Genomic DNA, 72,089 nt, shown 5'->3' with positions numbered 1-72,089 from the left:
GATGTAACTCTTAAGTTTCCTCTTCCTTCTGATCGGCCTTTATGTAGGCTTAAGCTATCTCCCGATCTGCAGCTTATGGCATTACTATTACTTTTTCCCTTCATGAACGCTATGGAATATCTATGATACAATTTTTTAACAATTCAATCCTTCGTCTATGACCTGGACTCAATTCTTTCTTTTAACTTATACCGGAGTCTTCTACGGCTGTATAATTGTTAACATATATGCTGCTCCAAAATCTTAGGTGCATTCATAATGTAATTATCTCTGGATCATTGATCGAATAATTCCTTTCATTCCTTCTCAACTTTCTTTAATTGCAAGCAATTGCTTTTCCTGGTCGTTCTGCCACTTGATGCATGAATACTTGGCTTATCTTAGTTCCCACGTACACTGGAAGTTTCGTGCAACTCATATGATCTCGAATATTACTTTTGATTTTACTTCCCGTTCATTAGCCACGGTAGGTGCCACTTTCTTTTGGAGTGCATACAATTTGTAGTGAGACTGTTTTTACAAGACTATTTCCTCTTTAGGTCAATGTGCTTAGGTTGTAGCCTTTTTCCTTATTTCCTCAGCTAGTCATTCGTTGTAGTACTTAGGGAGAACCCTTTGACGCTTGTAAAATTGCGAGCTTATTACATCGTATACTCGACAGAATTTTTGATGTTCTTCCTCGCCTATAATTATTCGTAGTTACTTACCTCCACGCCATTGTGCTTGTAGGGTTGCTTCTAAAATGATATTTTGACTGTCTTCCCAGTGGCACTCTCTTTTATTTCCGTAACACTCATACGATACCTTTAACTACTCCAACTCCTATCTGAATATTTCTCAAGGATCACAATGTCGTAACTGCGAGGCTGAATTCACTATATTAGGTTTTACTATGTTTATCTTGCATGATCTGTTGAGTTGTCTGTATCCTCTTGTCTAGCCATAAATAGGCCCTTCCTGAATCAACTACTAACTACTTGTTGGCCCATTCTTATATCAAAATTCCACGTAATCTTTCTTGGTTCATTTCCTTTGTCTTAACTTACGTCTCGCACTGGCTCCTTATCTATCAATAATCCCGGGCATGAACCCTTACTTCCTTTCCTTGACGTCGTGCTTGCATAATGTTCTGGAATCGTAGCATATCTGTAGGATTTGAATAAGTGAAATTCCATCCCTTTCTCATTTTTATCGCATTCTTCCTTTACCATTCCATAGTTACTAGAACCACTTAATTCTAACTTAATGTCACATTACTCCATATTCCCCCCTTTAGGGGAGTACTAAGATTTAGTGCTACAACAATCTACCTATAGATGTTTTACCTCTTCATCTTTGGCGTCTTTTAACATCATTGATGATCTTTACTCGCCTTGCGATAATCCTTCTGTACCAAGGATAACAAAATTCCTTACTCACAAGGGTGACACTTAGTGTAACTGGCATACATAGTCCCTTAAGCTTAACTTTGCTCACATTGCTTACTTTACGGAAGTGTCTTCCTGAATGACCTTTAAAGGTTATTCTTCTGTCGTCCATTCTATTATCGCTAGAATGCAATCTGAAATTTTCATGATACCTTATTCATGTTTAGTTTACCTTGTTCACCAGCCCATACTGATTTTGTATTACTCCGGGGTCTAACTTTTCCTTCAGGTAATCACGTTAGAGTCACGAACTTATTTCTCGAAATGAGGATATGACTTTATGGCCTATACTCTTTTGTTGTCTCAAAGCCTATCACTTCTCGTCTTTTCCTTCACTTGACTATAGACCCTGTAATACTGCCATTTTTTTTATCTACCGTTGTCATCCATGTATCACATCTTACTCATAATTCTTCATTATCTCTCTTCTTAACTCCCTGCTAATATTTCTGTTTATCACCTTATTCTGAAAACTTCAACTAGACATTCTTTTGCTTTTAGCTCCCCTTTGCTCCATCCACTGGCTCTTCGGGTTGCCTAAATTCTCTCCCTACTAGGGACGGGAGCCACACTAAGGTAATATTTATTCCTTCCAGGCTTCCCGTGCCTATCTTTCTAGTACTCATATCTAGCTGTACTATTTTAGAGTGCACCATCTAGGTGTCTCGCAAGGAGATCTATTAGCACATTTGCAATATCCTTCGGAAATATCAACTAACACAAACAATCCATCCACCAATTTGGGTTACTCTAACCCTATCCGGATCCTGATATCCCGTCCTTCTCTTAAACCATATATGTTAGCTCCCATAGGGCATAAATGAGATGGATGTGGCCAAATGTACATACCTCTGTTACTGTTGAAGATAACTCAAAGGCTTATACTTCTCTGCCTGAATTGTAAATACTGATAATCTTCATTAATTAGGCATCCCATACCCTTCTTCATCTTGCTTCTTTTACTTGTTCAAACTTGTATCTATCTTCTGAATCTCTCATTGCCTTTCACCATAGGGGTGGATAGATATTCATGCCTTAGGGCTCCTTAACAAGAAGATTACACGTCTTAGTACATACATGTTTTGATAAATACCTCACATTTATCCATCATAAACATGATGCAAAAATTGAGTTCCTCTGACTCAACTCTTCCACAGTTATATCTCTTACCAACCGTCTTTCTGTATTATGAATAAGTAAGAGTTTAGGAATTTGAGTTCTTACAACTGAGCTCTACTACACGATCTAGAGTAAGAAGAAAGAGTGACAGTCCTAAATGCCCTATAGCCTCCTACTTATAAATATGGTGCACAACACACCCATAAACAAGACTCTACTAGACACGGCTTGTAGACTCCCTAGGACAGAACTGCTCTCATACCACTTTTGTCACGACCCAAATCGATGGGCCGCAACGGGCACCCGATACCTTACTCAACCGACTACCAACATAATGTATCTTTTCGTATCATGCTATCATAGGTAAATAAGACGGAAAGGTTGCCGTAGGGTAACTAGAATAAACATGTAATACCAACTTGTACATAAGACATACGAGCCTATAAGACCAAAATGATCGCTCGTACACTGAACATAGGCCGACAAGGCCTTATAATCTTTTACATACATGATATGTGTCTACAAGCCTCTAAGAGTAGATAAATAAAGGTCGGGACAGAGCCCCGCCATACTAAACAATACACCTAAATCATTCAGACCAAATAAGCAACTCCGGAGCAATGGAGCGCACCAACACCTTCCGCTGAGTTGATAGCCTACTTGGAGGACTCTCAACCTGTCTATCGGGACCTGCGGGCATAAAACGCAGCGTCCCCAGGCAAAAGGGACGTCAATACAAATAATGTACCGAGTATGTAAGTAATAAAAATCAATAAATAATAGACATGATAGAAACATGGAGTAGAAGACTCAACATGTAAATCTGAATAACTCTGTGAATCATTAATATTGATAATGTCATGCATATGCATATAAATGTCATAGCATGCAAAGGTGTATGCGTTTATAATATCATCAAGCCTCTGAGGGCATCCCATCATATCATCTCGGCCACTGTGGGCAAATCATCAACGTATATCAGCTGATCAGGTGGTGGTGCGTATATAACGCCGTAACCTTTCCCTATATCCCATATACATATAATATACATATATACGCGCATATAACGTCATCTGGTCATAGATCAATGTACATGTATAAATGAATGCAATGCATGAGAAATACGTCAAAAAATCTATCGGCATGTCATAAGACTATTATGCCTTTGATTAATATTATGAAATAAACTTTATCAACTTACATATTTTCGGAGACTCGTGAACAGACGATAGAATAGTAAGACATATGGGGAATCAAGAACATAGGAACCTCTAGTATTTCTATGAATAGAGTCATTTATAAAAGTTGTGCATTTGCTCGTTTCGTTTGTATCGTATGGATTATGCCAAAAAGGAAAGAAGGGATTGCCTTAACATACCTGAGCCACTTCTCTTGACAATCCCTCTAATTCACCTCCTGAATCAAAAGTTTGTATGCTTCGCCATGCAATGCGAAGCTGCAGCACTTTCGCAACTAACTTATTTGAAGTCAAAGCTGGTTTAATGGTTGTTGCATCTTCACTTGCATTCTTGGACATTGGTGGATCTGGTTTTGATTGCAAGATTCCTTCTAGATTTGACTTGGAAGAATCATTAACATTGCTGGAGTCTTTTTGATGCATAAATTCACGCATCCAACTTCCATCTTTGGAAAAATGTATTTATTCACCATAGTTGGTCCAGCAAAGAGGATCCCAATATCCATGTTTGATTTATTTTGTGCCACCACCTCCTTAGGCTTGATTAGTTGGTAATTTGCTGCCACACTCTCATACCCCCACGTCGATAGTTGCCCCCCATAATAATTATCCAATCTCACTTAAATAATTATTCACAACTTTTTAATTAATTTGTTAACTTCCCACTCAAATCAATAATTAATCAATTATCCACATAAATTAAGAGTTATCTTAAATTACTTAAAATACTACTCACTTTTAACATACTTTGTACACCTTACTATCACGGTCATGTGGTACCTTGTATGGAACTAGTCCATAAATACCGGGTATTAGGACCGTATTTTATCCCAAAATGTCAAACTTCGACGAAACTCATTTTCTTCGATTCGTTTACCCTCTCACCTTCACGAATTTACTTATCACTTGTTTTGAAATAGCATAAATGGTTATAACCTCCAAATACTCTCATTTCCGAGCTTACGTCAATTAACTTACAACAAAACTTCAACGTACGAAAATACGGGATGTAACATCTCATTTCCGAGCTTATATCAATTTACTTATGGCTATGGGTGGCATGTGGGCCGGTCCCGGGCCTAAGTGGAATAAGTGGGCCGGTCCCGGTCCCGGTCCCGGGCCAGTCCCAATTTAGATGGGCTTCGCGGTCCCGGTCTTGGTGGTCCTTTTCTAGGAACCGACCCGGGACCGGGCCCACGAACTAATAGTCCTGGGCTAAGTGGGCCCAACAATTTTTTTTAAAATTTTATAAAAGTTAGAGAAAAAAAGATGGTAATAAAAATATCTAAGGCAATTCCTTGTAAATTATATTATAGAATTGTGACCTAAATTTTTTAATTCAAATTTAAAGACAAAAATATTATAAAGAGATATTCAAAGCAATGCGTTATAATTTTATTATAGCATTAAAAAAATATAGCAATATCTTTCTTAGTCTTCCTCCCCCCTATGGAATGAGCACAACAAGGTGCTAATACCACCATTGAGAAGAAAAAGAAACTAATCAAGATGTGTCAAAATACAAGTTACATAATACATGCTAATTTTTGTTCATACAAGTTACACGGTATCTCTTACAAACTTCATAAATCCATTAAGGTCCGGAGAAATTTCCGTTGGTGGTGGTGGAAAAGAAGTTTGGTCATCACTGCTTCCGGGCGAAGCAGAATCCTCCGCAAGTTCATCTAGAATTTCTTCGTAAGCTTCGTCTACATCTGGTTGTGATTCAGCAAGTCCAAAATTTCTTCTTTCAATGGATCCAATCTCTAAAAAGTACTGATTTTTCCAAGCTCTCCCTCATAGACGCTTTATAATCACCGAGTTGAAGTCTTGCTTGACTGAAAGCGCTCTCCGATGCAACTGTTGAAGCTTGAATAGCTAAAATGTCTCGGGCCATCCTTGAAAGAATCAGAAAGTGTTTATCCTTGTCCTTCCACCATTCCAAAATATTAAAGGAGCCATCGGGATTCACTTCCTCAATTCCCTGTGACAAATAAACTTCAAGCTCATTTAGTTATGAAATCACTGTAGTAGAACCTTGAGAATCCATGAACCCCGCCTAAGCACTAAGTGCTCTTACTCCCGCAGTTCTTTTAGATGATTGAGAATCAAAAGAAGAAGGAGTTGGAACATTTGGTCTAGCCTGATCTAATGCAACTTGATAAGCATTATAAATAGTTTGAGTATTTATTTTAATTGAGGCTATCGCTTCCGGAAGTTTAGACAACTCCTCTTCTTCAAGTGCTAAACCATTATAAATAGTTTCATACCAAAATTGAGGACCTCCTAATTTCATAGTAGGATTTAACAAGGCAGCTACACCATAAATAGGGGGAATAGGAAAAAAATATTTTTTAAACTTTTTTCTCATAGAATCAATAGCACGTTGATAAATTTCCCCACCCTCAGAAAAATGAGCAAACAAATCTGCAAGTTTTGCAATATAAACTAAACAGTTAGAAATAGTAGGATAATATTGCCCAGAAAATTCATTTGTAGCAATATAAATTTTTTCTAAAAACTCTACAAGCATTTTAACATTAGCCCAATCCGCATTTGTAGGGTGCTCATCATCATCACTTACATGAGCACTAAACGTTGAGTTTATGGGGTTTCTATATTCATATGCAACAACTAAGCTTTCATACATGTAATTCCATCTAGTTGGACAAGGTTTAGGAACCTTTCTTTCTCTTAAGCCAAATTCATCGCATCTTTTAAAATATTTTCTAAGTCTACTTCTACGGTTTGAATAAAAACGCCAGTTAAGAGCCATTTTAACCTTTTCAATTCCAATATTTAAAATTCTCATACCATCACCCACAATTAAATGGTAAATATGACAAATACATCTAACATGAAAAATGTTACTGAATGCGGGACTTAGTGTAGTGGTAAGCAAAGCTACAACATTTGTGTTACTAGTAGCATTATCCATTGAAACTGACATGATTTTACGAGTAATACAAAAAAATCTACAAATATCCGTAAATGTGCTAGCAATAAATTGCCCTATGTGACGTGAATTAATTATTCTATAAGAAATAATGTGCTTTTGCATTATCCAATCCTCATCAATCCAATGACTGGTAACAGTAAGGTAATCACAGTCATTACCACTTCTACCAATATCAGTTGTACTAGCAACACGATAATTTATATGAGTAAATAAATAGCGCAAATATTGTTCATTTTCATATTTATATTTATAAATATCGCTCTTTACGATTGTGCGAGGAAAACCTTTATAAGTAGGATTTAAAAAAATTCTAATATAATGTACAAAGTGAGGGTTAGCAGGAAAATTATAGGGTAAGCACTAACAGTAACCACTTTTTTCAAGTCTTCCCGATCTTTTTTTGGATCATAATATAAAATACCACCGGTAACAGTGTTAATTCCCGATTGAAATTGATTTTACCCAGTACTAGGGTCAGTGACTAGGAGTAGGTACACTTGTCCCCTCGGCCAAGGCTTTCATACGAAGATATTTGGCTTTATCTTGAGGGTGTATCAATATGTGTCTAGTCAAAGTTCCCGTCTCCCCCCCCCCCCCTCCCGACCTCCAAAATATTTAAAAGCTCACTCTTTGCCACAAGTTTTACACTTAGCCTTATCTTGTTTTAATTAGTTGAGTAAAAAATGGCCAAACAATAGATGTTTCTGCCCGTTTGGTACGTTGTCTAGAAAAAGTAGGGGTAGTAACAGGAGGGTCAGACGGGGCATCATTCCGATTATCATTAGTTGGGTTAACTTTAGGAGCAGGACTAGTGGGTGTATCGTCATCCGGTTGCGTTTCATCAAAATCTATTTCATCCTCATCATTTTCATGAATAGTTGGATTAGAATAAAGAGCATTCATTAATTCATGGTTTAATTGTTCGCCAGCTCCAACATTATGGAAAAATTGACTCTCAGTAAATTGCAATAAACTATTATCACTATCAAGAATAGCAGGTGTAGGACGGGTATAGGATTTGGGTCGGGGAGCCGGGGGAAGTGGAGGAGGAACAGATTGGCTACTAGATTCGCCACTCTTGAATTTTCCCTTATTTTTACCAAAAAGTTTTTTTAAGGAAGTCATCTTAATTAATCAAATAATAGAAAATAAATAAAACAAATAAAACTGTAATATTAAAAATTAAGAGTTGGAACGAGTTTACGGAATTGACGAACAACTTGTTGAAAATTGATTATCGTTGAAGACTTGAAGACTTCAATTCACCAACTTCACAATTTTTTCACAAATTGTAACAACAAAGTAAGCAATAGTAGCAATTATAGAAGCAAATGAGAGAGAGATTCAGAGAGATTCAGAGATTGATGATTTTGTGAGAAAAATGAAAGAATGAGGGGGTTATAGTTGAAAATAGGGAAAAAGTATAATTATAAAAAGTTTTGGGTTAAAACAAAGGTTGGGGGGGGGGGGGGGAAGGGGGGTTAAATGGCTATTTTACAAATAGCCAACGGCTATTTTGGCATACCAAACAGCTACTTTTTAAATGCCCAAACGGGCAAATATTTCTTTTTAAAAATCTGACCGTTGGGACCGTTTAAGCCCTCCAAGGACCGGTCCGGTCCCGGTCTGGTCCCGGTATCAAACAGTCCCGGTCTTGCAGTCTCTTTGTGAAGGATCGGCCCACCTCCACGGTCCCGGGCTTATCCAGTTAAGGACCGCTTAGGCCAAGAAGCCCACATGGTCCACGGTCTCGGGCCTGAACTGGCCCACACGCCAACCTTACTTATGGCGTACTTCCACGTACGAAAAAATAGAGTGTAACACATAATTATAATCTACATAATCAACTCAATCCCAAAATGTGTAACATTTATACGTTCTACAGATCATATATGCATTTCTCAAGTCGAGGGTCTATCGGAAATAGACTCTCTATCTCCACAAGGTAGGGATAAGGTCTGCGTACACACTATCTTCCTCAGACCCCACATGTAAGAATACAATTGTACTAATCATATATTGTCACGACCCAAACTGCCATGTCGTGATGGCACCTATCATGGTACTAGGCAAGCCGACTCTTTACCAAAAACAACGCGATATTTTATTTTCAAAGATAAATTCACGCTATGTAATAATAAAACTTCATAAAGAAAATCTGAATAACGAAAGTGCGGAAAGAAAAACCCGACATCAGGGTATTACTAGTCATGAGAATCTACTAAAAAAGTCCGATAATACTGAGACTAACACAGTCTGGCAATGTAACTACAAAATATCTATAGGAAGATAAGAGGGAGAAGAGCAGGGCTGCGATCGCCAGCAGCTACCTTGCCAACTCCGAGAAGACCTACAGCTGGAATAGTCAACAGCCGCTACCGGGTCCTGATGCGCCTGGATCTGCACACAAGGTGTAGGGAGTAATGTGAGTACGCCAACTCAGTAAGTAACCAAAGTAAATAAAGGCTGAGAAGTAGTGACGAGCAATAAAGCATATAAAGTTCATATCATGAAATCTCAGTAAACAAAATACAACAGGCTTTTAAAAGCAAAGTTTGAATCAAATCATTTCGATTAAACTCAGTTCTAGTAAAAATCATTTGAAGATATTTTTCAACAGTTTTCAAAGAAGTCTCAATGCATAGGAGAGCAAAAATGATGAAATCATAAACCGCCCCTCAGGCAAACATCACTCATAAACAGCCCCTCGGGCAAACCTCAGAGTCACTCGTATATAGCCCCTCGGGCATACATCACTCACACTCAATGGGTACCCGCGCTCACTGGGGGTGTGCAGACTCCGGACGGGCTCCTTCAGCCCAAGCACTATAACAAGCCACCTCGTGGCATAAATCAATCAGGCCCTCGGCCTCACTCAATCATGAATCAGTAACAACATGTTGCGGCGTGCAGCCCGATCCCATAAATATCCTCACAAATCAGGCATCGGCCTCACTCGGTCATAAACCTCTCAAGCCAAAACAACATTTTATATGCATCAAAACGGAGTAATAAAGACTGAGTTATGAAATCAATAAGTATAACATGACTGAGTATAGATTTTCAACAAAAAACAGTGAGAGGATAGTAAGTAAAAGGCCCCTAAAGGTCCAAACAGCTCTTGCACAAGGCCCAAATATGGCACTCAACCCAATTTACAGAAACTCTTTCTAAAACACATAAGTATCATATAGTTTCAACCAAATACGCAACTTTATAGTTGCTATGGGACGGACCAAGTGCACGCCCACACGCCCGTCACCTAGTATGTGCGTCACCTCAAAATAGTAAAACGATACGAAATCCGGGGTTTCATACCCTCAGGACTAGATTTACAATTGTTACTTACCTCGAACCGGTCAAATCCCTACTCCGCGATGCTCTTGCCCCTTGACTCGACCTCCAATCGTTCCGAATCTATTCACAACCATAATAATACCATCAATATTCGTTAATGGAATGAATTCCACAAAAAAACTATCAAATTAGGCACAAATCCTGAAATCCACTCAAACCCGGCCCCAGGCCCGCGTCTCGAAATCCGACAAAAGTCACAAAACTAGAAAGCCCTTTCACTCACGAGCCCATACATACAAGATTTATCAAAATCCGACTCCATTTGACCCATCAAAACTTCAATCAAACTCTCCAAAAATCCCAAGCCCTAACCCCTCATTTTCACCCCTAATCTTCACTAATTACATGATTAAACAACGGGAATTTACCATAAACACGAGTATTAGGGCTCAAGTATCTTACCTCAATGAAAACCCTCTTGAATCCCTCTTCAAATTACTCTCAAAAGCTCCAAAACCGGATAAAAATGGTGAAGAATGACCCAAAATTCGCGAAGTGTGCAATATATACCTTCTGCCCAGGCTTTCCGCACCTGCGGTGCCACTTCTGCGCCAAAAAGTCTGCATCTGCGGAAGTCACTTAAATCTCCAAGACCGCACCTGCGCCCCAGGTCTCGCAGATGCGACAAAATATCTGCATGTGCGACTCCTCTCCTGGCCCTCCATTTCCGCATCTGCGGCTTCCCCACCCACATGTGACCTCGCACCTGCAATCCCCACTCCGCAGGTGCGGTTATCACAGAACACAGCAGCTTCAGCTGCATTTTCCAAGTTTCAAATCTCCGTTAACCATCCGAAATCATCCCGAGGCCCTCGGGACCTCAACCAATAATACCAATAAGTCACATATCAACATACGAACTTAGTCGAACCTTCGGAACGCTCAAAACACCAAATTACCCTCGGATTCAAGCCTAAGAACTTCTAAACTTCCGAATTCCGCAAACGATGCCGAAACCTACCAAACCTCGTCCGGATGACCTGAAATTTTGCACACACGTCACAAATGATACTACAAACCTACTCCAACTTCAGAAATTCCATTCCGACCCCGATATCAAAATTTCCACTGCTAACTGAAAATCGTCAAATTTTTAATTTCGCCAATTCAAGCCTAATTCTACCACGGACCTCCAATCACATTCCGGACATGCTTCCAAGTCCGAAATCACCTAACGGAGCTAACCGAACCATCAGAAATCACATCCGAGATCGTTTACACATAAGTCAACATCCGGTTGACTTTTCCAATTTAAGCTACTAAATAGGAGACTAAGTGTCTCATTCCACACTGAAACCACTCCGGACCCGAACCAACCAACACGATACGATAAAATACAGCTAAGGAACGCCTAAGGGAGCAAAAATTGGGAAAACGGGGCTACAACTCATGAAACAACCGGCATGGTTGTTACATATATGCAGTCCAACAATATAATCCTCGTCACATTGCTTCAAAAAGCATGTTTAAAATGCCTTTTCCTCCTCTCTATTTTTTCCTTTTTATCTTTTTGGGTGCCGAAGTCAATGGATTCACTGCATTCATTCTAGTAATATTTTTGAGTAGTCAAATATATATCTCCTAATTCTTTTCTGCTTTGTATGGAGTCACAGTTATCTGAATTTATTTACTCATGCATGTGTGGTGTCAGATTCGGTCTTTTAGAAGTAAATAGCAAGTCAGGCCTTCCCCATATCAATTTATCATCATTTGTAGCTAGAGGAAGTAAGAAAAGAGAAAGCATTTATACATCCTTTCTAAATTCAACAGCACGTGGACTTGAATAATGAATTTGCCTCCCCTATGAGCTCGTCCATTTGTTGGGTGATCCATATATTGCTCGTTGAATAATGAATTTATCAGCGTTCTAATGTTTGCTCGTTGTAATTTAGGTTTAGGACTGATATTTCTGCTAAAATATACATTACTTTAGATTACGGTTGAAATTTCGTGATGAGTCTTCTCTTTTTCTACTATCATCTACTCCAATATTCATGAGGTCACTCTCTAGCAAAAAATACTAAAGAAAAAAAAGAAAGAGAAAAGAAAATTTTCCCAAGATTTAATGACCTAACTTTAGATCAAACTAAATGGTTGTATTACATGTATTAGTAAATTAAAGTTAAAACATGAGATTGAAATCCAATTGTTCCAAAGAAAAGATCATCTCCGAAAGCTCAAATTATGGGGATCTAATTAAGTTGCCTATCTATATGGGGCATTCACCTGGAATTCAGGTAATTTGCTTCTAAATGAGACTAGAGATTTCGTGGAAGTATTGATTAAAACTTAATTAGGTTTATAGACAATAATGGAACTAAGATTTTTACTTAACCAGCTTGTATTAAGTAAAAGTTGTTGCTCAAGTGATGTTACTCTTCTTGGTCCCCCCCCCCCCCGCCCCCACCCCCACCCCCACCCCCACCCCACCCCTATCATAGAGAGAGAGGGGGGAGGGGGTGCAATCACTATTTTGTCATGAAATATTTCAGAATAAAGGTTGATAATCAATTTAGTGTGACGTGAGTAATTAGGTTAAAACTTTAATGCAAAGGGTGCAATAACACAAAACCATTACACAAGTTCTGTAGCTAGTTCCATTTTCTTTTCTTATTGCTAGTGCGAAAATTGCAATAAAAGGGACGAAAGAGCAAAACAATACTCCAGAATTTTCTGACAAAAGATGCCCTAATCATTGCTAGAAGGATTTTGAATTACAATTGTTTTTGTACGAAAGTAGTATCTCAGAATGATTAAAATCATTAAATTTGGTGGGCTATATCTTTCAAACCACTGTTAAATATGTATAATTTTTCAAGAGCATACACAGCGACAGAGGGTAGTGTAAGGATTTAGACAAAAGGGTTTGTTCTAGCAATGGCCTACTTCACTGATTTTCTACGAATTTGGTCCTCCTTTGCCGACAGTTTTAGAGGCCTTATTGGCCAAAAATTAATAATAATGGCGGTCAGGTCAGCTTACGCGCATCTCGACTATTTATCGAATGCGCTTGTAATTTTCTACCAGCACAAATACTAAATAATTCTAACCGCCTAGACTTTGATAGAAGGAATATAATCACTTTAACATTTTCTGTCTACGATGAGATTTGACTTTTGGCCATGTTTACTTGCTCAATTTTTATCAACCATATTATCAAACTTGGAATGTCAACTGAATTGGAACCCCCATTATCGTTTCTTATATTCCTTTACTTTCACATTATTCAACCCCACATTGCGTCATTTTCACCCTATTTGGAACTTGTCATTTAAAAATAAAAAATTAATTGAATTATTTATGATAAATAGTTAAATTCATTTCTCTCTTTTACATAATACTAATTGTTAGCGGCACATTTACTGTCGTTTTCCGTAATTTGACACTCAAAAATACTTTTTTAAAAGATTGTCAAACACAATTTGCTTATAAAATATTACAAAAAATATTTTTCAAATGAATTAGCCAAACACAAACTGCTATTCTTCAAAAGTATTTTTCAAAAAGCACTTATGAACAAAAATACTCTTCAAAATATAAGCAATTGTTGACAATTTGGCCAAATTGACTCTTTGGAATGGAGAAACTTCTAGCAATAATTATTAATTATAACAAAGTAAACTCAGAAGTTAAACAATAAACAGCTCTAAAGGGTGAAATGGCAAGTTTTCCTCCTATTTCCACTTACCTTAATGGATCTCTACATTGATGACTCGAAAGTATGCGACATCATTCCTTTTCCTTTTTTTTTTTTCTTTCTTTTTCTGTTTGACATTTTGTGAATTTATATTGCGGAGTACGTCCATGAAATTTCCATAAAAGGATTTTAATAAAAATATAGGTTTTAAGGTTATATATTAGTCGTGATTTTAGTAGTACAAATTTGCTGCATGGAATGTATAAGCGCATCTAGAAAAGGTGAAGGTTTAATAGGAACAACTATGATATGATCACACATAACATAGTAGTGGCGGATCTACGATGTTAGTCATAGGTTCACGTGAATTTAATAGCTGTTACCTATATATATAGAGAGGAGAGCAATCCATTATTAATATTTAATTGTAAACTCAATTATTATTTTTTAGTATTAACTTGAAATTGTTATAGGAACTCATATAGAATGTTTCTGGCGCACACAATTGACGCTGAATCTCTCTCATTTTTTAGATTTATAACTGCAATTGAAAAAAATATAAGTATAATATGTATTAAATATGTTTATTAAATAAATATCACTTGATATATAATATTCGAAATAGTAGCTTGTATGATGTCGATTGATGTAATTCGATCAAAGCAGCCAATTGTGATCTTCTACCCTAGAACAGAAAAGTTTTTTTAAAAAAAAAAACTAAATAAAAATGACAGATTTTTTGAAAATTCATTGATTGTGATTCTTTTCTGGCTGTTCTAAATATATATATTAAAAAAAATCATCATTCCATCGTGGGGCTTCAGAAAAGATTTGATTTGGAGCAGACAAGATTTGCAGATAATCAGCAAGAATTAAGTGATGAAAATATCTCTATATTGTATTAGGCGAAATCTACGGAATGTTATGAAATGACACAAAATTATACTAGAAGCTTTCCGATATATATTTATTGATGTTATAATATTAGGTGAAAATGTCTCACAGAAGCTTTAAGATATATTGCTTTAATTTGCTCATATAACATACTTAAGATGGTGCAGGATGCTAAAAAGATTCATGGTATAAAGCTGTTTACCTCGAAAATACGAGTAACAATTAAATTTGATTTATGGTTTTAAAGATACGTGATTTAGTTCAATACTAAGTAATAACCAAAAAATCTGAAGTATGGATGAAAGAAGTAAGTAAGATCAAACTAGTAGATAAGTCAGTCTCGACGTCGAGCCCAAGTGACCTCGAGATGGATTAAGAACAGTAAAGCAAAAATAGTAAAGCTAAAGGATAATTCTCATGAACAATGAGCGAGAAAAGTAAGAGAGTATATTCTTTGCCAATGATTAGATCCTCCTTACAAATGATTGGGCTCCCCTTTATATAATAGGGGTGTCCTAAATAAGGTACATTTCTATTTTTAGTAAGGAATCTAATTGGACAGTTGTCTAACCGCCTAGTACGAGTTCGTACAAACCCGTTCCAGAATTTACGCCTTGATCTTTGGGCCATTGCGGGGATCTCGCCTTTTTGTTACAAAACCACAACTACATTATCTCGCGGCTGGTCACGCTCGACCCTCATATTCATCGGACACTCTGATCTTCGAACTTCGAACTCCACCATCGAGCTCGGACCCAATCTATTTCGGACTCGCTCTTGAAGTGATCCTCAAGCCTACGAGACCGGATAGCCTCGATCTCTACCGTATACAGATAGTCTCCTTGTTTTTTGGAGTATAACGACAAGAAACGAATTGAGTCCTTGATCTTTACCCCGATTTGCCACGATATCATCACCGTGAAGTAAGCGACTGAGGAAACAAAAGCTGGGAAGCCGGCCTTTCCGAGGAAGACTCCGAGAACTCTAGCTAGTCCGGCGGTGGAGAAGATTTTGAGGGTGAAGACACTTCTGCCGATGAGGATCGTGATGCTTAGGCTTCGTGTAAATTTTCGCTTTTGAGGCTGATCGGCCCTTGCGAGGAACTCTTGATCGTGACCTATAGTCCTTGTAAAAGGTTTATGCAAGGCTTTTTTCCTTCCATGGCTTCTGAATATGCTACCCTTTTGTGCGAGTCAAAGCGCCTTAGCATAAAAATCCTTTTGAATGTCCAAAGTCTGAGGTGGTAATGACCGACAATAAGTACTGCCTTCGAACATTTCTGATCAATGGACCTTGGATGACCATTTGAACTTGAGTTTGAGTAGCTCTTAGGTTCAACAGTCGATGGGGTAAGGTAGCCTTTGGGCTTTATAGTCGAGTGAAGATTTGTTTGAACTCGAAGTAAAGTTAGCCCTTGGGCTTTACAAATAGTCCCCGAGTGAAGATTTGCTCGAACTCGAAGTAAAGTTAGCCCTTAGGCTTTATAGATAGTCCCCGAGTGAAGGTTTGCTCAAACTCGGGTCAAAATAACCCTTGGGCTTTCATGATCGAGTGAGGATTTGCTCGAACTCGAGGTTAAATTAACCCTTAGGCTTTATCGATAGTCCCCGAGTGAGAGTTTGCTCGAAATCGGGTTAAGGTAGCCCTTGGGCTTTTACGATCGAGTGAGGATTTGCTCAAACTCAAAATAAAGTTAGCCCTTAGGATTTTTTATATTGGCCCTTAGGCTCTTTAGATCGGCCCTTAGGCTCTGGATCGGCCCTTAGGCTCTTTGTGTTGGGCCAATTCGGCCTCTAAAAACGGCTATAATTTTTCCCTCTTTTCGGCTAAAAGACTTAGTGAAGATGTTTCTACGCCTTAGCATGTGTTTTTTGTACCCGTTGGGTTTTTCGAAGGTTCGACCGATCGGAACCTTATTTGTAATTCGTTTGTGTAACGATAATCGAATACCTCTTGAGGATTTTTCGAAGGCTGATGTTATCGAAGCCATTAAATTATTCGAGGGCTGATTTTATCGAAGCCCTTTATCATTTGCTTTTGCCGAGGGTAGCCTGATTTAACCGTTTTTTCAAAGTGTTTGAAGGCCTTTATTTTATGGCGGAAGTCGGACGTCTCCGAGCCACATTATTTCGGCCGTAGCCTTCGGGTATGTCTCTTGGACTTGTTTCCCACTAAAATTTCGAACGTGTTCGAATTGTTAGTCCCCGAGTGTGATGGCCTTGGCCTGTATATCAGGAGTGCCTCTTTGAGGTCTTATTATTTAGATAGCTCGGGTAGGTAGTTCCCGAGTGTTCGAAATATGCTTGCACTTGGGATAAGATAGCCCTTGGGCTTTTGTGATTGAGTGAGGATTCGCTTGAACTTGAAGTAAAGTTAGCCCTTAGGCTTCATAGATAGTCCCCGAGTGAGAGTTTGCTCGAACTCGGGTTAAGATAGCCCTTGGGCTTTTGTATTTGTTACGGATTTCGAGCGTCTCCGATCCGCGTTAATTTTGCTGTAGCCTCTTTAGTTCGGAACCTACCCTTTGGGCTTATCTTCCGTTTTACTTCGAGCTTGCCCGAACTGTCAGTCCCCAAGTGGGGTGGCCGTGGCCCGTAAAGTCAAGGATTGCTTTTAAGATCTTATGGTCTCGAAATGTTAGCAGTTTGATTCCGTTTGTTTTTTGGACGGCAGTCCTCAAGCATGGGGTCAGTTGTTCGAATTTCCATCGTGGTCGGCCCTTAAGCCTGTTTACACAATATATCAAGAGTATAAAATATGAAACTTCTCTAAAGGCAGGGGATATCGTCAAGGAAAAATATTTCTCTCAATAGATGATTGTACATGCGCGCACATTTGATGTTAGGGTCCAAGTAACCTATACGGGCACGGTTCATCTGACCGTTTAGCCCTTACAACATTTTCCTATCGAGACCCTGCTGCCACGAAGTGATTTCCTTGCAACAAAATAGACATTCGAGGGTAATGCCCCCTGTACTCGAGTCTTATTGTGGGGAACCTCGGATACTGTTAAAATTCTCTAAGTTAGCACAAACAACGGCTGCCTCGTTAAAAACCTCGCCGGAAAAACCCATTTGGGACAAAAACCGGTCTAAGGGAAAAGAGTAAAACACGTGCTTTAAGATCCAAAGCTTCGTGCCGATCCTTGTCGATAGCCTGCAAGGGTTAGTTGAAAAAATAGAAAGGATTGAAGTGGGTTCGTACCTTTATTCGAACTCTGGATACTTAACGTGATCTTCCTCGGCATCAAGCCCCCGTGAATTTTGACCTCGATCATTTTTCCTTTTATTTCGTGCGAAGCTTTGCCCAAAACCGTTGCCTCTGTGGTCTCCGTTGTACGGTTGATATCGATCTCCGTTCGACCTCGGCTCTCAATCGATATCCCTTTTGATCCTATCCATGGTCCTGCTAGGATAAACGGACCCCGAAGGAATCCCCAGTTGATCATCCTCGACCCTAATCTTCGAGTGATACCGATTATGTACGTCGGCCCAAGTGACAGCCGGGTACTCGATTAAACTTTGCTTCAACTGTTGTGAAGCTATGAACTCCCAGTATCGAGACCTTGAGTGAAAGATTGAACACCCCAGTCATCGGTGACCGGAGGCAAATCCATTCTCTCTGCTTGGAACCAAGATACGAATTCCCCGAGCATCTCGTTATTTTTCTGCCTTATCTTGAAAAGATCCGACTTTCTTGTTGCAGTTTTAATGGCTCTGGTGTGTGCCTTTACAAAAGAATCTACAAGCATAGCAAATGAATCAATAGAATTAGGGGGTAAGTTATGATATTATATTAAGGCACCCTTAGATAGAGTCTCCCCGAACTTCTTCAGCAATACAAACTCAATTACGTCGTCTTCCAAGTCGTTTCCTTTTATGGCGCACGTGTAAGAAGTAACGTGTTCATTTGGGTTAGAGGTTCCGTTGTATTTAGGTATATCGGGCATACAGAACTTCTTTGGGATGGGCTTCGGAGCTGCACTCAGAGCGAACGACCTTTGTACGAATTTCTTGGCATCCAATCCCTTCAAGATCGGGGGAGCTCCCGGTATTTGATCGACACAGGAGTTATAAGTCTCCACCTTTTTGTCATTATCCTCAATCCTTTTTTCTCCAGACTCGATCCTCTTGGTGAGCTCTTCGAGCATCCTCATAATTGTGGGGTCAATCCCCGAGCCATTTTCGTTCGACCTCTCTAGCGCTGATTCAGTACGTCGAGTGTTTTCTGGTTCGGCTATACTCGGAGTTTTATTCTGACTTTGAAGTTGAGCGATGGCAATCTGTTGAGCTTGCAACATCTCGAATATCACTTGGAGGCTGACTTTCCCATCTCCTATACCTTGTGTTCCTTGGCCCCCAGATCGGGCTTCCCTGCGTATACTTCCTCCGGGTCTGCGCCTAAATGTGCATTCAAAGCAATGTGTGAACTAACATCAACTGATTCCACATTTGGCACTTCCCCAGGGTTTATCAGTGGTATACTGACCCCTACATTGTTGTTTTCCCCATGAAATCCAAGACTTCATTGTCATGAACAGGCGCGTTTTGCGAGTTTGACATGTTTAATCCTGAGAACAAAAATTCTTGACAAGAACAAGTGTGAAAATAACGTGTGTTATCAGAATTAGTACTGAAATAATCACTATTATCTTTAGCCCCACGGTGGGTGCCAAACTGTTTACCTCGAAAATACGAGTAACAATTAAATTTGATTTATGGTTTTAAAGATACCTGATTTAGTTCAATACTAATTAATAACCAAGAAATCTGAAGTATGGATGAAAGAAGAAAGTAAGATCAAACCAGTAGATAAGTCAGTCACGACCTCGAGCCCAAGTGACCTCGAGATGGATTAAGAACAGTAAAGCAAGAATAGTAAAGCTAAAGGACAATTCTGATGAATAATGAGCGAGAAAAGTAAGAGAGTATATTCTTTGCCAATGGTTAGATCCTCCTTACAAATGATTGGGCTCCCCTTTATATAATAGGGGAGTCCTAAATAAGGTACATTTCTGTTTTTAGTAAGGAATCTAATTGGACAGCTGTCTAACCGCCTAGTACGAGTTCGTACAAATTCGTTCCGGAATTTACGCCTTGATCTTTGGGCCATTGCGGGGATCTCGCCTTTTCTGTTACAAAACTACAACTGCATTATCTCGCGGCTGGTCACGCTCGCCCCTCGTATTCATCGGACACTCTGATCTTCGAACTTCGAACTCCGCCATCGAGCTCGGACCCAATCTATTTCGGACTCGCTCTTGAAGTGATCCTCGAGCCTACGAGATCGGGTAGCCCCAATCTCTACCGTATACAAAAGCCTAAGTTTATGTCCATCAAAAACCTAATATATAATTAAAAGGCTAAACAAACCTAGTAAATAATTGTGAAAAGCCTAATATTTCGTGATTTATTTATCATTATAGGAACAGTGTGGAGGGAAATCTTTTTAGAAAAGAAAAAAGATGGATTTGAACTGGAAGGTTGCTTTCACGTAATCTACCAAAGATTTAATGTAAATCACTACTTAACTTTCATAAATATATATATATATATATATATATATATATATTATCTTTCCGAATCTATACCTCAAAAATATTCGTGACCTTTACATCAAATTTCAATCATAATAGTAATAGGCGTAATCACACCTACTAGTTTCAACTTATATCGTATATAAATATATGTGAAAAAGTGTAAAAACAAGATGTATATATACATGCGTGCGTGTAATAACACCTACTCTAAACTTATTGACTCTAACTTCTGAATTAGTTCGTTGCAACTTTGCTATATTTTCTTGTGTTTCTTTCTTTTTCAATATTGACAGAATATGCTACTAATCCTTGCTAATCCCATTTGTTCCTATAACCAAAAAAAAAAAAAAATACAAAATTGCCTAAATGTTGAAATGATGACATGGGATGACATATGTGGGCCTTCTAACATTTATATAGGTGATACGCTCTTATTCTGTAGTAGATCTTACATAATATTGATCCTCTATTGATGATACAACAAGAATAATTTATATAGAGTTAAGAATCGTACTGTGACGTATTTGGCTACTGTCAGTTTTGGCAGGGTGCACTATCAAGTTTCGCCATGAACACCTTGCAATTTAATTACCTCTTCAATCATTTGGTATTTGATTTTATTATTGTATATTAACAAATAAATAATAGCGACGAAAAAGGAAACATAACCCTACTTGGCTGTTTTTTTTCCGGCAGTAGGTACTATTAATTATGCATGGATCATGCATTAGGCAAAAAGACTTCTTTTTGGTTCTCATCTGCATTGAGCCACGATTATTTTGGATTCGCATCGTACAAGGCTCATTAAATAGGAAATTGCTCTCTATCGAAATCTTTTTCATTCTCAAAAGTAGAACCGAGACCTTTAATTTGATTAAGGGTAAAAAGAGCTCAACTTTCCTCTAAAGCAACCAAAGTACAAGACTTGATTTTGTTATTGTTTTTTTTTCTTTCTTTCTTTTTCTTTGTCCTTCTCTTTCTCTTGATATTCTTGGGGATGTAAACTTGGAATCGTTTGTGACCTGTTCACAGAATTCATTACTTTTGCCCTATATATCTCTCATGAGTTTGATTTTATTTGCCAATTTGCATTTATGAATGAGATGTCGACGGAATCCCATAGGACCCATGCACAGAAAATATGTAGTACGTACCAATTCAATAACTTGGAAAAACATCATTTGACTTTCGATGATATAATGAATAAACAGATCAAATGATTCTCTTTTAATGCATGGCAATAATGGCATGACATGCATACTGCCTAGGTGCCTAACAGAGAGATGGAAGTAAACTAAAAAAGTTAGACTTAAAGTTTAGTTTTGTTTTTTTTTTTTTTTTTTTTTTGCTGATCAGAAAAGGATTAGATAAAGAATTGGATGTATTTTTTTTGGGGTAGTTTCTTTTATGTCTTTGTATTTGTCGGTAGAGGGTTTGAAATTTCCTTTTTTTCTTCTTTTACATGGGGAGAAGAAGTCTATAAACAAATCCCAAATAAGAGGGCGAGAAAGGAGCATGTATGCTGCTGGAATTAAAAATGACACGAGATCAGAAAGAATAAAAAGCAAAAGATGATGCTCTAACCAACTGAAATTTAGTAATTGAAAGAATAAAAAGCAAAAGATGATGCTCTAATTTAGTAATTGAAAGAATTAAAAGCAAAAGATGATGCTCTAACCAACTGAAATTTAGTAATTGAAAGAATAAAAAGCAAAAGATGATGTTCTAACCAACTGAAATTTAGTAATTGAATAAGCTTTTTCATTTTTCAGTTTTCAGTTTTGTCTTTCTCTTAGATTTTCTTTATGTGGAAGTTGGAAAAAGATTTACTAAATGCCACTCGTCCTAAGAGTTAATGTATACCTAAAGTAATTTTCTAGTCCCATCTCATTATGTTACTCCTCCTCCTTTTTAGTTGTCATGTTTCTTCTGTCTAGAGTTAATTTGATTATTAAGCTTCAAAATTAAACTGAATTATATTAATTTAATATTTTAATATTAAAATTAAAACATTTAAAGATTATATAAAACTATACATAAGTTAAATATGTATCTCTTTTTTTCTTCTTATGGCTTTCTGTTATAATAATCTAAATTTTCTTTTCCAAAAGGAAAAGAAAAAAAAAGAATTTTTCTTCCGTTTGAAGCAATTGGGGGAAGTTCAGGTCCATAGCCCACTGTTTCTTTTGGGCCTTGTTGCTCAGTCCTTCTAGTTGTTTCTAATTGGTTTTCAAGCTATTGGACTTTATCCTTATAAAATAATCCTAGAGATTCTCACTCTATAACAATTAGGCGGGAGAAATTTAAAAATAGCCAAATTTACAAGTGATCATTAAAAAATAGCCAATTTCAAAAGTAATTTAAATTTAGCCACTTTTCATATAAAGATAAATCTGAACGAAACCACTGTTCAAAATCCGGAAAATACTCCAACATAATTGTGACGACCCAAAGGGTCATCACCTGTTTTCTTATCCATTCTGTGCTTCCGAGGCCTTGTAAACCTCATTTATAGTCGCCTCGTCTTGCGTGCGCAGTCCGGGCGCGTAGCCGGAAAGCTTAAATGTGAAATTCTGTGAAATATGCTAAATTTTGGTATTAAAATGAATAAATTTGACTTCGGTCAACATATTAGGTAAACAGACCCGGACCCGTGATTTGACGGTCCCGGAGGGTCCGTAGGAAAATATGGGACGTGGGCGTATGCCCGAAATCGAATTCCGAGGTCCCAAGCCCGAGAAATGAATTTTTGAGTAAAATCATTTTTCTAAAATTATTAAGGAAAATTGAAGTGATATTTGATTGGAACGTGTTGGTATCGGGCCCGTATTTTGGTTCCGGCGTCCGGTACAGGTCTTATATGTGATTTAAGATGTTTCTGTAAAGTTTGGTCGAAATCGGACGTCGTTTGACGTGCTTCGGACTTAAATTTCAAAAGTTGAAAGTTAATGAAGTTTGAGGAAAACTAGTGATTTTGAGGTTTGATTCATTGTTTTGATGCTATTTTGGCGATTTGATCGCACGGTTAAGTTCGTAGGATGTTGTTGAGTTAGTGCATGTGTTTGGTTAGGAGCCCGAGGGTTCGGGAGTGCTTAGGAGGTGTTTCGGAGTGGTTTTGGACTTATGAAAATTGCAGGTTCCAGTTCTGGTATGGTGTTCTTCGCGTTCGCGGGAGAACCCTCGCGAACGCGATGAGTAAAATTAGCTGAAGGAGATTTCCTTCTACGCGAACGCGTTGACCAGGTCGCGAACGCGAGGGGGCGGGGGTTATACCTTCGCAAATGCGTCCCTGGCTTCGCGAACGCGAAGGCAAAAGTGAGCCTGGGCGGGGGTGGGGTGCTATAGCTATGCGAACGCGACCTCAAGGACGCGAACGCTAGGCTCAAGGAGATAACTCTCCGCGAACGCGAGCCGCTGTGTCGCGAACGCGAAGGTCTTCAGACCTGGACCATCGCGAACGCGAGGGTCCCATCGCGAACGCGTAGGTTTAATTCGCCCAATTATTTTTAAAACTCCAAAACAGAACCATTTCGGGATTTTCACGAGACTTCACAAACTTCTTCTTCTCCAAGGTTCTAGGGCGACTTTTGAAGCATCTTTTCACCATTAACTCGTGGGTTAGTAATCTTTAACTCGTTTCCTTAATTTTCCACCAACATCTATTGAAATTCTAGGCCTAAAACATGTAATAAAGGGTAGAAATTAGAGAATTGGGTAGAGTTAGGGCTTTTTTATTTTTCTTGATTTAGACCTCGTTTTGGGGTCGAATTTGAAAACAAATTATATATTTGGGCTCGTGGGTGAATGGGGAATTTTATTTTGGTCCGAACCTCGTATTTTGACCAAGCGGGCCCGGGGTCGATTTTTGAGTTTTTGGAAAAAATGATGGAAAAGCTATAATTAGGCATCGGGTTCGTATTGTTTAGCATTTATTGATGTATTGAAGTCATTATTGTATAGATACAATTGATTTGGAGCCGAATTCGAGATGGAAGGCGGTTATTGAGGATTGAATTGGCCGTGGAAGTTTGAGGTAAGTGTTTGGTCTAACCTTAGCTTGAGGGATTAGGAGTTGAGTCCTATTTGCTATGTGGTAATTGTCGAGTACGACGTATAGGCATGGTGACGAGTATCTATACGTTGGTGTCTAGCATGACCGTGAGTCTTTAAATTATGAATATCTTGATTTCGTTGTATTTCTCTTGCCTTGGTGATGATTCCTATTTGTTGTGAAAAGCTTATGAAAGGAAATTGTGACCTATGAACATCGAGGAGTGTTGGCTCAAGTTATATTACAATTGTGAACGTATATGAAATGGTTGAACCCTTTGGAGCATTGGCTCAAGTGGTAAAGTGAGATATGAAATAAAAGTGAAAGGAAGAGAAGGAGTATTTAAATTGCTCCCTTGCCGGGATATTGTTGCTTATTGATTATTTTCCCTTGCCGGGACGTTGAGATTATTGATATTGTACCCTTGCCGGGATTTAATTGTTTAATTGCGTTCCCTTGCCGGGATTTCTATTATTATTTTGTTTATTCCCTTGCCCTTGTTTGTGATTGTTGTTTGGGTGAGGAAGAGTGTTAAAGCACGAAGGGTGATGCCGTGCATTGTTTGCTTATTGTGAGGAAAAAGAGTAAAGCACGAAGGGTGATGCCGTGCCGCACGATGTACCATTCCGTGCCGATTCTATTGATTATATGTGAGGAAAGAGAGTAAAAGCACGAAGGGTGATGCCGTGCACGTTTTCATTATATTATTGCTTGGTGAGGACAAGAGTAAAAGCACGAAGGGTGATGCCGTGCACTTGTCTTTGATTTTCCTGATTTTTGCTGATAATTGAGTTATGTTGTCCTTTACTTCTATTTACTGATTTTCTTGTTGTTATCGGTTCAAGTGCATTAATTGTCTTATTCCACTATTACTGTGATTCTTTATGTTGGCATTTTCCTTTATTGTGTTACTTGTTATTATTGGCTCGAGGTATCCTTGCGCAATATTATGCCTTGAATTTATGCTATAATTGTTACATATTTATGTGACTTAATTGCTACTTGACATTTAGCATACTAAATATTAAATTGCCTATTTGCTCCTTAAAGTCCATAATTAATTGCTACTTGTCATTACTTATTTTCCTCAGTGAGTCATAATTATTGTGTATTTGTTGTCTTATGAATTCGTATAAATTGTTGCGTTTGTTGGAGTAAATTTCATTTGGAAGAACTGTTGACTTAATAAAATGGGAGCGGGTGGTACGCCTACCACGAGATTTAATGAAATGGGAGCGGGTGGTACGCCTACCACGAGATTTAATGAAATGGGATCGGGTTGCACGCCTGCAACGAGATTTAATGAAATGGGAGCGGGTGGTACGCCTACCACGAGATTTAATGAAATGGGAGCGGGTGGTACGCCTACCACGAGATTTAATGAAATGGGATCGGGTTGCACGCCTGCAACGAGATATGTACTGACAGTGAAATCTACTTTTATTTCCCTTATCCGTGTTAGAGTTAAATTATTGATGTTCTTTATTATTTTCTTGAAATTTTGTATTATCTACTATCCGCGAAGCATGTTCCCCTCCCATTTAAAATATTTATTCTTGTTATTTTTATATATATATATATATATAACTGTACAGGTTTATGTGGTAGTCATGTCTAGCCTCGTCACTACTTCGCCGAGGTTAGGCTAGGCACTTACCAGCACATGGGGTCGGTTGTGCTGATACTACACTCTGTGCTCTTTTGCACAGATCCAGGTCCCGGACAGCAGCAGTAGCTCGGGAGCCAGCCTTCAGTCCACCGAGACTCTGAGGTAGCCTTGCACGCGTCCGCAGGCCCGGCGTCTCCTCTATCTTATATTTCATTATGTTATCTCATATTTTCGAGACAAACAATGTTATATTTCTTTCAAACGATTGTATTTAGTACTCTTAGTAGTCCGTGGATGATGTGACACCAGTTCTTGGGTAGAGGCACATGTTGAATTTCGCATTATTGTTCAGCTTATTTAATTTAAGTCTTCCGCTTTTAATTTCATATTCCGTTGTCATTTAAATATTTAACGCTTGTTGTTATGATAGATAAAAGGATTTAAAATGAAATAGGTAGGAGTTTATGTTTTGTGGCTTGCCTAGCTTCCACGAGTAGGCGCCATCACGACCCCCGAGGGTGGGGGCATCCGGGTCGTGACAATAATATACTGGAGTTCCAGTATAATATACCGGTCCAACATAATATGCTGGAAGTTCATACACAGGTGCTCTAACCTCCAGTATATTACGCTGGAACTTTCTGCGTGTTGGAGTTCCAGCATAATATGCTGGAAGCTCAAATACAGTTGCACCGATCTCCAGTATATTATGCTGGACCGGTCCCTGCTGCAGCAAAATAGTGGCTATTTTTTAATGACTTTGCAAACGCTGGCTATTTTGGAGTGATCATGTAACGACCCGGCCGGTCGTTTCGAGAGTTATAGCCATGTTTCCCCATTTCTGCTTCTTTTTGTATTCTTCAGCTATACTATGATATGTTGGATCACTTAGTTCGGGTCTGGAGTGGATTCGGAGAGGATTTGAGACACTTAGTCTCTTTTGGGAAGGCTTAATTTGGAAAGTTGACCGGATGTTTACTTATGTGTAAACGATCTCGGATGTAAATTTTAATGGTTTCGTTAGCTCCGTTAGGTGATTTTGGACTTAGGAGCGCATTCGGAATGTGATTTGGAGGTCTGTGGTAGAATTAGGCTTGAATTGGCGAAAGTTGAAAATTTGGCGATTTTGGTCGGCAGTGAAAAATTTGATATCAGGGTCGGAATGGAATTCCGGAAGTTGGAGTAGGTCCTCAGTGTCATTTGGGACGTGTGTGCAAATTTCAGGTCATTCAGAGGTGATTTGATAGGTTTCGGAGTCGTTTGCGTAAATTGGAAGTTTAGAAGCTCTTAAGCTTGAATCTGAGGGTGATTTGGTGTTTTGATATTGTTTTGAGTGTTCCGAAGGTTCGAATAAGTTCGTATGTTGATATATGACTTGTTGGTATGTTTGGTAGAGGTCCCGAGGGCCTCGGGTTGATTTCGGGTGGTTGGGGAAACAAGGTTGGAATTTGAGGAATGCTGAAGATTGAACTCAGCTGTCATAACCGCATCTGCGGAGTGGGGACCGCAGGTGCGAGCCCATAGAAGCGGAGAAGGGGTCGCAGATGCGGCCAAGGCTGAGGTTGGCTGGGAGCCGCAGGTACGAGTAGTGGAGCGCACCTGCAAGGCCGCAGGTGCGAGAATTGGACCGTAGAAACGGGTTCTGAGGGCTTAAGTGAGAACCGCACATGCGAGGGATTTTTCGCATGTGCGGCGTCGCAGAAGCGACATGAGGACCGCAGATGCAGAAGTTCTGGGCAGAATGTATAAAAGGTGGACTTCGCGAATTTTAGTTCATTTTCCACCATTTTTAGTCGGCTTTGGAGCCTTTGAGAGCGATTTGAGGAGGAATTCAAGGGTTTATCAGCAAGGTAAGTGGCTTGAGCCCTAATACTCGTATATGTGATGATTTTCCGTTGTTTAATCATGTAATTAGTGAAGATTATGGGTGAAAATGAGGGGTTAGGGCTTGGGATTTTGAAGAGTTTGATTTGAGGATTTGAGGGACCATTTGATGTCGGATTTTGATAAATTTGGTATGGGTAGACTCGTGAGTGAAAGGGCTTTCTAGTTTTGTGATTTTTGTCGGATTCAAAGATGTGGGCCCGGGGGGCCGGGTTTGGGTGAATTCCGGGATTTTGGTCTAAATTGATAGTTTTTCGTGTTGAATTGGTTCCTTGGCCTATATTGATCGTATTGTATTGCTTTTGGTTAGATTCGGACGTTTGGAGGCCGATTCCAAAGACAAGGGCGTCACTGAGTAGGATTTTGGATTGATTGAGGTAAGTAACGCTTTCAAACTTGGTTCTGAGGGTTCGAACCCCCGAACTATGTGCTATATGAGTAGTATTGAGGTGATGCAAATGCCAAGTGATAGCATGCGGGCGTGCACCGTGAGAATTGTGGCCGGGTTCATTCCATGGCACCGCATAGTGACTCTTTCTTGCTGATATCTGTGTTTCTATCATGTGATTAAGTAAATGTGTTGTACATCATGCTAGATATCCTGTTAGGGCTTCACGCCTATACTGTTGAGACCCGAGTGGTCGTTTGTTGCTGTCATCTCATTAGATTCATTGATATTCTATACTCAGTCTTATTCATGCATATCATATCATGTGTCAGTCTCAGTTATTATTATTTGGCGCATCATATCATTGTTTCGGGCTAGTTTCATGGCATTGTGAGCCCGTGTGTGTGAGACTGGAGAGTGATGACTGAGTAAGGCCGAGAGCCTGATTATGAGTGACAGTTATGGGATCGGACTGCACGCTGCAGCGGTTATGTTGATGATTATGATAATGCTAGGGCTATAGGAGCCCCTCCGAAGTCTGTAAGACACCCCCAGTGAGCGTAGATGATATTATTGAGGGATGGATTTCCCTGGACATGGATTTGTCCGAAGTATTGATATCTCGAGATGGATTTCTCCACAGGGTTGGATTACCCCTTTCCTCGGTACTAGGTGACTTTACAGTCAGTGTTGTATATGTTCCGGAATGGATTTCCCTGGGCCGGATGGCCATATGCGGTACCGAGTGGTTGAGTATGTATATATATACCCAGAGATGGATTTCTCCTCAGGGTTGGATTACCCTTCTTCCTCGGTACTGGTTGACTTGCAGTCAGTGTTGTATATGTTTCGCGATGGATTTCCCTGGGCCGGATGGCCATATGCAGTACCGAGTGGTTGATCACTTGAAAGTGGGAGCACATGGTGCATTTCATACATTATGTGCATTGGCATGTAGAGTTAGCTGAGCTTTATATCTCATATTGTTCAGATCCGTATTTATTTTACTGCTTGAGCTGTATTCTTGAAATGATAGCATGCCTACTTTTCCTGCACAATTTATTTCTATTACCTGTTGAGGTTACGTTCGTCACTACCTGTCAGTCCATAGTTTGGACTTGTTACTTACTGAGTTGGTGTACTCACATTATCCCCTGCACCTTGTGTGCAGATCCAGGTATCTCTGGCCACAGTAGCAGCTGTTGACTATTCCAGTCGCGGACTTTCATCGGAGATAGCGAGGTAGCTGCCTGACGATCGCAGTCCTGCCTTTCTTCTTCTTTATCTTCCTTTTAGTGTATTTTGGCTACTCTCAGACTATGTTAGTCTTGCTATATTTCAGAACAGTTGTAGTATTTACTCATGACTTAGTGACACCCGATGTCGGGCTTTTATTTCCGCATTTTGGTCTTTGAATTAATCTCTTTTACAAAATTTCAGTATGAAAAAGGCTATTATCTAACTTTTAATGATATATCGAATTGTTAGGGAGTGTGTCGACTTGCCTAGTTCCATGATAGGCGCCATCACGACCAGGTTGGTTTTGGGTCGTGACAAGTTGGTATCAGAGCCTAGGTTACATAGGTCTCACGAGTCATGAGCATGTTTAGTAGAGTCCTGCGGATCGGTACGGAGACGTCCGTACTTATCCTCGAGAGGTTGCAGAACCTTTAGGGAAACTTCACATTTTTAAATTCTTGTCGTGCGAATCTGTTGATTCTGGTAACTAAACTTCTGTTATTCTATTCTCTCACAGATGGTGAGGACACGTGCTACCGGTCAGGACGGACGGCCGCCAGTACCACCAGTTGGGGCCGCTAGAGGCCAAGGTCGCGATCGAGGCCGTGGTAGGGGCAGGGGTGTAGCTCGCACAGCAGCTAGGGCAGGACTTACGAATCCACCAGCCGCCCCAGTACATGATCAGGTTCCAGTTGTGGATACTCCAACAGGGCCAGCTCAGGCACCGGCTGTGCCTATTGTTATTCCAGGTCTTCAGGAGACCTTAGCTCAGATCTTGACCGTGTGCACCAGTCTTTCTCAGGCGGTCACCATTTCTACCATAGCAGCTACTTCCCAGGCCGGGGGAAGCACTCAGACTCCCTCCACCCGTACACCCGAGCAGGTTGTTCAGGGACTTCAGACACCGGGGGCACCACCAGCCCAGCCGGTTGCACCTGCTCAGGATTATGTGGTTCCTGTCATGCCTGATGACAAGCAGCGTAGATTGGAGAGATTTGGTAGACTTCAGCCTCCGACTTTCAGTGGTGCAGAGGGCGAGCATGCCCAGGGTTTCTTGGATAAGTGTCAGAGGATTCTCCATACAGCGGGTATTCTGGAGACCAGTGGGATCTCGTTCACTACCTTTCAGTTCTCTGGAGCTGCCTTTACTTGGTGGGAGGCTTATGAGAGGCGTAGGCCTGTTGGTGCAGCGCCCCTTACCTTGCAGCAGTTCTCCATTCTCTTTCTGGAGAAGTATGTGCCGCAGTCCCGCAGAGAGGAGCTGCGCAAATAGTTCGAGCAGTTGCGTCAGGATGATATGACTGTGATGCAGTATGAGATGAAGTTTTTTGAGTTAGCCCGTCATGCTGTTTGGTTGGTTCCCACAAACAGGGAGAGGATTAGGAGGTTCGTGGATGACCTCGCATATCAGCTACGGATTCTTATGACCAGAGAGAGGGTGTCTAGTGCTTCTTTTGAGGAGGTGGTTGACATTGCTTGAGAGATAGAGTCGGTTCGCCGCCAGGAGCGAGTTGAGAGGGAGGCCAAGAGGCCTCGAGGGTCTGGTAGTTTTGGTGGTGTTCCTTCTGGAGGTCAGTTCCAGCACGGCAGAGGCCGTCCATTCAGACATGCTCAGTCAGCTCGTCCGGGTCACCATGGTAGATCATTTGGCCATGGTTCTCACAGTTCACATCAGGGCCACTCATCTCTTAGTGCCCTTCCAGCTCAGAGTTCGACTCATGCACCATCAGTTCAAGGCTCATCTATGCCTGGTTCTTCTAGTGGGTATCCCGGTGGTCGGGGCTCCCTTTAGTCCCCATTGTCAGTGGCCGCTAGAGGTTGCTTTGAGTGTGGAGATTTGGGTCATATCAAGAGGTTCTGTCCCCGCCTTATGGGAGGTTCATCCCAGCAGAGGAGTCAGCCTTCGGCTTCAGCACCAGTTACTTCCCCACCTGCCCAGCCAGCTCAGGGTGGAGGTCAGTCAGCTAGGGGTCGCCCTAGAGGAGGAGACCGATCAGGTGGTATCAGGCCCGTTTCTATGCACTCCCTGCCAGACCGGATGTTATTGCTTCAGATGTTGTGATCACAAGTATTATATCAGTTTGCCACAGGGATGCCTCTGTATTATTTGATCCCGGTTCCACTTTTTCATATGTGTCGTCATATTTTGCTCGTTATTTACGCCCCGCGAATCTCTTGTTTCATCTGTTCATGTATCTACTCCTGTGGGCGATACTGTTGTGGTGGACCGCGTATATCGGTCTTGTGGGGTGACTATTTGGGGTCTGGAGACCCGAGTAGACCTTTTACTACTTAGTATAGTTGATTTTAATGTGATATTGGGCATGGATTGGTTGTCTCTGTGTCATGCTATTCTGGACTGTCATGCTAAGACGGTGACATTGGCTATGCCTGGGGTGCCACGGATTGAGTGGCGAGGTTCGTCGGATTATGTTCCCAGTAGGGTAATTTCATACTTGAAGGCCCAGCGGATGGTTGGGAAGGGTTTTCTTTCTTATTTGGCCTTTGTGAGGGATGTCAGTGTAGAGACTCCTAGTATTGATTCGGTTCCGGTGGTGAGAGATTTCTCGGATGTATTTCCTGCAGACCTGCCGGGCATGCCACCGAACAGGGATATTGACTTCGGTATTGATTTGGTGCCGGGAACTCAACCCATTTTTATTCCACCGTATCGTATGGCACCGACGGAGCTAAAGGAATTGAAGGAGCATTTTCAGGAACTCCTTGATAAGGGGTTTATTCGGCCTAGTGTATCGCCTTGGGGTGCGTCTGTTCTATTTGTGTAGAAGAAGGATGGCACTATGAGGATGTGCATTGATTATAGGCAGTTGAACAAAGTCACAATCAAGAACAAGTATCATTTGCCTCGTATTGATGATTTATTTGACCAGCTTCAGGGAGCTAGGGTGTTCTCCAAGATTGATCTCAGGTCAGGTTATCACCAGTTGAAGATTAGGGACTCAGACATTCCTAAGACAGCTTTCAGGACTCGATATGGTCATTATGAGTTCCTTGTGATGTCTTTTGGGCTGACCAATGCCCCAGTAGCATTCATTCATTTGATGAACATCGTGTTTCGGCCTTATCTCGGCTCATTTTTTATTGTATTCATCGATGATATCCTGGTGTACTCTCGTAGCTAGGAAGAGCACGCAGAGCATTTGAGGGTTGTATTGCAGCGGTTGAGGGAGGAGTGATTTTTGGCTCAGTTCAGTGGTGTTCTTGGGGCACCTGGTGTCCAGTGTGGGTATTCAGTTTTGATCCGAAGAAGATAGAGGCGGTTCAGAGTTGGCCCAGACCGTCCTCAGCCACAGAGATTCGTAGCTTTCTTGGTTTGGCGGGTTATTACCGTCGGTTCGTTCTGGGATTTTCATCTATTGCATCACCCTTGATCAAATTGACCCAAAAGGGTGCTCCTTTCAGGTGGTCGGATGAGTGTGAGGCGAGCTTTCAGAAGCTCAAGACTGCCTTAACCACAACTTCAATGTTAGTTTTGCCATCAGCTTCAGGTTCTTATACGGTATATTGTGATGCTTCTCGGGTCAGCATTGGGTGTGTGTTGATGCATGAGGGTAGAGTGATTGCTTGTGCTTCTCATCAGTTGAATCCCCATGAGAAAAACTACCCCGTTCATGATTTGGAGTTGGCTGTCATTGTTCACGCGTTGAAGATTTGGAGGCATTACCTCTATGGTATGTCTTGAGGAAGATTGGAGGTGATTTGGACTGGTTTTGTATCAAAATTCGTAATTAAATTGAGTTAGAAAAATTCTTCTGCGACACATGTATTAAACATGTATCACGCATGTATCTCACACACAGGTATCCATGGATATACATGTGATACACAATTGATACAAATATGATACATATGTGATACACAAATGATACACAGTGTGATACACATATCATTTTTTTCATGTTCAGTTTTTCTTCGAATTTTCAATTCAAACCACCTCAAAACTTTACCAAATCATCCCAAAACAGAGATTCAAGCTCCTTAAGATGTACCCAATCTATTCTAATAACGCTCACTAAAAAAAATGACATTTTTGCTACAAATAGCTAATAGGCTAATATTAGTAATATTTTATGAATTGGCCAATTTTTGTAATGAGCTACTTATAATTGGATATAGCTGGTAGTTTTCCTTTTTTAAAGTCTAACCTCTTCAAGTTCAAGTTCTAAACTTTAGACATACGGCTCATGTTAGTATTTTGTGCTTAACAGATACTCCCTCCGGTCCACTTTAATTAATTTTTTTGATATTTTTTTGTGGTCCACAATATTTAATTTTTTCATATATCAACAGCGAATTAACTTCTTTTTTTCAAATCTGCTCTTGGTGTAAAGAGCCTATGAGTATTTGTTATATTTTTAATAAATAAATTAAGGTTAATATAGACAATTTCATTATTAATTAATGCGAAAAGTAGATTCTTTAATATGTGTAAAAATACCCAAAAAAATTGGATTAAAATGAAATCTGTGAAAATCCTGTAATTGAAATTGGTGTAATTACTAGGGTAGTAATTACACAGCCTAGTAATTACACAGTTGTGTAATTACGACGACCTGTTTGTTTGTCATAGTGTAATTACAACGTAATTACAAGTTTATTGTTTGGTTGCACAAGTGTAATTACACAGTTAGATTACATTTTAAATTAAGTAATTATCAAAACTTAAAAGCTAATATAATAAATATATGCCTATAAATTTTTATAAGTATAAATGATATTATATTTGATATTTAAGATGTATATTTATTCGTGAATATACATTAATTAGTAATAATATATTTATAACTATATTATAAAACATAATTTATATATATATATATAATATTTAGTTTAGATACTTACAAAAATTAAAAATATACGTTTTGTAAGAACATCATGGAATTCATGTTTGATAAAATAAATTAATATTTACAAAATATAATGTCATAACATTATTCAAATGTTTGACAAAACTAATCTATCAATTATAACTAAAAAATGAACAACATGCAATGTGAGCCAGTACTACTAAAACAAGTAAATTGAAACCATGAATATAACACATTTTCAAAATTCAAAAAAAAAATCGTTTAACATATGTCAAATTCCAACATAACAATAGAAAGTTCCACTGCAACATAAGATTAGGAAACATGATAAGTTTATAACCACATTCAACAACGAAATTCCACTTTAATTGCATCACTCATTATATGCCAAGTTTGTTAATGACTTGTTATTTCTAATATTAGGAGCTGTAGNATGTAACTTAAAAAATATATTTAAAATTTTAAAAGAAATTAAAAATTAAATAATAGAAATAAAAGTTATAAAGAAAATAAATTAAAATAAAAACAAAAAAAAGGAAAGAAACTAAAAAGCAACCTTGTAATTACACAGTGTAATTACCACCAATTCTCTGTAATAACCCGAAATATTTTCGTATACCTATTAATTGTGGGATTAAAGAATTAATTTTATTTATAACTATTGGAGCAAATACTAAGATAGTGGAATAGTGTATTAGATAAGTGGCTAGTGGGCTAATTAGATATTACAATTTAAAAGTAAAAATAAGTGACTTTAGTTAGTATATAAAAAGTTAATGAGTGGGTCAAGCCCACCACTTACTAGCTGGTCACATGAGATGGCCTAGGTTTAAAGATTATATAGTTTAGTAAGAAAAGAAGTAATTGAAGTTTTAGTTTTAAAAAAAAGAATTAAATAGGGCTTCGGGATAGGGAATAAGCTGGCGGCATGAATAAGGGCTAGAGGGGCATCGAAGTTTTCTTTGACAATCACTCGAACACATAAATTTTAGAGCAAAGGAGTGGTGTGCTAATTCGTTGACGGGCGAGACTAAGGGAAAAACTTCAGGTATATTAAATATCTTTTTATGCATTATGATTGTGGTATGTCAACCATTGAAGCTTGCAGTATGTACTATAGGGATTAATTACTTTGCCATGATTTAGTAAACATAGTAAGTAAGTCAATGATGGGGAGCAATGGTTATCATATGATTGGCTTTTAGGATTAGACTTGTAAATTGCAATTCTAATGTGATAGCTACTGCTAAGAACCCATATTAACGTTGATTACACCAATTGTTACGAATTTTTATCTTAATTATAGAAAGATATTGTTGTCACTCTATGGCTATTACCAGTGAAATCCGAGTACTATTCATAGAAGTGAGATTAAATATTGAGTTTAGATTGAAGGTATTGCTTTATAAGAATCATAATTGAATATTGTGTTTGAGAGTGAGATATTGGGATATATCTCTTTATGGAGGTATATGATTTTAAGATTTACCTTTAAGCTTGAAAGTTAGGGAGATTTAAATTTGATCCCTAGTAGCATAATTGATATTGTTAATTAATATTTTGGATAGATTAAGGCCATCGGAGGTCGTTTGGTTGGAGTTCTTGACGTTGCAAGGTTGGAGAACTTCTCATTAGCGAGATAAGTGAGACTTTAAGCTTTGATGCTTGATTTTCTAAAACCCGTTTTAAAAATATGTATTCTATGTCTGATCCATGTGTTGGGACAAGCGTGCGCTTGTCAGAATCGGTGGTCTTAGACTAGTCGCAAATATATTATTTTATGAAAAATAAAAAAATAATAATTATTTTATAAGTTGTTTGATGGCGTGATATGGTTGTGAGCCATGACGTTGAGTTTGATACTTTAACACGACTGTGAGCCATGATGTTGAGTTTGATACTTTGATACGGCTGTGGGCCATGGTGTTGAGTTTGATACTTTAATACGGTTGTGAGCTATGATGTTGAGTTTGATACTTTAATATGGTTGTGAGACATGATGTTGAGTTTGATACTTTGATACGGCTGTGAACCATAGTGTAGAGTTTGATACCTTAATACGATTGTGAGCCATGATGTTGAGTTTGATACTTTGACACGGCTGTGAGCCATGGTATTGAATTTGATACTTTAATACGGCTGTGAGCCATGATGTTGAGTTCGATACTTTGATACGGCCGTGAACCATGGTGTTGAGATTGATATGGCTGTGAGCCATGATATTGGGGCATTATGTATGCCTGTGTACATCACCCGAGCATTATATATGCTTCTTGATATATTTGGGGCAATGTGTATGCTTCAGTAAGCATTGTGTATGCTCTATTACATATTTGAGGCATTGTGGTGCCATTGTGGACTCGTAAAGGTGTTGGTTAATTTCATTCACTACAATCATGACAAGTCCTTAGCGTGTACGGTGTTATGATATGTGTACCCTTGTTGGTTAATTCTTATTAACTCTGTTGATACATATAATATTGAGTTATTATATAATTATAGTATTTATTATATCGTTCTTATTTGTGGTGTGTTTGTATTTTCTAACACTTATTCCAGAGGTATTCGAAGTGGTGGGTCGAGGATTTTACTGGGTTATATTTATGTATAACTCCTTCTTATCTGCATCTCTATGCAAATACTATTGCTGACGATAGAGCTAGTGGCTGAAGAGTTCGTTCGGGTCGATTCTGTTGCTGAGGTGAGCCACCGCATTGTTCGTGGAGGCTGTCACTGCAGCTTTATCTAGTTTGTGTTAGTTATTTCCTTCTCTTTGGAATTTGCATACCCGTCATTTAAACTCATGTCACTCTGTTAGATGCTCCCAGATCTTAGTGTGAGATTTGAGTTAGAGTATTATTATATGAGTGACTGTTAGTCTTTCTATCAATTGACTAAGCTATTGGTTGGTAACTATCTCGTTTTTAATTATTAATAATTCTCTTAGAACATCACTTATTGTTCTCTCAGTATTTCTGTAAATGGTTAAATGTATGAGAAATGGGTTCGCCTGGCAGGTGGTGTTAGCTGGGTGCCAGTCACGTCTAGGAGGCAGTTTCGGACATGACAAAGTTGGCATCAGAGCGTAGGCTTTAAGTCCTGAGTCATGGAGCAGTGTTTAGTAGAGTCTTGGTAATGGGTATGTAGACGTCTACACTTATGACCTTGAGGCTGTTGAACATCTTAAACGTTTTCTCTCTTTCATTCCTTATTCGTGCGTTGAGCTAAATCAAGTTGAACCTTGGGATGTCCTTTCGCAGACGGCTAGGATACGCATATCCTCCTCTGTTGGACAACACTAGAAGTTTGAAAAATATATGTGCAACTAAGAGTTTCCTTGGGTACATGGGTTATTATGTGCTGCGGTTGTTGTTGGGATTGAAAAAAAATATAAATTTCGGGATAACTTTATATCTAAAGAAACCTTTTCCAAGTTATTATTTTTAAAAAACTTTGTGGGTTAGCCTATATTTTGGACATTAATTTATAAAGTGGCCTAAAGATATAATTCTTGCTGAAGAGCAACTTATTCAATATTCGAGGTTATGGATACAACTCTCCTTTATGAGGCTGATCAGGAGAGAAAACTAGTTGAGTAGGAAAGTAACAGTTGTAATGTAATAGCTTAGCTAGGTCTAGCTTGTTAGGCTTGGTTGTGAAGGACATTTTTAAGAAAGTACTTATATGGTTCTATGCTTAATGCCTCTTGAAGTGATTTTCTATTATTGGTGATATTGTAATGGTGATGTTATAAGTGTGACCTTGATGTAAGAGTACATAATTCAAGTGCATAGAGTATAAGTATGGTAGTGGTACTACATTATGCAAAGCCTGTTGATGGTGAGAGTCCGTGTAGGAATGCTAGTTTGTGAGAGAAAATAAGACTTAAGTATGTATCTATGCACCAATATAGTAAAAAGTTAAGTATGAACTTAGCACATAGTGGCATCATACATGGAGTAGCGCGACTGCCACACATAGAAATTAAATAGATGAACACTAAATGAAGTTGAGTATTAAAAAAAAGAGAGAAAAAAAAAAGGAAAAAGAAAGAAAGAAATGACATGACTATCTCTGAGAAAAATATTCAGTTTATACAGTTTTATTAACGTATGTTGTGTTCGATAAAACATATATTTGAGGAAGAAGAGCAGCACGTTATGAGTTGTATATGAGGATTTTAAAAAAAGAGATTTGAGTACCTAGATCTACCATTTGGTTTTAGCCTAAGTGGGAAAGTCTTGCTATTGGAGTGATATCACATTTATGTGGATATGGTCCAGAGTTGTGATACACTTACGAACTTGTGATAACTTAGCATGGTTGACTTAAGGTCATCTTGGGCTTGGATTAGTCGAATTTGTGTTTCCCTACACTTGCTTGCCATGAAAGATTGTTGAGTTTTCTATTTCGATTGAGCCTAGTATAGAGGATTCACTTGGTATGCCCCTAGGCAAAGCTACCTCAAAAATAAAGGTTCTAGACATGATAAGTATGGTTATATATTTATTTAACTATAACTCGGGGTACCATAGTAGAATAATCGACTATTAAATTAGTCTTTGTGATTAATGAATTTTAAATATATTTTAGAAGACTTATCGAGTATCCTGCTTATTGAGGAAATAGAATTGGATACTAATATATTTTTAGAACCTTAGTATACTCTTGTTCTCTATTATAGAATGGCTTTGTGGAGTCAAAGGGACTAAAAAAAAACTGCAAGGTTTCGGAATCTAGAGATCACTAGACCAAATATACCATTTGAGGTGCTTAAGTTGTGTTCGTTGAGAAGAACAATGAATTTATGCATATGATTATTGATAATAGATAAATGAGTAGAGTGCCAATAAAAAAAACAAGAACTTTTGTTATACTCAGATAATTTATATCTCCACTTATAGGGTGTTACCTTATATTTTAAGATAAGACTTGTGATCGGGACATCTTGAGTGAAAAATAGTGTTTGATATTTTAAATACATATTCCTAAACCTGTTATGGTTAGTAATTGTGATGGACTAGATAAACTAGGTATTCAAACTGTTCCTTAGCATTCTTTTTATTATATTCATTAATGACACATGTGAATATTTTCGTAGCGGATAAGACCATGTGCAATAATTAAGGAGGGTCCTATGGGCATTGAGATAATATCGACTAAAACTGGGGCTATAGTTGTAAATTTTAATTCTTATATTATGATATTTGGGCCTTATGATGTCTCATAAAAGGGTGATAGATCGATGTATTATGCTTGCTAAGGCTAAACATGTGATATCATAATTGTCTTGGTTTGAGCAAGCAAAGTTTATCCGTATAAGAGTCCTGACCTTGTTGGAGGGGTTAGTCATCAGCTCTTAAAGGCAGAACCTACATGAAAGTGAATAACCATAGAACACTATAGCTAAAGAGTTGAATGTGTATACAATCGTGGGGGGAAATTGAGGAGATTAGTACTCCTTGAGATGCAATGTTTATTAAATTTAGTAACTCCAAGATCCACAAATATAGCTTGGAATTAGAGGATGAGAGCAAACAATGACAATGGGTAATACGAGATATAAAAAATATTGTTATTTATTATTTGAATTGTTCGTGTATTAAATACAAATGTTAGAGACTCAAGAAATTACCGTAAAGATGGTTAACTCTGAAAGAAAGTGAAAATATATCATTGTAGACTTCGTGGTTAGTCTATCATATTAGTTGAGAAAGTTATGATCCTAGTTGCACTGATTGTGATAGGCTCATCGAGCACGCCTAAATTCAGTCTAAATTACTTATAAATCATATTATCCTATAAAGTGATATGTTAGAGATATTATGCAATATCACGAGATGCTCGTATCGTCAACTGTGACAAGATTAACATTGCATGAAATATTTACATAAAGGTGTCTGGATGTGTTCCATCACTAGCGTATGCAAGAGTATTATATAGGAGTGTTTGGATGTGTTCTAACACTACCATATATAATATTTGTGGATGTGCTCCACTGTAGGACTATGGTTATGACGCTTTGATACGCTCTATCACAATCGAGGCGTAACAAAATAGGGGTTCAATCCCAATACCAAGGAAATAGATATTACATGTTGAGTTGTACATGATCAGTTGCTTTTGACCGAGTTAGTGCATGATAGTAGTTTTACTAACTCATATGCATATCTTATCATTTTAGGCTTTATATGAATGTTAGTGTCTTGCTCTGTCTAGTTAGTTGAAACGGTAAGTCACAGTTATTTGATTAAATTTGGTTTGGCAAGACTTGGATAATGTTGCACCCAATACCGAGGTGGTTTCGCAAATTATAGAGTAAACAAAACTCACAAACAATATTGGGATTTGGAGTTCATGAAAGGTGAAACGGTCTTAGAAGATTTCTCCATGAAAGGAGTTATGAAATTTTGAATGAGATTGGGTTAGTGGCATATAGACTTGCCTTGCCTTCAGGACTTTTAGTTGTACATCTTGTGTTTATGATGAGAGTCATATAAAATTCAGTCCAAGGAAAGGGAACTAGATGAAAAATTTGAATAACGAAGGAGGTCCCGTAGTTATTTTTGATAGGCGAGCGCGATAATTGAGCTCGAATAAGGTTGCTTAAGTGAGAGTGCTATAGCGAACCCATCCAACTGAGAAAGCTACGTTGGAGTCGGGGATAGAAATGTAGATCAAGTACCTACAGTTGCTTGAGATGTCATGTATACTTTCTAATTCGTTCGAGGACGAATGCTTGTTTAAGTGGGGAAGAATGTAATAACCGAAATATTTTCGTATACTTATTAATTGTAGGATTGAAGAAAAATTTTATTTATAACTATTTGGAGCAAATACTAAGATAGTGGAATAGTTTATTAGATAAGTGGCTAGTGGGCTAATTACATATTATAATTTAAAAGTAAAAATAAGTGACTTTAGTTAGTATTTAAAAAGTTAATGAGTGGGTCAACCCCACCACTTACTAGCTGGTCACATGAGATGGCCTAGGTTTAAAGATTATGTAGTTTAGTAGGAAAAGAAGTAATTGAGGTTTTTTTTTTTTTAAAAAACGAATTAAATATGGCTTCGGGATAGGGAAGAAGTTGGCGGCATGAATAAGGGTTAGAGGGGCATCGAAGTTTTCTTTGATAATCACTGGAATACATAAATTTAGAGCAAAGGAGTGGTGTGCTAATTCGTTGGGCGAGACTAAGGGAAAAGCTTCAGGTATATTAAATATCTTTTTATGCATTATGATTGTGGTATGTCAACCATTGAAGCTTGCACTATATATTATAGGGATTAATTACTTTGCCATGATTTCGTAAACATAGTAATTAAGTCAATGATGGGGAGCAATGGCCCATATGATTGGCTTTTAGGGTTAGACTTGCAAATTGCAATTCCAATGTGATAGCTACTGCTAAGGCCCCATATTAACGTTGATTACACCAAATTGTTACGAATATTTATTCTTAATTATAGAAAGATATTGACTGTCACTCTATGGCCATCACCAGTGAAATCCGAGTACTAATTCATAGAAGTGAGATTAAATATTGAGTTTAGATTGAAGGTATTGCTTTATAAGAATCATAATTGAATATTGTGTTTGAGAGTGAGATTTTGGGATATATCTCTTTATTGAGGTATAAGATATTAAGATTTAGCTTTAAGCTTGAGAGTTAGGGAGATTTAAATTTGATCCCTACTAGCATAATTAATATTGTTAATTAATATTTTGGATAGATTAAGGTCATTGGAGGTCGTTTGGTTGGTGTTCTTGACGTTGCAAAGTTGGAGAACTTCCCATTAACGAGGTAAGTGAGACTTTAAGCTTTGATGCTTGTTTTTCTAAAACCCGCTTTGAAAATGTGTTTTCTCTGCCTGGTCCATGTGTTGGGACAAGCGTGCGCTTGGCAGAATCGGTGGTCTTAGACTAGCCGCAAATATATTATTTTATGAAAAATAAAAAAATAATAATTATTTTATAAGTTGTTTGATGGCGGGATACGGTTGTAAGCCATGACGTTGAGTTTGATACTTTAATATGGCTGTGAGCCATGATGTTGAGTTTGATACTTTGATACGGGTGTGAGCCATGGTGTTGAGATTGATATAGCTAAGTGCCATGATGTTGGGGCATTATGTATGCCCGTGTACATCACCCGAGTATTGTGTATGCTTCTTGATATATTCGGGGCATTGTGTATGCTTCAGTGAGCATTGTATATGCTGTAACATATTTGAGGCATTGTGGTGCCGCTGTGGACTCGTAAAGGTGTTGGTTAATTTCATTCACTACAATCATGACAAGTCCTTAACGTGTACGGTGTTAAGATATATGTACCCTTGTTGTTTAATTCTTATTAACTCTGTTGATACATATATATTGAGTTATTGTATAATTATCGTATTTATTATATCGTTCTTATTTGTGGTGTGTTTGTATTTTCTAACACTTGTTCAAGAGGTATTCGAAGTGGCGGGTCGAGGATCTTACTGGGTTATATTTATGTATAACTCACTCTTATCTGCATCTCTATGCAGATACTATTGCTGACGATAGAGCTAGTGGCTGAAGAGTTCGTTCGGGCCGATTCTGTTGCTGAGGTGAGCCATCGCATTGTTCGTGGAAGCTGTCACTACAACCTTATCTAGTTTGTGTTAGTTATTTCCTTCTCTTTAGGGTTTGCATACCCGTCATTTAAACTCATGTCACTCTGTTAGATGCTCCAAGATCTTAGTGTGTGATTTGAGTTAGAGTATTATTATTTGAGGAGAAGTTTTATTGTGTGCCTCACACAACTTACATTAGTTGTGTGAGGCTCCTTTTTCTCTCACAAATTTATGGACCCCAAATCTTACACTTGTGGGTCCACAAAATCTGGGTCCACAAAACCGTGAGACAAAAAAGATGCCTCATACAACTAGTGTCAGTTGTATGAGACACAATAAAATTTTCCTTATTTGAGTGAGTGCTGGTCTTTCTATCAATTGACTAAGCTATTGGTTGGTAACTATCTCCTTTTTAATTATTAATAATTCTCTTAGACCTGCACTTATTGTTCTCTCAGTATGTGTGTAAATGGTTAAACATATGAGAAATGGGTTCACCTGGCAGGTGGTGTTAGCTGTGTGCCAGTCACGTCTAGGGGCAGTTTGGGACGTGACATTCTCACCTCCCTTCAGAATTGGAGAGTGTAATTATACCCTCTAATTATGCTCAATTCCATGCTGACCAAATGATCTTTTGACTAAAAAACATATCAAATTATGTAATTATATTCAATTACACCCAAATCCATTTCTAAGGTGGCTTTCCAAAAAAAATAACACCCAAATCTATTTTCAAGTTGGCTTTCCAAAGAAAGAATGCTAGTATGTATTTGGCCTATGGTAAAAGAAAAAGTTGAAACCCAACGTTGAGATCCAAACGGAAACCTGCCATCACACGGCGAACTTTGCCTTCCTCCACCGCTACAGTCTTCTAATTCAATTGGGTTAAAGAATTAAGTATTAGTCATTTTTTTTAACTTTTTATTCAGCGAATCTACTGTAGAAATAACTGAAAAGATTATTCTTTGATCAGAATTTCTATTCAGAAGAACAAATACGCGATAAAGAAAGGTTCTTGTTTGATCAGAATATCTATTCAGCTTCGTCAATTCTTGCAGCCTTTTGATTTGAAGGGGTTTTCACGAAAGAAAAAAAATGGAGAAAGTAATGAATATATTGAAGCCAAAACCGAACCCTCAACAGCTTTTAAGGGATTGGCAACGTAGGCTCCGACAAGAATGTCGGAATATTGAACGTCAAATCCGAGGTAAAAGCTTGTTTTTTTTCCTCTCATTCAGCTTAATTTTTCATAGTCAAGAAGGAAAAGGGGTTTTTTTTCTGTGTTTTTTTGGGTGATCGTAAAGTTCGATTTTTTATCTTCGGTTTGTGGATTTTTGGGACTTTTGATCAGATATACAAAGAGAGGAGAAGAATGTGCAGAAAGCAATTAAAGAAGCTGCAAAGAGAAATGATATGGGTTCTGCTAAGGTGATTTACTGCTCTCACTTGAACTCACTAATTTAAAGAAAAAAACATTTTCACATAATTCTTTCCTGGTTATGACTGCTATTTTTTCTGAGCTGAATGCTTATATAATGACTATAGAATGATAGACTGAGAAATAGTTGAAATTAAGCTCTTTAAATATTGTAATTTTAGAACCTTACTTTATCCACACACACACAAAAAAGTTGATACTTTGGAAAATATGGTGGAAATTGTTAACTTTGAAATTTTGTTATTCTCTTAATTGCTTGTTCATATTTTTAGTTTTTAGGTTTCAATCTTAGGCGTTTGCTAAAGGACGCGTGAGATCCATCAAAAGTGTATAATTGCTTGTTTCCCCCCGTCGTGCTAATAATCTAGGTCTCTATAAACATTGGTAAACTGAGAAGTAGTAAATAGATTTAACTAGATGTTTGAAAATTTGTTATTTCAGATCAGGAGATGAAAGAGTAATTCTTCTTATCCAATACTTTTAAATGTTGGCGAAATGAGAAAGAGAAGAAGGATGAGTGAGCTGCTTTTAGAAGATGTTCTTCATCTATGTCAATGTACTTGATCATTGAGTTGTTTTGCATAAAAAGCTTGGCGTAGAAGTGCATCTCTAAAATTTTGTTCTGACTTCTGGGTCATCAAAAGAGTTCCAGGCGGTTGAGAAATGCTTTGTCCTATGTCATTTAGGAGGTTTCTTAGGCAGCTGATGTGACAAACCACTATGCTTTTTTCCAGACTTTTAGGATAGCCTATTTAAGTAGTTGGTTTATTGCTCATCCAAGATTTCTTTTTCTTTTTACGGTAAGAGCATATGTTGAATTCAGACTGATATTGTAGATGGTTATGAGGCATATTTTTGTTGTTTTTTTGTATCCTATTGCTTATTCATATCGGACTGTTGATGTATTTACCGCAGTCACTTGCGAAAGAGATTGTGAGATCTAAAAGAACTGTGAACCGATTGTACGAGAATAAGGCACAGTTGAATTCAATATCCATGCACCTTGGAGAAAGTGTCGGTATGATCATAGTCTTGCTTCACTTTTTGTATGTATGCCTATCCTCCTTTTATATTCAGGATTGTGCATTTGGTCCTCTAAGTTCTTCTGACGAGCAAGCTGTCAGGAGAACAGTATGCATCCATTGAGAACATAGCCTAATAAAGATTGCTAAAGTCACTATAGAAATAACAAAAAATACATGCATTATGCCTCTTATTATATATTGAAAAAAAGACGGAGCATCCATCGAGATCATAGCATATAATATATGGAGTTTGAAGATGCATAATATGTAATTTTGTTATTTATATAGATGTTGAAAATGCAGAAGCACGATTGTATATTTTTTTATACTTTTGATTTCTAAAATAAAAGGTGAATATTTTCATTTTACACTGGACGACTGGGAACAATTTTGGCAAAACTGAATATAGAAATCTGCATTTCCTATTGATTTTATGAAATAGAGGGAGCAGCTAAGAAAGACACAGACTGGATAAATTAAACGGAAAAGGGCCATATTTGCCTCTCTACTATAAAAAATAAGTTATATCTACCTTCCGTTTCAGTTTCTTAGTATAATTACCGTACCGTCAGACTTTTGGACCATATTTTCCCCTCACATGTTAAATGTCTTGGTCTCATATTCAAAAGGACACGTAGCTGGCCCTGATTGAATAAAAAAGACCTGTTGCATTTCTAATTAAAACCCACCAGACTCTGTACAAATAATCCACCCATTCCAAAACGAGAAAAAAAGGAAATTGAACTCATTCCACCCATTTCCTTCCCGTTCTCATTCCCCTCTTTCATCCTTTCACTAGCCAGTAGCCAAGTGCTCCAAATTCTAATTTGTTACACTGGTGCACTTCTTCTCTAGCAGTTTACTGTTGAAATTGCTTTTTTGGAGGATTGCATGTCAAACTCGGCTTTCAACTTATAAGTTTGTCTTTTTTCATTTTCCCTGCTATAGCCTTTTTGAGGATCACATATTAAACTCTGTTTCTTGTTGATATACTCTAAAAGAGAATATGAAATAAGAATCTTATAAGTTCATGTCTTTGTTTCTTTACCCTGCTATATATTATCAGTTGCATTTACTTTGTTACTTACATCTGCATAGAACATTATATGAAGCTCTCATATCTATTTGACTCCTCTGGTGCTATCAGTATCAATCTGTCCTTGCGAATACACTCATAGGTGCACTACAGGATTATCTTTTAAGGAGTTTGGACTTATTATGGCGTAGAAGCAGGATTTTGGCTGATTAGAAGATGTTTAGGCCAGTTTTCCACTTCATACTTAATCTAAGATAAAGCTATCGTGGCATTCTCATATCCTCATTTGCTAGAGACCTAATTTTCACAAAGAAATCATCAGAAGATTTGTCTAGCTAGAAAGATTAGCATGGTAATAGTATAAAACTATTCATACTACACTGATTGTTTATTTTCTTCAAGACTTAGTTCAATGACTCACAAAGCCTGTTCAAAAGGGATTAATATTTGGTTGATAAGAATTCATAGCAAAATTTGGATTCAACAGTAGGATCCAGTTACTGAAACTGGGAATGCTAAGCTCCAGTTTATGCTTTACATTTTATAAACGGGTGTTTATGCTTAGAGGGAAAGAGGGGAATGAGAACCGGAAGGAGATGTGGTGGGTTATTATAGTATGGATCAGGTGGGTTGTAATTAGAGATATCGGGGCCAGCCACGCGTCTTTTTTAAGATGGGACCAAACCATTTAACGGTGGAGAGCGAATACGACCCAAAAGTATGACGGTAGGGGTAGTTATACAAAGAAACTAAAACGCAGGGTGGATATAGCTTATTTTCAATAGTAGAGGGCCAAATATGACCCTTTTACGTAAAATAAAATAACTGGATATATTATTTTGACAAAACCGATAATTGTATTATGTTATATATTATATATCCAGGTTGTTAGCAACAGCTAGGAAAGTAGCACCTATTAGAATCTCTGTAGCTAGACAACCATATACTGTTGCTGGTTAGACAACAAATTGAAGCCAACCCTCTTGATTTATACGTAGTGTTAGTTTATTTGCTGGCTTCTTCCAGTGTCTTATTGACTTGTAATTGGTTTTGCAGCCATTGCTCGAACTGTCGGACATTTGTCTAAAAGTGCTGAAGTCATGAAGCTCGTCAATAATCTTATGAAGGCTCCAGAAGTGGCTATGACAATGCAGGAGTTTAGTAAAGAAATGACCAAGGTATATATCTATTTGGCTTTATCATTTTGAGCTTCAATGATATTCTTGATCTTTTCTCCTGGTTGGGAATCACCTTTAATCCAGTTTGATTCCAATTCTAAAATATTGCTGTGTGCTAGATAACATAGCAGAATCATTGTTTCTCTGTTTGCTATTGGCTGTTTTTTTGGAGTGTTCATACTCTCCAAATGTCATTACTATTTGGAGAGTCAAACAATCTTTTTTTACAATTATTTTAAACATATCTTAAATGTTTTTAATTAATTAAAGAATTACGACTTATAGTACTTGTTGATGTAGTTATTATTAGATATGAAAATATTAATTTTTTTGTTAACTAAGAAATTCCGGAGGACTAGAGGTGCACGGTTCAAAACTCGGTTGATCATGGGCTTGCCCCTATGCCCTTCTAAATATGAAAATATTACTTTAAAAATGGAATAAATAGTTCCAATTGAGAGCGTAAATGAGAAGGCCGGAGACCTTCGTTTTCAGCCTCTTCATTCTGTTTGAAATGGATGGAGTATATGTATGTTGTGTGTATAAAAAAAAAAAAAATTAACTAAAAGTCTTTGAACCAAAACAAGTATAATTAAGTTCCTTTTAAGCACCTAATATTAATTCCATAAGTATATCTTGTACAATAGCAAAGTTTTCGAACACTATATATGTATGGATGGAGATAATTATTAAAACTGAAAATCAAAACTAAAAAACCCAGCGTGAGCATGGAGTCAGACAAATTATGTACGTTATTCCTTTCCCACACCTAGATCGTGTGAGATCGATGCGGATGCAGCTGGCTTTTGGTGGTTCCATTTAACATGGTATATGACTATGAATTCCTTCATAATTCACAGAGCATGTGCGCTTACTCTTTAGGAGTTCCATGGAGAAACTAGGTGTTTCTTGTGTGACTAGATTGGCTTCTTCTACAAACCTACTCCACCCTCTAGGTCGGGGGGCGGCTGAGAGACAAGTTATTTGTGGATTGGGATATTGTATGAATTATTGTTAACATGAATGAGAATACTCTCCGAACAGTTAGACGAGCTTGTTGATATTACGTGTAGGCCTTTCCGGCCATTTCGGGTTATTTAAGATCTCAGATGCAAGAGTATCCAATAGTTCGTTCCATAAATATGTTGAAGATAGTCAGTTCTACCCCTGTAAATACTGAATTTATACTAAAATCTTCTTTGTGCTGAATAAAACATTAGAGGGCAAGTAGAAGATCATAGAAGTTGCCAAAGCATGACTCTTATTTTTCTTTCAGTGATTGGTTGTATGCCAAATTGAATGCAACTCACGCTCACACGTTGCACAGTTGTCTGTGGAAGAAAAACGAAAGCTGATCTCAATATGATAGACTGTCCTATTGCCTGCCTCCCCCGCATGAAGCTTCTCTCTCTCTCTCTCTCTCACACACACACACTTTCTTTTTAACTGGAAATTACCCGATCTCTTGGTATTGCAGGCTGGCGTGATGGAGGAAATGGTAAATGATGCAGTGGACAGTGCACTGGATTCAGAAGACATAGAAGACGAGATTGAAGAAGAAGTTGACAAGGTTTTGACTGCAATTGCTGGTGAGACTACTGCACAACTTCCTGAAGCAGTCCGAAAGGAGAAGTTAAAGCAACCCGCGCAGGCAGTGGAGGATGCAGAGGTACGTCTTCTCATCTTGTGACGTATTACATAGCATAGATCTTCTCTATGATCGACCAAACTAAATTGATTGACCATTGATTTGTTATTTCTTCTCTTGCAGGGTGCTGATGAAGAGGAAGATTTAGAAGAACTAAGGGCGCGCCTTGCTAAAGTTAGATCCTAATAAATTGACTTCAACTGCCTAAGGTTTCAATGTAAAATAAGTTTGTATGTGAAGCACAGACCTTTTCTATCTGGGAGAGAGGATAGTTGAGTACCTTGTGTATCTTAGAATCAGTTAACTCATGATTTCTTGTGTTAATTATCCAATGTGAGTTCCTATCTTTTTCTCTTGTATGGAAAATGAAATACTATGTTAACAACATTTCCTGCTATTTAGTGGAATTGGTTGTCCAATATGTATTTACGTCGGATGCTCTCTCTTCTCTTAAATTGTAATCTTAACGCACTTCTATTTTTTTGCGAAATAGTTACTCTATTAGAATCGCAAATTTTCTGATGTTTCAAATTTTGCATAACTATTCATATTATGCTTCGGTAGTTTCCATATTACTACAATAACATTTATAATGGACCATAACATTAAGTCTCCCGAATATTTTATAAATTATACGCTACAACTATTAAAATCATGTGATATTGTAAAAGCTCTTTATAAACTTAAATCCTTTTCTTATATGCACTACTTTTCTTTTAGTCAAAACTTTGATTTATTAGTCAAATATTATTAATATTAGTCAATTAGCTATTTGTAGCAAAAAAAATATCAAATTTTTGGTTTCTTTTGGATGGGTGTATTAGAATAGATTGGGTACATCTTAAGGAGCTTGAATTTCAGTTTTGGGATGATTTGGTAGAGTTTTGAGGTGGTTTGAATTGAAAATTCGAAGTAAAAATGAACATGAAAAAATGATATGTGTATCACACTGTGTATCTTTGTGTATCACATATGTATCAAATATGTATCACATGTATATCTATGTATACATGTATACATGGTGTTGGTGTTGTTGTTGTTGTTGTGTATCACATGTATATCCATGTATACCTGTGTGTAAGATACATGTGTCGCAAGAAATTTTTGAACTCGATTTTAACTACAAATTTTGATACAAAATCAGTCCAAATCACCTCCAATCTTCCTCAAAATTTGTATATTGACTCATCTATATGTTTTCAAATGAATTTTAATCATACCCATTGAAAAATGTCATTTTTGCTTAGATTTTGAAATCTTATATATATATTTTTTGATAAGTTGGAACTTATTTGAGACATTTATATAAGATTCACATAGGTACATAGCTTACTTACCTTTTTTTCATGTTTATCACTCCCGTACGCCGTAAACAGTAACATGCTGGCTTTTAAGTAAAATAATTGTGTAAAAATTGTCGGTCGATAATTAAATCCAAATTTTAAAAGTAGTTGATATAAGACAGGATCACATATTTTTTCTAAGAGAAAATAAAATTTCCTAAAAATATGTATATGAATTTTCTTTTCGTCTTCGTAACCACTTAACAAACAAAAGGATCATATCGTCTTCTAAATGTGCAGATCGTCCTCCTAAATTATGGCTTAAAAGGAATTTTTACCTCCTATAGCGAAGGTTAACACCTTATTTATTTTAAATAAATACCATTTAAAAAAATTATATTCTATAGATATATTTTAAGGTTTATAGCAAAATATTTAATTTTGGTTACCTCCTAGCCCTAAGCCACTAAATACGCTATTCAGTTACACTATTTTCTTTCTCTCTCTACTTTGATATATCCCATTCTCTTCCCCATCCCATTAAAATTTCCGCTCTCCTCCTCCTTCTAGCGGTATCTTCTCAACTGAAAAAATCCAACAACTTGAGTGACAACGGTGTGTGGAATCCATCCACTAAAATGTTCCGAAAACTGCCGGTTTGTCACTAACCCTCCACAGAATCATGGACCGAGAGAGGTTGCAGGGTTGAGCCAAATTTGTGGTGGTTTTGGGTATGATACTTCTGCTAATGATTATAGGGTCGTTAAAATAGCCCAATTTTATCACTTCTCTGGTAGTTCCTTAGTTACTGTTACAATGGTTTATAGTTTGAAGTTGGGTTTGTGGAAGAAGAAGGTTCAGGATTGTCCATACTGGTTGGTTAAGGAAGACAACGGCACGTTTGCAAGTTGAGAGGTTGTTCATTATCGATATCAGAAAGCAATTTCCACAGATCTTTGAGCAAATTCCTATTTGTCTACCGAAGAAGAAGCCGTCCGACACTCGCCGACTATCGGAAGAAGCTCTATTTGGCTACAAGGCGGAAATTAGGGTTTGTTCTTGAGCAAAGACGACGGAGTTTGGGGCTGAGCAACTTGATTTTCTGTTAATATATTTCAATGTATTTTCAACATATCACATTGTTTTTTCATGTATTTCATTGTATTCATTGTCTTTTTTTCCATTATAATTCAATGTATCTCGCTGTATTCCGTGTATTTTGTTGTATTCACTATCTTTTTTTTCATTGTTTTTCAATGTATCCCGTTGTATTCTATGTATTTCATTGTATTCACTGTCTCGCTATATGCCATGAATGTATTCATATGTGTTTTTAATTAATATAATTTATGTATTCAGATGTATTATATAATTTCTCTGAAGATTGCTATGTTTTTGGTGTATTTTTCAGTTGAGAATCTTTTTTATAATCGGAAATACAAATTTTGTGTGTTATAATTGAGTTTGTTGAGTCATATTAGGAGTCTATTATGTTAATTGATACACTTTCTGTTTAAAAACAGTGTAATCCCCTGTTTCACGCCGTGAATACAGTCGAATACAGTAATCTGTTGTAACGACCCCACCAGTCGTTTTGGGAAATTAAGCTCCGTTCAGCGGCATAAGGTCTGGAACAGCTTCGGAACATGAGTATCGACTTGCGTGCATGGTGGAATTCGGTTTTCGGATGGTTTAGAGTCAAATTGGAAGAAGAAAATCTAGTTTTGGAAGTTTGGACGGTGAAAAGTTGACCGGAATTGGACTTTTGAGTAAACGACCCCGGAATGGGTCGTGGATGATCTCAACAGCTTCGTATGGTGATTTTGGACTTAGGCGCGCGTCCGGATTCAGATTTGGAGGTCCGTGGAGTGAATTGAGGCATTTCGGCGGAAATTGAAGTTGGAAAATGAAGAAGTTTGACCCACAGTTGACTTTTGTGATATTGGGGTCGGAATGCGATTCCGAGAGTTGGAGCGGCTCTGTTATGTTATTTTGGACTTGTTTGCAAAATTTGGCGTCATTCCGAGTTGAATTGATAGGTTTCGGCATGAGATTCGATATTTGAAGATTTGGATGTTCATAAGCTTGATTTTTGGTTTGATCCGTCGTTTCGATGTTGTTTTATGTGATTTGAAACTTCGAGCGAGTCCGTGTTAGGTTATATGACTTGTGTGTGTGATTAAACGGGGTCCCAGGAGCCTCGGGTGTGTTTCGGATGGGCTACGGATCATTTTTCCTCCTATTGGAACTGCTGTTGTTGCTGCTTCTGATATCCTTCTTCGCGATCGCGAAGATTCTCCCGCGATCGCGATGCCTTGTTGAAGACCACTCCAAAAATCCTTCATCGCGTTCGCATTTAACCTTCCGCGATCGCGAAGGTCTATTTTTCTTTACTTCGCGATCGCGTCTGTAGTCCCGCGTTCGCATAGTGGGAATTAGGAGTTGGGGCAGTTGACCACGTTTCCTCTTCGCGTTCGCATGAGCCCCTCCGCGATCGCGTAAGTCCCTACCCACTGTTCTTCGCGTTCGCATCCTTATTCACGCGATCGCGATGTGCAATCTGGGCAGCCTCGAAATTTCTTCTACGCGATCGCGACCCTTCTCCCGCGATCGCGATGCACAAATACCTGGGCAGGCAGAATATATCCCAAATTCGAGGGTTTCACCATTTTTATCACATTTTGACTTCTAGAGCTCGGTTCTTGGCGATTTTTGAAGGGATTTTCACCTGGGCGTCTTGGGTAAGTGCTTCTCACTCGATTTAGACCAACTTCCATGAATCTCCTCTTAATTTCATCCTTTAATTTCAGATTTTGAATGAAAAATGGGTAAAAACTTCATAGACCAATTTATTGAGTTTTGAGGGGGTGTTTGACCTCCGATTTGAGAGATTTTTATATGGTTAGATTCGTGAGAGTACGAGGGTTCTGAAAGTGTTGAATTCATCGGATTCAAAGACGCTGGCCTGAGGGGCGTTTTGGTCATTTTGCCTAATTTCGCGTTTTAGCTTTGAATTAAATAGTAGAATCAGTTTCTTGAGATGTTATTTACAATGTGTGATTGAATTGAATAGATTTGGGCCATTTGGAGTCGAGTACTCGTGGCAAGAACGTGGTTGCTAGTTGATTTTAGCCGGCTCGAGGTAAGTATCTTGCCTAACCTTGTGTGGGGGACTTCCCCTTAGGATTTGAGTCTTCTCTGTTGATTGTATTCCTTGTACGCGAGGTGACGAGTGCGTGCTCGAAATTATTTGTGGAAAATTGCCCTTTTTTGGCTCTTAGATCCTTGTAATCACCGAATATGAAGTTGTTCTTGATACGATTGAGTTCCCTGTTAGTTGTTTCACCTCTACATGACTTACTTGGAATTTATCCGCCCTTTTTGGTTATTCTTGTTGCCTAATTGACTTTTACTTGTTTAACTGTAGACATTTACCCTTCTATAGTCACATTATCATTCCTAACCTCTTGTCATTACCCGGAGAGCATTACTTCTATCTCTCGTGTAATTAATTGGTCTTAATTGGAAAGAAGTTAGATATCCTATGTTTAGTTGATATTTCCTTAATTGTAATTATTTGATTCATGTTAACTTCCTTGTTGTTGAACTGAGTATTTTGGAATCGTTGTTTCGTATTATTTCTCCTTGTTGAGTTGTTCTTATTGCGCTTAGTATTTCTCTGTTACGGTTATTCCTTATGAGTTAGTTGTGATTCTCTTGCTTTGTTCCTGTATATATTGTCAATTGTTTTGTGGTACTTGAGACTGTGATGCACGAGGTTTCTGTCGTGCGGTTGTTGATACTGTGATGCACGAGGTTTCTGCCGTGTGGTTGTTGATATTGTGATGCACGAGGTTTCTGCCGTGCGGTTGTTGATACTGTGATGCACGAGATTTCTGTCGTGCGGTTGTTGTTGAAGGGTTGCACGAGGTCTTTGCCGTGCTATTGTTGCTATCGATGTTTTGCACATGCGGCGTAATAAAGCGGGATATGTTATATGCTTATATGTGGGTTGCGCATGTGGCGGAATAAGGTGGGAACATTATGATGCACGTGTGGCGAAATAAGGCGGCGCTTATTATGTTATTAATTGCACACGTGGCGAAATAAGGTGGGCTATGCCAGGGGTTGATTGTAAAGAATTGTGACGGCCTGTGGAGGCATTCCTATTTGTTTAATATTGTGATTGTGGGTTGCTTACCTGTATGAGCTTTACCGCTTGGTAGTTGTGAGGAAACATCGTACGTGCGGTCCGTTCTCCTTTTCATATTCACTAGTTGGTAGAATTCTTGTTAAAAACACTCGCACAAGCATACACGTAGATGAACACCCCCATGGGAGGTGAATTCCTTCCGATTTTGCTAAGGGTGGAGATACGCCCTCGTTTATCCGTTATATATGTGAGAGTGGCCCTAGTTAGCCAGTTAATTGTCAGCATGACCATGAGATTGATGGGCACAGGATGCCAAGTGTTAGGTTTCAGATGCCGGGTCTTCGTGAGTTGTGGTTTGTCCGAGACTTGGTAAAATTGTGGAAAGAGTTGAATAAGACCTTATGTGAATATCATTGTAGGATATGAGTTATTGATTTATTTTCCCCTTGTTGTGTTGTGACCTTAGGATTTGGATTGTGATTCTGTCGTCATTTCGTATCATCATTTATTGTATTCTCGTTGATTACTGTTGTCCTTTTGTTCCTTATCGTGAATTGTAGCATTTTTAGTCATTCATGCAGACTTTACATATTTATATATCGGTTCCATTATTCCTATGATTATACTGTTTATTTGACCGGTAGGTGCCTTGACCGTTCCTCGTCACTACTCCATCGAGGTTAGTCTTGATACTTACTGGGCACCGCCGTGGTGTGCTCATGCTACTCTTCTGCACATTTTTGTTGTGCAGATACAGGTACCCCCACTCAGTTCTGTCAGCCTTGGAAGGAGGTGTATCGGTAGAGACTTCAAGGTATATTTGCTACGTCCGCAGACCGAGGAGTCCCTTTCCAGCTTTCTGTAATAAGTATAGCTCCTTCAGTATTTCTCCTTTGTATAGACATTCTTGAGTCAGAGCCTCTTATGTATCCCTTAGCTTGTGATTTGTGAGTTTCTGGGTTTTGGAGAATTTTGTTAGCTTCGAGAATTGTTGTGGTATGTGCCGAACGGCACCTTAAACACCGTTTTATTTTACTAGCCCAGTTTTATCTACTCTCTTCAGCAATTATGGTTTATCTTCCGCATTGTTAGGCTTACCTAGTCGTAGGGACTAGGTGCCGTCACGACATGTTCACGGAGGGCGAACTGGGGTCGTGACATCTGTCCAGTTGTAATCCCATATTTCACGCGATGAATACAGTCGAATACACTCGAATACAATAACTGATTAGCTGGACTTTCCTGATTCACGCCTATTTTTGCTACTGTATTCATGAATACAATAGCTTAAATACATCAAATACATCTTATAACCACAGAAAAAGTATCTATAATCCGTAATATAGCAAATGGTATTTATAGATGGCTAATTACTACTAAAAGATAGTACTTTACGAGAATTTCCCCTTTCTAAAACAAACAGTTGAAATTAGATCATGCTTCGGTTGTGGCCTGTTTCTTGTTTTATTGCATTATTTTAATTTTTTTTTTTAAAAAAAAACAAAGCAACTTCCAACACGATCCCCATTCCCCTGACGCAAAATCAAGCAAATATTCCATTTTTATTCACGGACTTGAATAACAACACCCTTTCTATTATAATATTTTATGGTCAATAATGAATAAAAATGGAGAGCTGAATTGATATATTTATCGAATCTGTCGAGATTAACGGGGCTCGAACCCACAACTTCTGCCTTGACATGGCAGTGTTTTAACCGATTGAACTACAATCCCAAGAAATTAAGTATATAGCCGAAAATAAATTTTGGATTCAGATCATGGATATGAACCCCTTATTATTATTATTAATTATTATGTTAGCTCTATGCTCTGGCTGAGACTTCGACTCGAAAAACCATCTCTCATGTTCTAATATTTGGGCAAATATCACTTTTAGCCCGCGGTCAAAATTATTCATATTCAGCAGCCACAAAAGTATAAAATTTTGTATATAACATACATATTGTATACATACATAAAAAAATATAAATTTTTTGATTATTATTTTGAGAATGGCTATACAGTGTCATTCCCATATTTTAATATATAGCAACGACTCTTCTCTTTTGTGATCTTATTCTTCATCTTTTCTCTCATCTCATTTATGTAGTAATTATTATTACATCGATCTTTCCGCTTTTCTTTTGCCATAATAAGAAATAACCATGAAAATCATAACTTAAGGTGAAGTTTATCAAGCAGTTTAAGCAAGAGTGGATGATCTGCCATGTTTAACACTGTAAGATAATAGATACATCAAGATGTTATCAAATTTTCAGGGATACGTGTGAAATTAATCACTGATGTAGCAAATATCATTAATCCAATTAGTTGACTATGTGGGCATCAATTTACATAGTGGAATTATGAAACATACACCCACTATTGTCCATGCTTAAGGTTAGGTGGTTGATCAATGGTTGTAAGCAATTCAAAAACACGATCGTTAAGTCAAAAAACATCACTAATTATATTATTTATTGCCACCCCATTTTCATGCATGAAAGAAGACTACATATAGATGCAGTGTTTTCCTAAATCCTGTCAATTTTAATTCACTAAAAAGACTATTTTAATCATTCCTTTAATTTCTTCACCTTCATTGTTTATTATGGGTAGATGTTTACCTGATTTTATTCAACAAATCTTCTGCGAAAGTTGCATAATATGATGAGCTTTCAAATAAATAATTGAAGCGTGATATGTTCTGCAGGGCATATTTGTTTCATAATCAATTATCATTTGAAAAAATTAAGGGTGCATTGCCTCTTTGAGTAAAAAAGAGAAGAACTTTGTAAGCCTTTAACTTACAATTACTTCTTTTACTGTTCAAAATAAGTGTCACTTTAGAACATCAAGAAAGCATTACTTCTGTTTACCCTAAAAAAAAAAAATAACAATTGAATTTATATGTGGTTTTGAGGATATGCAGATTAATTCAATACAAATAATTAATGTTGTTAGACTAAACAAATGAAAGACGTAACAAATAGCCAAACCAGTGGTAAGAGTGATCCCGAGCTCGATTAATGGCTCAATGAAGAACCTGCCTTCGATCCCGAGCTCGCACTAATGAAGAACTGATGAACAAAAATAATAACTTTGTGATAGTTTATATGAGTCCACCAAACTATAGAGTACCAGGTCCTCTATGTGTTTCTACTGAGAATGTTAACGAAACAGTAAGTGAATAAGACAGGGAGTTTTACGTGGAAAAATCCCTACTCAAGGGGATAAAAAACCACGACCTACACTGGTAGGATTTCAACTTCACTATGAGCAACTTTTAGATTACAAACTATGCAATCTAGGAATTAAACTCTTAATCCCTCACTAACTTGTAATACACCTATTACAAGCCACTTTGCAATACACCTATTACAAAGACTTCAACTCATGACTAACTCTAGTCACGACACAAACACTAAGGGTTTATGGTTTTACAAAGGGGTTCCTACGCAACGCTTCTAGCTAAGCAAATTAGGAGTTACAATGAAGAACAATTACAAAGTTACAACTCAACTAAGGACAATAAAATACTAGATTTAGGAACTGGTCCGTAGCAGTGTTAAACTTTGTTCTTGATGCACTTGAGAATTGAATACTCGAATATCAGAAGGCTTGAATGCTTGAAGTAAATTCTCAAGTGTTCAAGTGATGTTTTGTTGTAATGCTCTTGTAAATACAACTTGATGACATCACTTGAATGATGTAAGCACTTGGTTGGTCAAAGAGACAAGTGACTGCAGAACTGTGCTGCACTGTGTGCACTGTTTTTGTGGCAGTCACTTTCCAGCTGTACACAGTTGACTTCCGTACTGCTGTCAGGGAAACACAAGGGATCATGTCCCTGTGTTGGTTCTCTATCTTCTAAAGTTGCAGAAGTTCACATTAGCTGGAGTTCGTTGATTATCAATGTGTACCAAGTATGTCAGGTTCCCTATCTGGTTCTTTGACATAAGTTTGTTAGATCATCAAAACATAAAGCTAAGACATTGAAAACCATCAATTTTCCCCTTTTTGATGATGACAAACTTAGACATTGATAACATATTTTTAGAACAGAAATAACCAGATGAAACAACGGGAACTTCACAAGTTCCCCCTGACTTTATGCTTCCCCCTTAATCAGATTCTTGTTTTTAATTATACTTCCCCCTTTTGGCATCATTAAAAATACACAAGCAGGCAATCAGCATAAAGAAGTCTAGCCTAGCTAACTCATGCCACATATGTGCACACAACATGATAGAAAAAAGAAGCAGAGAACATAAGCATTAGACAGCAAAAGAGGATAGTTTCTATATATAGAAACATATGCCTTTGCTATGCAGCAAAGGCACAGATTGGACTATTGTCATTGGGAGCAGTACAGGTGCATCCCATCCACATAAAAAAAACAAGAACAATTGCCAAGTCATCAAAACAAGAACAGAACATCCAAAACTAGTCACTGAAAAGGGGTTGCCTAGGGGGCACTAGGAGTAGAGGGCTTGGAAGCTGCAGCAAGGGTTTGGAGAACTAGATCTATTCAGGCATTAGCCGACGTTTGCTCGGTGAGCAGTTTCTCTTTCAGGTTCTCCACTTGTGCCCTGAGATCAGCATTTTCTTTTGTCAAACGAGCTATCTCCTCATTTGACCCTGGGGCCCCTTGGGCCTGCTGACCTTCTAGGATAGCGCTCCTCGCCTTCAACCTTCAAATCTCCTCTGTTGCACTGTTTTGAGCATTGATGAGCTGAGAGATTGTCGATGTACTGCCTACCCCCATTCTTTTCGATGCACTCACATTCCTCCAAAGTTGTTTGAGAGAAGGTCTGCTTCTTGGTCCCTACTTTGCACTGTCCCAATGGCACTTTGAAGAACTTAAACACGTGCGTAAGAAGAAACCCATACGGAAGACCATGATTTCCATCCTTGAAAGTTGCTACCTTCTGCATGTGCTCAATCATGATAGCAGGCAGATTCACAGCGGAAAATCCATCGAGTGCCTCCACTAGATACAAGTCTGATTTTGAAGCCATGGACCTCCTCTCAGCACGGGGTAGAAGAACCTTGTTTACCAGCTCGAACAATAACTGATAAACAGGCAACAAGGCTTTCAGTGAACCGTCCCTTGTGTTTGCACTTCTTACAATTGCATTTCTGAAGTTTGACCCACACACATCCTTTACCGAAGACATACCAACAGTAGGGACTTTAAGAATATCCCCAAGTAGAGCCACATCAAACACGATATCCACCCCATTAACTAAGGCACAAATGTGGTCGGTATCAACAGGAAAGAGGTCGGCATAGAAGCTTTCAACCTCATCCTCATACACTTTGGGCGCATCTATTTGGAACAAATGCCCCCACTTTTAAACCTCAACCATCTCAATTATTTGCCTCATGCCAGCCATTTCAGAAATTGTTGGGTCAAAGGAGCGACCCCACAAGACCTTTTGGTGCCTCAATAGTTCTGTAGCAGACATAGTTTCACTTTTCACTCTCTTTGCAGAATCAGGTTCCTTCGCAGGTTCCAACTTTCTCTTGCCAGACTTCATAACACTTGATTTTCCTTTTCCACCAGACTTGTCCAAAACATCCCCATCAGAAAATGATGGTTCACTGACAACATCTTTCAATTTTCCAGTTTTCACAACNTGATTGTCAGCCATTGCAGAGATACAGTTGAGAATTTTTGGAGAAAGTCTGATGAGAGGAGTATGATCGGTCAAGAAGAAGAGAGGGTTTTAATGAGAGAAGATAATTATGAGGGAGAGAGAGAGAGAGAAACCGGTTCTGAAATAGCGGTAGTGTGTGGGAAGTTGCAACGTTTCAGAGGGAGATAGAAAGGATTGGAAATGAAAAGTCGTGACAGCAGAGTCTGAAAAAGTGGATGACATGGCACTTGATTTTTGCACCTTTTTAAGATATGTATGAAAAAAATGCACAGGACTACTAACCTTTGGTACAAGAACCAAGTTCTTGACCTGTCTTTGAAAATTTCAATCCTCTTTTACCACCCATGCAGTGCATCTACAGCTTCTATAATTATCATGCGTGTCTACCTGCAACGGTATTGAGGAGAGTTAGACTTGGACGGAAAATACTTTAGCTAATGTTACCTGAAGGTGACTTTCATAGCCAACTGATGGGAATCAGATTCTCAATTAGGCTTTAATAGCCCCAGCTCTAGCCTATTTCTTTCAAAATGTTCGCTACTCAATGCTTTGGTGAAGATATCTGCAATTTGGTCTTCTGTACTGCAAAACTTCATACAGATAAGCCCCTTTTCCACATTGTCTCTCTAGAAATGATGTCTCACATCAATGTGCTTGGTTCTTTTGTATTGAACTGGATTCTTGGCCATGTTGAGTGCACTAGTGTTATCACATAGAAGAGGCACACAGTCAGTGTACACGCCAAAATCTTCCAATTGTTGTTTGATCTGTAGGAGTTGAGCACAGCAAGAAGCTGCAACTACATATTCTACTTTAGTTGTTGAAAGAGCCACTGAGTTTTGTTTTCTTGTGCCCCATGAGATGAGACAAGATCCTAGAAAGTGAGCCATTCTAGAAGTACTTTTCCTATCCACAAGATAACCAGCATAGTCAGCATCAGCATACCCAATAAGATTAAAATTGTCACCTGAGGGGTAGTACAGGACCAGGTCCTGTGTGCCCTTAAGATATCTTAAAATTCTTTTGGCAGCCTTCAGATGAGACTCCTTGGGATTTGATTGAAACCTTGCACATAGCCCCACACTAAAGACAATATCAGGTCTGCTGGCAGTGAGGTAGAGAAGAGACCCACTAATGTCTCTATACATGGTTTGATTTACAGGAGATCCAGATTCATCCATGTCTAGTCGAGTAGCAGTGGCAATGAGAGTGTTTATCACTTTTGATGCTTCCATATCAAACCTCTTCAGGAGCTCCTTAATGTATTTCTGCTGGTAGATGAATGTATCCTTTGTGGACTGCTTCACTTGAAGACCCAAGAAGAAATTCAACTCACCCATCATACTCATTTCAAACTCACTTCCCATGAGTTTTGCAAATTTCTCACACAGTGAATCATCTGTTGCCCCAAAAATGATATCATCAACATATACCTGAACGATGAGCAGGTTCCTCCCCCGTTTCTTCAGGAATAGGGTGTTGTCAATTTTTCCTCTTGTAAAACCATTTTCTAAGAGAAATTTTTACAGTCTTTCATACCAAGCTCGAGGAGCCTGCTTCAACCCATACAATGCCTTGTCCAGTTTAAACACATATTCAGGTGTTCATGCATTCAAACTCGGAGTTGCTTTACATAGACTTCTCCTTTAAGATATCCATTCAGAAATGCACTTTTGACATTCATTTGGAACAAAGTGAATTCCATATATGATGCAAAGGCAATTTAGAATTCGAATAGCTTCCATGCGAGCAACCGGAGCAAATGTCTCATCATAATCAATTCCTTCTTCCTGATTGTAACCTTGAACCACTAGCCTGGCCTTGTTCCTTGTAGTGTTTCCATGTTCATCAAGCTTATTCCTGAATACCCACATGGTTCCTATGATGGTTCGATCTGAGGGTCTAGGTACCAGGTGCCATACATTGTTTCTTTCGAACTGATGCAATTCATCTTGCATGGCTGTAATCCAGTCTGCATCCTTTAAGGCTTCCTTGATATTTTTGGGTTCTATTTGGGAAAGAAAGGCTGAGAAGGCAAGTGAATTTCTGGCTTTTGATCTGGTTTGCACTCCGGAATCTAGAGGGGTAATTATGTTGTCAAGAGGATGAGAGCTTTTGTGTTTCTAGTTAGGCATTTGAGGCTCATTTGTAGAGGAGCTGGGTGGATCTGACTGGTTCCCTTGTGTTCTTTTCTCAGCTACTTGTGGAGTACCTTGCACTGCATCAACCACTCTTTCTTCAGCTTCAGTGGTTGTAATTNGTACCTCTCAAGCCTCCGCCTGCTCCTCCTCTCGAATTGTAGTACCTGGTTCCCTTGAGGAGAAGCTGCATCATCTCCACTTGGCTCCTTCACTTGACTCATCATGTCTGCCTTTCCGTTTGTCACGCCAATGACTTCACCTGGAACCAGCAGAGGCTCTCCATCTTGATCATCCTTGCTGATTTTCTCATTGAAGGGATAAAACTCATCAAAGATTACGTGAACACTTTCCTCAACACACTGAGTCCGCTTGTTGTATATCTTGTAAGCTTTCCTTTGAGAAGAGCACCCCAAAAGGATTCCTTCATCACTTTTGGCATCGAATTTTCCAAGCTAATCCTTTCCATTGTTGAGAACATAACATTTGCACCCAAATGTTCTTAGGTGAGTCAGCTTGGGTTTTCTTCCATTCAGCAACTCATAGGGGGTTTTGTTCAGGAGAGATCTGATCATGCACCTGTTCACCAAGTAGCAAGCAGTGTTGACAGCTTCAGCCCTAGAAGTCTTTGCAATCCCACTGTCGATCAGCATTGTTCTTGCCATTTCCTCAAGAGTTCTATTCTTCCTTTCCACAACTCCATTTTGTTGGGGAGTTCTTGGGGATGAGAAGTTGTGAGTAATGCCATTTTCATTACAGAATTCATCAAATTTGGCATTGTCAAATTCTGTTCCATGATCTGATCTAATGCATGCTACTCTAGACTCCATCTTCACCTGGATTTTCTTCACAAAGGCCACGAATACCTCAAAGGTTTCATCTTTTGTTCTAAGAAACCGAGTCCAAGTGAATCTAGAGTAGTCATCCACTATCACAAAGATGTATCTTTTTCTTCCCCTGTTTTGCACTCTCATAGGCCTACACAGATCAATATAAAGGATATCAAGTGGCTTTGAGGTGGTGACATCCTTCTTAGACTTGAATGAAGACTTCACATGCTTCCCTCTAGCACAGGCATCACAGAATTTCTGTTCTTTGAACTTTGACATGGGCAGACCGCGGACTAGGTTATTCTGAATAAGTTTATTCAGAATAGAGAAGCTTGCGTTCCCCGGTCTTCTGTGCCACAGTTCAACATCATTATCAACATCTTTCAAGCAACTCAGATCACCACTTTGTAGAGACTGAAAATCAGCAACATAGATGTTCTTGTATCTTTTAGCCAGGAGTACCACTTCACCAGTTACCAGATTTGTAACTGTGCATATCTTGGACAAGAACTCCATCTTGTTTCCTTTATCACAAATCTGAGAAATACTCAGGAGACTGTACTTGAGACCATTGACATAGTACAAATTCTCAATTTAGTGAGTGAGTGATTTCTCGACTTTTCCAACTCCGAGAATGTACCCCTTTTTCCCATTTCCAAAGGATACACTCCCTCCTTGTAGGGCTTTTAGTGAAAGGAAGTCCATGGTGTTCCTAGTCATGTGCTTTGAACATCCACTATCCATGAACCATTGTTGACTGCTTCCTTTCACTATTCCCTGCACAAGGAAATCAAGAGTTAGTTTTAGGAACCCAAACAAGTTTGGGTCCCTTGTAGTAGGCAAGAGGATGAATAAGAACTCTCTTGGTCCTTGCAGGTAACATGTGTTTTTTGTTGGTGGCACCTGGTCCCTTTTTAGTAGTTACCTTTTCAGCAAACACTTTATTTTTCTGAATAGACTGGACCCTGGCTTGGAAATTTTCCTTGAAATGCCCATTGTTCCCACAGTGGGTACACAGCCAATTATCCGGTACAGTAACATACTTGCTATGGGGGTTGTAAGGGGTTCTCTCCCTTTGAAACCCTATTCCCTGCCTGTTTCCACCATTATTAACATACATAGCAGTAATAGCTTCCGAGGACCAGGTCCACTTAAGGGACTTTTCAAGATCATTTTTTACTCTTTCCAGTTCAGTTTGGAGATGTTTGTTTTTCTCAATATCAACACTCAAGCTAGTTCTTGCAGCTTTCAACTCATTTTCAAGCTTAATGTGTGCCTCACTAGCTNTTTCCCATTGAACCTGGGTGGTCTATACGTAGACTTACCTTCTTCAAAATTTGGTGGAGCCGACATAAGGATCCTTCCTAGGTGTTAGCCTGATAGGAAGAACCCGCTCTGATACCAATTGATAGTTTATATGAGTCCACCAAACTATAGAGTACCAGGTTCTCTATGAGTTCCTACTGAGAATGCTAATGAAACAGTAACTGAATAAGATAGGGAGTTTTACAAGGAAAAATCCCTGCTCAAGGGGATAAAAAACCACGACCTACACTGGTAGGATTTCAACTTCACTATGATCAACTTTTAGATTACAACCTATGCAAACTATGAATTAAACTCTTAATCCCTCACTAACTTGTAATACACCTATTACAAGCCACTTTGCAATACACCTATTACAAAGACTTCAACTCATGACTAACTCTAGTCATGACACAAATACTACGGGTTTATGGTTTTACAAAGGGGTTCCTAAGCAACGCTTCTAGCTAAGCAAATTAGGAGTTACAATGAAGAACAATTACAAAGTTACAACTCAACTAAGGACAATAAGATACTAGATTTAGGAACTGGTCCGTAGCAGTGTTAAACTTTATTCTTGATGCACTTGAGATTGAATACTCGAATATCAGATGGCTTGAATGCTTGAAGTAAATTCTCAAGTGTTCAAGTGATGTTTTGTTGTAATGCTCTTGTAAATACAACTTGGATGACATCACTTGAATGATGTAATCACTTGGTTGGTCAAAGGGACAAGTGACTGCAGAACTATGCTGCACTGTGTGCACTATTTTTGTGGCAGTCACTTTCCATCTGTACACAGTTGACTTCTGTACTGCTGTCAGGGAAACACAAGGGACCATGTCCCTGTGTTGGTTCTCTATCTTCTAAAGTTGCAGCAGTTAACATTAGCTGGAGTCCGTTGATTATCAATGTGTACCAAGTATGTCAGGTTTCCTATCTGGTTCTTTGACATTAAGTTTGTTAGATCATCAAAACATAAAGCTATGACATTGAAAACCCATCACTTTGAATAACAGAGATAATAGAGATAAATTGCTTTGGTATGCGTGTTACAATGTGTCCTATGAATAATAAGTTTCCCCCTTTATATAGTAGGGAAATTTTACCCTTAGTACAATTCTAAGAAAGGTAAAAATCTTCCGTTTCGCTAATCACTGATTTTCTACTGATATGGGCCGAGATTCACGCTGTGATATCCGATGGGCACAGATATCACGGCCTTTCGTTAGCTGTGTGTAGCCATTTGACAATGTTCTCCAAAATCTTGAGGCTCGAACCGGACCTAGAGGACGTGGTTTCGATGCCTCCGAGGGCAGGTGTTTTGCTCGAACCCCGATACGAGAGGCTCCTCGCCAGATTTTCTTTCCTTACATTACGTTCCTGCTCCGCTTATATTACCGAGAAACCAAGATGTTCAACGGGCTCGGATTTACCTGTACACGGATAGTTCCCTTATTTCTTAGAGAGTGGGTTTACCGAAACGATGAGAAATGACAGATGCTTTTCAATTCCTTCTTTAATACGTCGTAACATAAACGACAAAGAAGTCGAAACATCCCGTCAGTCGCGTCGTCTGACTTCGAACATGTGTCAACCATCAGCAGGCCACCTCTGAATGCGAAGCAACACGAAATCTCTATAAAAACTTCCATTCATCGTTCATTTTGCACCTTCTGACCAAGCTTCTACGTTCGAGCTTTAAGGCTATCACTAACCTTCTTCATATTTTTATATCCTCACCTGCGTTCTTCAAGATTTCTCAGTAATCTCCAAGTTTTTACCTAGTCTTTACCCAAATCAGTACACTTGAATCTTCATCTTTCAAAACCTTTTCTTAGATTTTTCAAGCTTTTTTAGATAACAATGGCTAAAACATCTAAATCTGTTCCTTAACATGTCGCTTCTTTTCTTCTTCCCAACCGACCACTGAAATTGAGGCGGTCACTCCTGATATAGTCGTCCTCGAGACATCTGCTCCTGGCATGGCTACCAACGAACCGGCCCCCGAGCCTCTCTTAAAAATGTTCATCCTCGGGGGCTGCTCAGTTGTAGATGACTATAAGGTAGAAAAGCCCTCGTCGGTGTAGGATCAGGGTCAAGGAGCATCAAGGTATATATGCTCCATTACCGAAGACGTCCTTTCCGTGGTCTGAGAGAACTACAATTGGGAAGGTAAGGACGTAGTAGTCCCCGGGCCAGAGGATGCCATTACTACCCATGTGGAGGGGTATTTAAGTGTTTACACTTATCCCTTCACATTGGGTCCGGTGGACCCGGCGATCTTGGAATTTTACAAGAGGTACGAAGTATGCCTTGGTCAGATCCACCCGTCACTATGGAGGATCGTGATCCTCCTTCGTTACTTCGTGAACAAGACCGAATCTCGTCGGTTCACCATCCATCACCTACTCCGCCTATACAGTCCCCAAATCTTCCAAGGGGGACTAATAAAGCTTACACGCCGGGCCTTTAAAGTCCTACTTTCGAGTATTGATGAAGATCGGGACCGGGGCTGGCAAAGACGCTTCGTTCGGGTGAGGACCAAAGACTTGATCCCCCCCCCCCCCGATTTCATGTCATTCCCCGAGAAGTGGAATGCATATTGTAAGTACAGTTTTCCTTTAAACGCCAATTTTATGTTTATCTCCTTTTTTTCTCACTAGTATTTGTGGTGCTGCAGCCGCCGCTCGAGTCCCAAACGCTATCCCTCGGTTCAAGGAGTGGATCAAGGGCATTTATTCACAGATGCCTTATTCCGAGCGCACATGGCTCAAACTCTCGAAGGGCCGATGGGAGGCCCGTTCCCATAATAAGGCCCTTCCCCGAATAAGTAACGTCGGGCATTCCCATTTGCATCATACTTACTCTCTTTTCCTCACTTTTCTTTTTGCAGATTTTCCGAAGACCACTGAGCTTAGGCCTTTAGAAGGGAACGAGGATGTGTCCTTGTCCCTTGATCCCTCCGCTTTAGGATAGCTCGGGGCTACAGCGGGGGATAAGAAGAAGAGGAAAAATAAGGCTTCCGGCTCCCTGAGCTTAGAGAAGAAGCCAAAGAAAAGTTTGGCCCATAAGCCAAAGAAAAGTTTTGGCTCCCGAGCACCCAACTCGAACTCGCTTCTTCGGCTCAGGGATGAGCCCAAGGAAGATGATTTTTTTGTGGCCCACGGGCCGACCCCTCCCGAGGAGCAGGCAACTGTCGAGGGGAGATTCATGAGGCCGATCTCTCTCAAATTTGGGAGATCGATGAGGAGACGGGGGCTGAGACTCCCCGGGATGTCGGCTCCTCCGAAGGAAGCGCCTGGTATAATAGAGATTTCAGGGTCGCCCTCCTATACCGACTCCATGCTCGAGGAGGCCCGAGCAGGGAAGGAGAGGTCTAACGAAGGGGCTCATGGCGCGGACTATCCCCTTCGTTCCTTTTTCAACTGCGTGGACTCGTCCATTTTGGAAGACTTTTCTGGGCTGGGCGACTTGGAAGTGCTGAGGAAGTTGGCGGGTCGAACTCGAGCCCAAAGTTAATGAACCAGTTCCCCACCCCGAGTATGGATCCTAGTCGTAAGAGATCGAAAATCATTACTGTTCCAGAGGATGCCCGAGTTCTTTCTACTCTCGTAGGAGTAGCGAGCTACCTCTGATGACTGGTGACCGAAGAGGACCAGGAGAAGATGAATGAGGTGGATGTGTTGTGCTTATTCAATGAGCGTAGCAAGCACTGAATCGGGTAACGCATCATTATGATCCTTCAAACTTTTACATAGGTTTTTATACTTCTCATGTTTTTCACCCTTTTGTAGGTCTCTGTACTTCACCACAAGAGATTCCTTCGATACCGGGCTGAGGTCAACTAGCTTGAGCTCGAGGTTAAGGAGCTTGCCCAGAAAAGGGAAATGTACAAGCTTCTCAGCGAGCAGCACAAAGGGGCCATCAAGGACCTTCAGGCCGAGCTGGACGGGGCTCAGAAGGAGGCTTTGACCCTGAGGCGGGAACATGATGATTTGGTCAAAAATAAAGGTTTTTGAAGTTAGCAATAAGGACTTAGTCATGGCGACTAACGACCAAACCTCGTAGGTTCAACAGAAGATCGGCCAGGTCGACCAACTCAAAGATGAAACGAATGAGGTCCAAGCCATGGCCGATGGTTGGAAGAGCAAAATGGACCGGTTGGCTTCGGAGAAGGAAACTGCCCAAGCACAGCTGGCATCGGTAGAAGTTCAGCTTCGGATAGCGAAAGAGAAAGCCGATAAGTTGTCCCAGCTGAATGATGAACTCCGAGCGTAATTGAGCTCGGCTCTGGCAGAGCGGGATGCCCTCAATAATGAATGTGAAGCTACAAAGGCTCAATTGCGCACATCCTCCGCCAACGCTGAAGAGATGGTGGCCCAGTATAAGGCCGATGTCGAAGCAGCAGAGGCCCGCTGAAAACTATTGCTGAGTACGTGAGGCGGCTGTCCCGAAGGGAGACCCTCAAAGAGATCCATGCTCGAGGCTTCGACCTATATATTGAGATCGAGGAGGAAAAAAGACTTTAGGTCGAGGCCAGGAAGCTAGCTGAACCCGGAGGTGAAGAGGGCTCCGAGGGCTCTGAAGAATCCGAAGGCCCTGATAGTTTCGGTGACGAGTCGGGTTCTGGTGAAGATCAGGTGTAGATGCCTTAGGATTAATTTTGTTTTTGTTTTTATATCCTGTGTATACATTTTGTTGAGGCCATTTTTGTTGGGCCTTTGTAAAGATATTCCAGAATACATAAAGTTTTTCCCTTTTGGAAATTTTCAAGTCTATTGTCTTAGCATCTTTTTACAATTGCAAATATTTCTGATGTCGTAGCATAGGATCAAACGTAGTAATAAGTCATTTTTCGGAGGTTCGAACAAAACCTGTCCTTGATGCAATTTTTGCTCGAAACTCGTGGAAACTCGAAGTGACCGGAAGTTTCCCCAAGATGTTAGCTTAAATGTTTTTAGACTATGCCTTCGCCGAGGGCAACCTTTGAACAGGTTTAGTGTTTTGTCGAAGGCCATATGTTTTGATTACATGTTTCAGACGTCTCCGAGCCGTTTTTAAGGTGGTCGTAGCCTTTTAGGTTTAGGCATTGCCTATTAGGCTTTGTGACTTCGGGTTTTGATAGTCCGAGCCGGCCATGCTTATTTCGGACGACAACCCCCGAGTGGGGGTAGCCCTTTGGGCTCGGATAAGGATGGACCTTGGGCTCGATTCATTTAAGAAGCAAAAGCGCGTATTAGCAAGGAAAAAACTTTCTTTCATTTATGTGTGTAAAGTACAAGATTGTAAGTGTGTAAAGGCTTGTATCATGGCTAAGGTGGCCTATGTGGGCACGATTCATTTTACCATTTGGCCCTTACAACAAATCCTAACCACCGAGCCTAGACTGTTCAAGCACAAAGTTTCCTTTCTCGCTAAATATTTTGACACCCGATGGTGATGGCCCCCATTATTTGAGGTCGATGTTGAGAGGGCTCGGATACTGTTGATGCGACCATTGACTCCGATTTGAAATCGGTCTTCTATTCTAAGTTAGCATGATCCACTGTTGCCTCGTTAAGAACCTTGCCGAAAAACCATTTGGGACAAAACTGGTTCAAGGGAAAAAGAGTGCAACGCGTGCTTTCGGACCTAACAACCACATTCTCCTTTGGTCGTTGCCTGAAAGTGTTAGTCCGACTCGTAATATATAATTAAAAAAATTAATAAAATCGTACCTTAGCGGTAGTACCGTTTTAAGTGCATCACGTTCCAGCTGTTCGGTAGCTATGCACCATTTCCTGCTTCGAGTTTGTATGAACCTTTACCGGTAATCCCGATGACTCGATATGGTCCTTCCCAATTCGGTCCCAACTTCCCTTCGTTCGGGTTCCGGGTGTTCAGTGTTACTTTTCTTAACACCAAGTCCTCGATATTGAAGTGTCGGAGGTTGGATCTTCGGTTGTAATTTTTTCTACCCGCTGTTTCTGGGTGGCCAACTGGACTAGTGCGGCCTCGCGCCTCTCATCCAACAATTCCAGGCTCGTGCTTATGGCCTCAATGTTTGATTCTTCGGTCGCATATCGGAACCTGAGGCTTGGTTCTCCCACCTCAATCGGTAATAGTGCTTCGAAAACGTAGAGCAACGAGAACGGAGTGACCTCGGTACTAGATTTTGAGGTCATACGGTATGCCCACAGGACTTCAGGCAGAATTTCTTTCCATTTCCCTTTGGCATCGGTCAACCTTTTCTTAAGGTTTTGAAGTGTGGTCTTGTTCGTAGACTCCGTCTGTCCGTTCCCACTAGGGTGATAGGGTGTTGACAAGATCTTTTTAATCTTATGGTCCTCGAATAATTTGCTTACCTTGCTATCGATGAACTGTTTCCCGTTATCACACACTATCTCGGCCGGTATACCGAATTGCATATTATGTGGTCCCAAATGAAGTATGACCTCCTTTTCCCGGACCTTCTCGAACGCCTCAGCTTCAACCCATTTAGACAAATAGTCAGTCATAAATAGTATAAATTGAGCCTCACCAGGTGCCCATGGCAGGGTACCGACAATGTCCATTTCCCATTTCATGAACGGCCAAGGTTACACGACCGAATGTAGCAGCTCTTCGGGTTGATGGATCATCGATGCATGTCTCTAAAAGCCGTCACATCTTCGTACAAAGTCCCTTGCATCTTTCTCCATGTCGATCCAGTAATAGCTGACCCTAATTATCCTCCGAACGAAAGATTCTACCCCCGAATGGTTTTCGTAGGCGCCCTCGTGAACTTCTCTTAAGATATATTTTGTGTCTCCCGCTCCCAAACATATGGCGAGTGGGCCACCGAATGTTGTTCTATACAAAGTATCTTTTGACAAGCTAAACCTAGCTGCCTTCGTGTGCAGAGCTCTCGATTCTTTAGCATCCGAGGGCAACTTCCCAGTCTTCAAGTAGTTTATATATTGATTTCTCTAGTCCCAAGTCAAACTTGTGAGTTTATTTCAGCATGGCCTTATTCCACTACTGATTTCATGAGCTGAACAACCATTCCTGAGCTTAATTCATCATCATCAACCGAAGACCCCCAAATTAGCCAAAGCATCGGCTTCGCTATTTTGATCCCGGGGTACGTGCTGTAGGGTCTATTCCTTGAATCTATGTAGCGCAACCTGTAATTTGTCTTCTAAGTACCTTCGCATTCGTTCCTTTCTTACTTCAAATGTCCTTTTGACTTGATTTACCACAAGGAGGGAGTCGCACTTAGCTTCGACCACTTCGGCCCCCAAGTTTTTAACCAGTACGAGACCTGCAATGATGGCCTCATACTCGGCCTTGTTGTTAGTCAATTTTACAGATGTAATATATTGCCTAACTACGTTACCCATAGGCAGCTTCAGCACGATGCCGAGTCCGGACCCCTTTGCGTTCGAGGCACCGTCTGTAAAGAGGGTCCAAATTCCCGAGGAAGTCCCCGAGGTTAGCAACAATTCCTTTTCAACTTCGGCCATTAAGGCTGGCATAAAGTGGGCCACGAAGTCTGCCAAAATTTGAGATTTGATGGCATTCCTTGGTCGATATTCAATATCATACCTGCTAATTTCTACGGCTCATTTGACCAATCAGTCCGAGAGCTCGAGCTTGTGCACTATGTTCCTTAGTGGGTAAGAAGTTACAAT

General features: G+C 39.1%; 1 protein-coding gene across 1 annotated transcript; it reads left to right on the top strand.

Annotated features, from left to right (window-relative positions):
• The first annotated feature begins 43,471 nt into the window (after window positions 1-43,471).
• On the top strand, window positions 43,472-49,488 carry LOC109213072 (vacuolar protein sorting-associated protein 24 homolog 1-like). The gene is made up of 6 exons (XM_019376823.1): window positions 43,472-43,941; window positions 44,086-44,162; window positions 45,088-45,190; window positions 47,290-47,411; window positions 48,889-49,080; window positions 49,183-49,488. The coding sequence occupies exons 1-6, from the start codon at window positions 43,830-43,832 to the stop codon at window positions 49,243-49,245; spliced, it is 669 nt and encodes a 222-aa protein (XP_019232368.1). The 5' UTR covers window positions 43,472-43,829; the 3' UTR covers window positions 49,246-49,488.
• The last annotated feature ends 22,601 nt before the right edge of the window (window positions 49,489-72,089 follow it).

This window comes from Nicotiana attenuata, unplaced genomic scaffold (genome assembly GCF_001879085.1).
Source record: "Nicotiana attenuata strain UT unplaced genomic scaffold, NIATTr2, whole genome shotgun sequence".
Taxonomy (NCBI): domain Eukaryota; kingdom Viridiplantae; phylum Streptophyta; class Magnoliopsida; order Solanales; family Solanaceae; genus Nicotiana; species Nicotiana attenuata.
Note: the sequence above shows the minus strand (reverse complement) of the source record. Positions and strands in the feature narration are given on the sequence as shown.

What these genes read in the sequence shown, in the direction of transcription:
- LOC109213072 (XM_019376823.1), top strand. Translation starts at nt 43,830, where the DNA reads ATGGAGAAAGTAATGAATATATTGAAGCCAAAACCGAACCCTCAACAG. An exon ending in TATTGAACGTCAAATCCGAG is followed by an intron (nt 43,942 to 44,085) that starts GTAAAAGCTTGT and finishes ACTTTTGATCAG; the next exon opens with ATATACAAAGAGAGGAGAAG. An exon ending in AGGCAGTGGAGGATGCAGAG is followed by an intron (nt 49,081 to 49,182) that starts GTACGTCTTCTC and finishes CTTCTCTTGCAG; the next exon opens with GGTGCTGATGAAGAGGAAGA.